This window comes from Podarcis melisellensis (assembly GCF_964234715.1).
Source record: "Podarcis melisellensis genome assembly, chromosome: 12".
In the NCBI taxonomy this organism is placed as follows: domain Eukaryota; kingdom Metazoa; phylum Chordata; class Lepidosauria; order Squamata; family Lacertidae; genus Podarcis; species Podarcis melisellensis.
This window is the reverse complement of record NC_138544.1, coordinates 52613054-52685142: the sequence shown is the minus strand read 5'-3', so window position 1 is coordinate 52685142 and position 72089 is coordinate 52613054.

Below are 72089 nucleotides of genomic sequence, written 5' to 3'. Positions count from 1 at the left end.
TCATGCGTAAGTTGCCGCCACTCCTGGCTAGGTGGCCTGGTTAAACCTTTCCTGGCTGGACAGCCCCTCACTTCGTGGCTGTTCAGTCGCTGGCAGAATCCGACAGTGGGCGTTTCTTAAACCTTTTCCAACATAAAAGTTGTTTGACGCCCAGTCTCCTCCCAGTCTTCTGCACAGGGAGGGCATGGGTAGCGGAGGACCTGTGCTCTCCCCGCTGGTGTCCAGTGAAGAGTCTCTGAGCCTGCTCTCTGCTTCCCCCTGGTGTTGCGCTGATTTTCTTCCCCAACAGGAGACCTGCCCCTCTCCCTACTTGGCCCCTCTCCAGCATCGTCATGGGAGCCTCGCCTCCTCCTCTCGTTCCGATGGCAGTTCCCTGACAATATGTATGTATGTATGTATGTATGTATGTATGTATGTATGTATGTATGTATTTAAAGTGTCCCCAGATCCATTGAAAATAATCTGGTAACCCTAATCTAGTCTAACCCCCTGCAGTGCAGGAATCTCAACTAAAGCTTCCATGACAGGTGGTCATCCAACCTCTGCTTAAAAACCTCCATGGAAGGAGAGTTCACTGAATCCCCAAACAGTCAGCTCCACTGCTGAAAAGCTCTTACCGTCAGAAAGTTCTTCCTGACATTTAGTCAAAACCTCCTTTCTTGTAACTTGAAATCATTGGTTTGAATCCTACCCTCCAGGGCAGGAGAAAAATGTCAATGGAGAGCAAAACAGTCACTAAGAGCAAGCCAGGACTGGAACAGAATATTGTGTCTTTTTCTGAGTAGGGGGCCCAGTACGTGTCATAGGTGTATTTTAATTGCTTCTCGTGGCGGTGAGGAATCTCTGACCCATGGGCCTAATTAGGACTCCCCGTTTGATCCACGAGGCTGTTTCCACCAAGCCATTCCCACCTGCCCTATGAAGCCAGGTGTGGGGTAGAGAAAGTCACAGCTTGGTCGCAAAGGGTTTGGCAAACCAACCGATTGCTTGCACCTGAATGTGTACCCTGTGCATGACTCTTTGCAAGTAAGGACATTCGGATGGTTATGGCAGAGAGCCCCATGCTGTGCTTTGAAGCACCGAGAATCAGCTGAGAACTGGGGCTTCAAAGCGCCGCGCAAGGCACTCTGCAAGTAGCAGCAATAAGCGCTGCTATCCTGTTGGCAGAATCAGTGAATTAGGTAGAGATGCAAAGCTACAGAGGAACAATTCCACAGGAATGAAGAAAGCTGCCTCAAACAAAGCCAGACCATTGGTCTATTTAGCTTTGTACTGCCTGCACAGACTGGCAGCCTTTCCCAGCCTTACCTGGTATTGCTAGATATTGAACCTGCAACATTCTGCATGCAAAACCAGTGATCTACCACCGAGCTGCAGCCCTTTTCACTGATCTATCAAAAGTGGGAAGGGAGGAGTGAGAACTCTCTTCTTTCCGTGGCACCTCAGTCCTCTCCCTCTTCCTCCATTCCAGCGTCAAAACCGACTCACTCTGTGCTGTGTTGTGACTTGCTGCTCGCAGAGAACAATTACGCCGAGCTACTTGGGCAGATTTAAAACGGTTGCCACACCAACAGCGAGCGATTCCCTTCTGTTCTTGTCAAAACATCTCGACAACCATTCCTGCCCTCTCCAGCTGAGAGAAACCCAACCTCTCCAGCAAATTAAGCAAGCCCAGTTTGCCTAGTTTGCCACAAACCTAGACAGCATCTTAAAAAGCAGAGACATCACCTTGCCAACAAAGGTCCGTATAGTTAAAGCTATGGTTTTCCCAGTAGTGATGTATGGAAGTGAGAGCTGGACCATAAAGAAGGCTGATTGCCGAAGAATGGATGCTTTTGAATTATGGTGCTGGAGGAGACTCTTGAGAGTCCCATGGACTGCAAGAAGATCAAACCTATCCATTCTGAAGGAAATCAGCCCTGAGTGCTCACTGGAAGGACAGATCCTGAAGCTGAGGCTCCAATACTTTGGCCACCTCATGAGAAGAGAAGACTCCCTGGAAAAGACCCTGATGTTGGGAAAGATGGAGGGCACAAGGAGAAGGGAACGGCAGAGGGCGAGATGGTTGGATAGTGTTCTCGAAGCTACCAGCATGAGTTTGACCAAACTGCGGGAGGCAGTGGAAGACAGGAGTGCCTGGCGTGCTCTGGTCCATGGGGTCACGAAGAGTCGGACACGACTAAATGACTAAACAACAACAAAAGTTTGCCACGACCAACATGAGTTGATGGGCTGCAGGCCTTGGAGCAGAGTCATTGGCTCTGTGATGCAAATCAACACCCTTCAAATTAAGGAACAGGTTGCCTCCAAATGCATTAGGACCGGCTTACAGTCCTTTCACATCAGAATCCACTCCTGGTTTTCCTCTCAAACTTCCTTTGCATCAGCAGCCCAATTCTGAAGATCGGTCATTGTTGCTAGTGCTAAACATCTGGGAATCGCTGACCACCTGCAAACTACCTGGAGATACACTGGCCTAGAAGATCCAGTGGATTCCCCTCCGGGCTGGGGATCCTTATTTACTGCCAGTTTCGGCTCCTAATTAAAATGTGGGGTCTTCATCTCACCACCTGGGCTCGTTTTCTCTCTCCTTCCTTTCCCACCACCTTGCCCTCTGGAGTCAACATCCGGCAATTAGTAGCTCTGCCGAGGCTCTTGGCGGTTCCTGCATCCTGGATGAATCAGTCCTCTTTTTCTCAGTGCCCTTTAAAATCCAAGTGTGTTGTGAACAAACAGCAGATGGCCAAGTGAACTGTGGGATGGAGCCATGCTGGAGCTGTGGCGGGATTGTGGTGGAAAGTGCACTTGGGTGCTGTGGCTTCCAGCACGATACAGGGCCCCTGCGGCAGACCCCAGCTGCTGAATGCAGAGATTTTAAAGCGGAGATTAGATTAGGGTTACCAGATGTCCCTGTTTCCCGGGGACAGTCCCCCGGATTTGCGAATAAGCCCCCAGACAAATTCCATCCCCGGAATGTCCCCGGATTTCATCTAATGACCCCGGGAAATGCAGCAGCGGCAGTCTCAGTAGCCCGTAGCCTCATGAGAACAGAAGACTCCTTGGAAAAGACCCTGATGTTGGGAAAGATGGAGGGCACAAGGAGAAGGGGACAACAGAGGATGAGATGGTCGGACAGTGTTCTCGAAGCTACCAGCATGAGTTTGACCAAACTGCAGGAGGCAGTGGAGGACAGGAGTGCCTGGCGTGCTCTGGTCCATGGGGTCATGAAGAGCCGGACACGACTAAACAACAACACGGTAGCATTGCTGCTGCTGCTGCTGCTGTTATTACATAGGTGTGTTTTAATTGCAGCTCATCCCACCGTGTGCCATGTGATTCTGAAGAACCCCTTCTGGACGGCACCAAAGTGTTGGGGTGAGGGGTTCAGTGCTCCTTCCCCGCAAGTGGAGAATGTTATATTTGAGGCGCTCCTTCCCTATCAATAGTAACCCGGAAGTCTGGTGAATCTTTAATCCTTTGGGCATGCTTTTTTAATAGCTGGGATTAGGCAAGCATGGCACAGTTTGAAAGCTATCCATTGTAAGAGGGTGAGCTGGCAGTGCTGGAGCACAAAGTTCAGGCATGATAAGAGTTCAAGGATTTTTCTCTTCCCATTCAATTCCGAAACCTATCTCTCCAGACAGCCAGTTCATGGTTTAGCTGGAAAATCAGGTTGTGGTTTTTTACACAGAAAATGTTACAGAGATTTCCATGTTTCGCTGTTCAACACTGTGTGTTTGTTTTTTATGTACCTCATTACTCCAGTCATAAAACTGCAAACGAGTCTGTTAATTTCTTTCTTTCTTTTTGAAAGGAAAACATATTGCGCTCGGCTAAAGAACAAAGCGAAGCTGTTAAACCAGCTTTCCGTTTTACTTCTCCTATCATTCGTGCTGGACTTTTAAAAAACATTTTAATTAAGGAGCTATCTCGTCCCCGCTATAAAAGTTTTATGGCCCATTCGTAAAGAGAATCGAAATAGACATTTTGAGCAAGAGGCATAGTGTGCAAAAGAGGGAGAAAGACCCTTTGGAGAGAGAAAAATATTTTGCAGAGAATAGGTTCTCCCACAACCAGGTGCCTTCTAGGTGGTTTCGGACTACAACTCCCATTAACCCTGTCCACTGTGTTGGCTGTGGCCACTGGGAATTGTAGTCCAAAACATGAAGAAGCCACCAGTTTGAGAGAGGCTGGTCTAGAAGATTACATGTTTTTCTTTGGCATAACTGGTTACAGAATCCGATGGCTGGGAGCCATGATGTTGGTCTAAAAATGATACAGTCTGTTTATCAGTGTGCTTAGTATTTTATTAAAGAGACTTCGAGATGAAAGGAAACACCATATCATCCAGTGATAAATTAATGGATGATAACAAGATGAATTATGGTGCTGGAGGAGACTCTTGAGAGTCCCATGGACTGCAAGAAGATCAAACCTATCCATTCTGAAGGAAATCAGCCCTGAGTGCTCACTGGAAGGACAGGTCTTGAAGCTGAGGCTCCAAGACTTTGGCCACCTCATGAGAAGAGAAGACTCCCTGGAAAAGACCCTGATGTTGGGAAAGATGGAGAGCACAAGGAGAAGGGGACGACAGAGGACAAGATGGTTGGACAGTGTTCTCGAAGCTACGAACATGCGTTTGACCAAACTGCAGGAGGCAGTGGAGGACAGGAGTGTCTGGCGTGCTCTGGTCCATGGGGTCATGAAGAGTCGGACATGACTAAATGACTAAACAACAACAACAACAAGCTGGCGCTGTGGTGGACAAAGAAGGGTGGAAGGAGCTGTAGCCTGCTCGTGGCCAGGTGGATGTTTTGAGCATGCTTTGGACAGGTGTGGCCAACAGGTGCAGTGGTGACTGGTCTCATTGGTGGGGCAAAAAGCAGGTAAACCAGCAGGGGGTGGTGCACAAGTCAATGAGAGGCAGGGGCAGGCCCTGGTTGGTTGCAAATAAGAAGGCAGGCAGGTGGAGGCTGGCTAAGACTGCAGGTTGGCAGCTCAGGGCCCCATTCTCTACTGATCCACTGCAACTAAGTCAGCCTGCTAGGATGTCATGGACTGCCTGGATAAAGAGGAATGGTGGAAGGCACCAGCTGGGGAACCTCCAAGGGAAGAAGGCTCAGAGCCCAGGGTGTGGTGGTGGGACAATGAGGAGGGGCCAGAGGGAGAAGTCTGGGAGGAGAAGGTGTCGGAAGTTGAAGAAGTAACAGGGCTTCGTGAGCGGGGAGAATGTGTGGCAGAGAGAAGTCCAGAACCTAAGGAAGAAGCTGAAGCAGGAGAGGAGACCAAGAGGCAGAGATGAGTCCAGCTGGTGAAGAAGTAAGTGTGTCTCCCCCTCCTGCTGCAATAAGCTCCCCTCCCCACTGGTCTCCCAGGACCAGGAGAGGCATGAAGAGGGCAGTAGAGAAGTTGACATCATGCAGGCATAGTTTCAGATTGCGTGGGAAGAATCTGAGAGAGGAGACCTCTCAGTCTGCACAACTGCCTCCTAGGTGCAAGACCTATAGAAGAAACGTAATAAAACAGTCAACATTAAAAAAACTTCCCTATACAGGGCTGCCTTCAGATGTCTTCTAAAGGTTCCATAGTTACTTATCTCCTTGGCTCAGGGGTCGCATAACTCCATACCCTCCAAAATTTCTCCGATGAAAATAGGGACATCCTAAGGAAAAGTGGGGAAGCGGGTGGTGCTGTGGGTTAAACCACAGAGCCTAGGACTTGCTGATCAGAAGGTCGGCGGTTCGAATCCCCACGACGGGGTGAGCTCCCATTGCTCAGTCCCAGCTCCTGCCAACCTAGCAGTTCGAAAGCACATCAAAGTGCAAGTAGATAAATAGGTACCACTCCGGCAGGAAGGTAAACGGCGTTTCCGTGCGCTGCTCTGGTTCGCCAGAAGCGGCTTAGTCATGCTGGCCACATGACCTGGAAGCTGTACGCCGGCTCCCTCGGCCAATAAAGCGAGATGAGCGCTGCAACCCCAGAGTCGGTCACGACTGGACCTAATGGTCAGGGGTCCCCTTTACCCTTTAAGGAAAAGTGGGGCATTCCAGGATCTGATCAGAAACTGGGATAAATCAGGAATATTGAGACATTTGGAGGGTCTGATGTTAGAGGCCACTACGTTGCCTCTGCTTCCAAAGCTCAGAGACAGAGAAACCTTTGGGGACTTTTTGGGTCTGGTCAATCCAGGACTTTCAAGAGAGTATTGCAATTGCTGTCCTGACTGCAGCATTGCAAGGAACTCTGCCAGATCCCGAAACCGCTGCCAGGAACAAGCCAAGATAGACTGTTTAAGTGGGAGTTAGGAAAACAGCCAGCCTGAGGGAAGGAGAAAACTCATCTCCGTGATAATAATGATTGTTAACATAAAGAGAGAGAGGGGTCCCGCAGGGTCACTATGCTTTATGAAATGTTTTATTCTTGTTTCCCGCATTTGTGCCTTTCCTCATTACTTGCTGGGATGAGAAGGTGGCAAGTCTTAAAAAGCAACCCCACACTTAACCTGGCCAGCTTCAAACCCAGGCAAACCCACACAATACATTTAAAGCACCTTTATTCTCCCTCCCCAGAATCCTGGGAACTGTAGTTTATTCACAGAGCCACAATTCCCAGCGCCCTTTATAAACTACACCCAGTATGGGGGTAGATGGGATTATCCCGTCATCTCAGCAACTTTGGGTTCATCTTGTCTCTGATCTGTTTCCATTCCACATGCTCCTAATAAGAACTTTGTAACTTGAAGACGCGCCGCCTGAGTTCCCCTCTTCCCTCCCCATCCTATCTTCCTTCTGTGTCGTGTCTTTGAGACTGCAAACCGGTGAACAAGGACTGCCCTGCCCTTCGCCTTTGCGAGATGCTCCCAGAGCCGTACTTTGTTGTTGTTGTTTAGTCATTTAGTTGTGTCCGACTCTCCGTGACCCCATGGACCAGAGCACGCCAGGCACTCCTGTCTTCCACTCCCTCCCACAGTTTGCTCAAACTCATGCTGGTAGCTTCGAGAACACTGTCCAACCATCTCGTCCTCTGTCGTCCCCTTCTCCTTGTGCCCTCCATCTTTCCCAACATCAGGGTCTTTTCCAGGGAGTCTTCTCTTCTCATGAAGTGGCCAAAGTATTGGAGCCTCAGCTTCAGGATCTGCCCTTCCAGTGAGCACTCAGGGCTGATTTCCTTCAGAATGGATAGGTTTGATCTTCTTGCAGTCCATGGGACTCTCAAGAGTCTCCTCCAGCACCAGAATTCAAAAGCATCAATTCTTCGGCAATCAGCCTTCTTTATGGTCCAGCTCTCACTTCCATACATCACTACTGGGAAAACCAGAGCTTTTACTATATGGACCTTTGTTGGCAAGGTGATGTCTCTGCTTTTTAAGATGTTGTCTAGGTTTGTCATTGCTTTTCTCCCAAGAAGCAGGCGTCTTTTAATTTTGTGACTTTTAATTTCATGCTAGGATGGTATAGAAATGCTCTTCGTGAAGGATTGGGATCAGTGCAGCAGCAAGGAGGCTGGAGTTACCCGTATGAAGGATGCCCTCATGTCCCAACCCCTGAAGCTCCTTCACAGGTGAGAGGAGAGCTCAGGCGCCACATGCATGCAAAACTCTCTTCTAAAGTGCACTCAAAGGTGACCCTTCAAGACGTTTCCATGCCACGAATTAATAAAGAGCGACGCAATTCCTCAGAGTACATATTTACCTGTTACGATAGGAGGCCCATTTAGCCGCCTTGCGGTTTATCAAAAGATGAAAGGGTATTTTCGCCGGCTTTCTTGGAACACGATTCCTGCTCACCCCTTTGTGCTGGTGGCAAGTATGGATGGAAAGGAGAGCAGAAGAACCACAGGTGCTTCCCTGAGCTCCTTGGAGAACAGGCTGGTCCCAGTCCCTAAGAACCTGCAACCCTCGAGGTGTTGCTGGACACCCAGCAACCCATCATCTCCCAGCTCCCATCAGCTCTAGCCAGCATGTCCAATAGTTAGGCACGATGGAAACTATAGTCCAAATACAGTCATACCTCGGGTTACAGATGCTTCAGGTTGCATTGTTTTGGGTTACGGACCGCTGAAACCCGGAAGTACTGGAACGGGTTACTTCCAGATTTCGGTGGTCGTGCATGCGCAGAAGCACCGAATCGTAACCCGCACATGTGCAGACGTGCCGCTTTGCGTTGCGAACGTGCATCCCGCACGGATCATGTTCACAACCCAAACATCCACTGTACAGCGGTACCTTGGTTTTAGAACAGCTTAGTTTATGAACAACTTGGAAATAGAACGCTGCAAACCCAGAAGTAGGTGTTACGGTTTGTGAACTTTGCCTTGGAAGCTGAGCATGTTCTGCTTCCTGTTGAGTTTGTTCCATTTGTAAATTGAGTTCCCCGCTGCTTATCAGAGGCTTCCTGTTGAGTCTGTCGGCCGTTGAGTCCCGAGCACCCATGCAACACAGGGGTGATAGTTGGAGCTTTGGTTTTTGCTATTTTTTGCGTTTTTGTTTGTGCGGCTTTTTCATTTTTGTGACTGTGGCTTGTGACTTCCTGGAACCCAGTTCAGCTACTGATTGGTTGGTTGGTTGGTTGGTTGGTTGGTTGGTTGATTGATTGATTGATTGATTGATTGCAGAAATGGATAAAAGCCGCCCCCCATCCAAACAATGGCTATCATCTGTGCACTTAAGGGGGGGGGAATTAATCCTAATTTTTATCATCTCCAATATTGCCTCATTTATTTTCTAGTACAGTACACTGATTATTGCTTTCATTTTATGGATCAATGGTCTCGTTAGATAGTAAAATTCATGCTAAGTTGCTGTTTTAGGTGTTGTTTTTAAAAGCCTGGAACGGATTAATCCATTTTGCATTCCTTTCTATGGGAAAGCGCACCTTGGTTTTGGAATGCTTTGGTTATGGAACGGACTTCAGGAACGGATTAAGTTTGGGAACCAAGGTACCACTGTATCTGGAAGGCACCCAGTTCTACACCCCTGTCCTAACACAAGCATTTTGCTGAAAATCAGGACACTTAAGTGACAGACCTGCTAGTTTCCTCCCAAGAGGCGTCAGCTAGAGAGAGAGATTGGAGGAGGGGAAAATGTTATGTATGTGATGTCAGGATGTGGGGAGGAGTCAGGGAGGAGCTGAACCCAGTGGCCGTGTGGCTCAGTGGCCAGCAGCTCCTTCTCACTCTACATGGGGCTGCCCTTGAGACTGACCCAGAAACTCCAGCGGGTGCAGAATGCCATGGCGAGACTCCTTACGGGGTCCTTGCTGCGGGATCACATTCACCCGGTGCTATACCAGCTGCACTGGCTCCCAGTTGAGTACAGGATCAGGTTTAAGGTGCTGGTTTTAACCTTTAAAGCCCTAGGACCCTCGTACCTATGGGACCGCCTCTCCTGGTATGTCCCACGGAGGACCTTATGGTCTTCAAACAAAAACAACTTGGAGGTCCCGGGCCACAGGGAGTTTAGGCTGGCCTCAACCAGAGCCAGGGCTTTTTCGGCTGTGGCCCTGATCTGGTGGAACGCTCTGTCACAAGAGACTAGGGCCCTGCGGGACTTGACATCTTTCGGCAGGGCCTGCAAGACAGAGCTGTTCCACCAGGCCTTTGGCCAAGGCACAGTCTGACCCCCTGTCTCCTTCTGTAATCCTCATAGAACTCTAGCCCAATGGTTGCCATTAATTTGATTCTGAACTGATTTTAGAATTAATTGATTTTAGAATGCTGTGTTACTTTTACTGTTGTTAGTCGCTCTGAGCCCAGCTTCGGCTGGGGAGGGTGGGATATAAATAAATTATTATTATTATTATCATTATTATTATTATTATTATTATTATTATTATTATTATTATTATTATTATTATTGTTATTCTCCACCTCATCTTGGTTCCGCCCCTGGGGGGAAGCTGTTTGGACCATCTTTCCCCTCCATCATTTCCTCAGCTCCACACTTCGGATCTGTGCTTCCAGGACATTGAAAGGACCCACTCTCTATACCCCCAAATATGGGGGGGGGAGCTAGTAGCCGGTACCCCGTTCCTCCCTCTTTCTTCATAGGAATACGTCTTCTCCAGCTTATTGATCTAAAAATTAACAAGCGCTAAGTTCAAAGCTAGCCAGTAGGCTGCTTCTTTTTTAAAAGAGTTTTCATGAATTTTATGAAACCAGAAGTTGGGGATCAAAAGGGTTTTCAAGCTATCCTGCTAATTGGCCGACAATGACAGAGCAAATTAAGCCCCGTGGTGTTTCCTTGGACGCAAGAAGTTATCTATCAAGCTGGCCTTTAACCAGCAGATTCTTGTTGACCCCCCCCCCTTAATAATCCCTTGCAAGGAGGAAGGGAGCCAGGGGAGAACTCTAACAGAATGAAAACCATGTCTGTTTTGCTAAGCGGATCCGAATCTCTCCAGAGAACATTGCGGAAACGAGAAAAACGAAAGGCTTTCTCTGCACGGCCTGTCACCAATTCATGGAATTTACCGCCACAAATGTATGGAATTCATTGCCACAAACTATTTATGGAATTTACTGCGACTCGACAGAGCTAGCAACGGCTGTCAGCCATAATGTGGGTGCTGCAACAAAGTGTTGCACCGCTGAAGGGCTCTTTGGGGTTAAAGTCACTCCGCTTTCATTCCCAACAGTCATTAGGCACCCTCTTAGCCACCGAGCGTGCTCAGGCCTCATAAAGTTGTTTTTGAAGTCCTTCCTGCTTTCATTTTTATATACGGTATAAAGGTAAAGGTAAAGGAACCCCTGACTGTTAGGTCCAGTCGCGGATGACTCTGGGGTTGTGGCGCTCATCTCGCTTTATTGGCCGAGGGAGCCGGCGTACAGCTTCTGGGTCATGTGGCCAGCATGACTAAGCCGCTTCTGGTGAACCAGAGCAGCGCACGGAAACGCTGTTTACCTTCCTGCCAGAGTGGTACCTATTTATCTACTTGCACTTTGATGTGCTTTTGAACTGCTAGGTTGGCAGGAGCAGGGACCGAGCAATGGGAGCTCACCCCATCATGGGGATTCGAACTGCTGAGCTTCTGATCGGCAAGTCCTAGGCTCTGTGATTTAACCCACAGCACCACCCGCGTCCCAGGTATATACATTATACCTCCTGATAATAGCTGTGTGTGCTGCAATTTTGCCTACGTAAAAGCAATTGACACTCAATGCCTGAACATCTGAAACGGAGGGAATGAGAGGGGCCTGCAACAAAGTGTTGCAGTAGGGAGTCCTCCTTCTTCCTGGATCTTGTTCCATTCCCTTTCCCATCCGATTTGCCATTTACCTCAACTACAGCATTTCCTGCCCACTGAACCTGTGCAGTCCTTTTTTCCCCTGACACTTTATTTCCTTTATTGCAAAGCAATTTACACAAAACATAAATAAACACAAACAAACCATAGACCCTAACAAACAGCATATCATTTGACATCACACATACTTTGACTTCAATTCACCTCATTGTACTTTTTACACATTGTTGGTCTATACATACTTCCTTCCTTGTTTGTTTTCCCTGTTACATATTGTAATGGTTCTAAGGGGTTGCTCATGCGTAACTTGCCGCCACTCCTGGCTAGGTTACCTGGTTGAACCCTTTCTGTCTGGACAGCCCTTCACTTCATGGCTGTTTCAGTCGCTGGCAGAATCCGTCAGTGGGCATTTCTTGAACTTCTTCCAGCAAAGAAGTTCTTTGACGCCAAGTCTCCGCCTACTCTCCCTGCGCGGAAGTCTTCTGCGCAGGGAGGGTGTGGGCAGTGGAGGACCCGTGCTCTCCCTGCTGGTCTCTGGTGAAGAGTCCTGGAGCCTCCTCTCCGATTCCCCCATCTGCCCGCCTTCTCCACTGGTGTTATGCTGATTTCCTTCCCCAGCAGATGGGCTGCCTCTCTCCCTACTGGGACCTTCTCCGGCATCGCTCTGGAGCCTTCCCTCTGCCTCTGGCTCTGATGGCAGTTCCCTGACACATATCAAGAGAAATTTTTGCTTTTATAATTTCCTTGTTATTCAAGAGTCAATCTAAATCTGTCAGGAGATTTGCATTGTCACAGTACTTTTTAAGATATTCTTTAAATATTGTCCAGTCTTTACTCACTTTCTGGTTTGAGTTTCCTCTTATTCTCCCAATCATTTTCACACGTTCTAAATATTCTACCATCTTCACTTGCCATTCATTTTTTTGGGGGGAGTGAGTCACCTTTCCAGTTTTTTGCTATTAAAATTCTAGTCGCTGTGGGTGCGTACATAAAAAAAGGTTCTAAAGTTGTTGTTTTTTGTATTTCAGTGGACATAATGCCTAACAGAAAGGCTTCGGGGGGGGGGGGTTCGAAAGGAAAATTTAAAGATCTTTTTGAATTTGTTATATATTGTGTCCCAGAATTCTCGTATCTTTCTTGACTTTAAGAAAGCCGACTTCATAAAACTTAGGGAAGTGCTGGGTGAGATCCCATGGACAGTAATACTAAAAGGAAAGGGAGTTCATGATGGCTGGGAGTTTGTTAAGAGGGAGATAGAAAAACACAACTTCAGGCAATACCAATGAGACGGAACCATGGAAGGTGCCTAAAGAAGCCAGGGTGGCTATCTAAAGAACTTTTAACTGAGTTAAGATTAAAAAAGGATGTGTACAAAAAATGGAAAAGGGGGGAAACCACCAAAGAGGAATTCAAACAAATAGCCAGCACGTGTAGACACAAAGTCAGAAAAGCTGAAGCACAGAATGAACTCAGGCTTGCTAGAGAGGTTAAAAGCAACAAAAAAGGCTTTTATGGGTATGTTCGTAGCAAAAGGAAGAACAAAGAAACAGTGGGGTCACTCAGAGGAGAAGATGGTGAAATGCAAACAGGGGACACAGAAAGGGCTGAACTCCTCAATGCCTTCTTTGCCTCAGTCTTCTCCGATAAAGAAAACAATGCCCGACCTGAAGAATTTGGAGCAAATGATTCAGCAAAGGAAACACAGCCCAGAATAACTAAGGAGATAGTACAAGAATACTTGGCTAGTCTAGATGTATTCAAGTCCCCAGGGCCAGATGAACTGCGTCCAAGAGTATTAAAAGAACTGGCAGATGTGATCTCAGAACCACTGGCAGTCATCTTTGAGAATTCCTGGAGAACAGGCGAAGTCCCGGCAGACTGGAGGAGGGCAAATGTTGTCCCTATTTTCAAAAAGGGGGAAAGGGAGGACCCAAATAATTACCGCCCAGTCAGTCTGACATCAATACCAGGGAAGATTCTGGAGCAGATCATTAAGCAAACAGTCTGTGAGCACCTAGAAAGGAATGCTGTGATCACCAATAGTCAGCATGGATTTCTGAAAAATAAGTCATGTCAGACTAACCTGATATCGTTTTTTGACAGAATTACAAGCCTGGTAGATGAAGGGAACGCAGTGGATGTAGCCTACCTTGATTTCAGCAAGGCATTTGACCAGGTGCCCCATGATATTCTTGTAAAGAAGCTGGTAAAATGCGGTTTTGACTATGCTATCACTCAGTGGATTTGTAACTGGCTGACTGACCGAACCCAACGGGTGCTCATCAATGGTTCCTCTTCATCCTGGAGAAGAGTGACTAGTGGGGTGCCACAGGGTTCTGTCTTGGGCCCGGTCTTATTCAACATCTTTATCAACGACTTGGATGATGGACTCAAGGGCATCCTGATCAAATTTGCAGATGACACCAAACTGGGAGGGGTGGCTAACACCCCAGAGGACAGGATCACACTTCAAAACGACCTTGACAGATTAGAGAACTGGGCCAAAACAAACAAGATGAATTTTAACAGGGAGAAATGTAAAGTATTGCACTTGGGCAAAAAAAATGAGAGGCACAAATACAAGATGGGTGACACCTGGCTTGAGAGCAGTACATGTGAAAAGGATCTAGAAGTCTTGGTTGACCGCAAACTTGACATGAGCCAACAGTGTGACGCGGCAGCTAAAAAAGCCAATGCAATTCTGGGCTGCATCAATAGGAGTATAGCATCTAGATCAAGGGAAGTAATAGTGCCACTGTATTCTGCTCTGGTCAGACCTCACCTGGAGTACTGTGTCCAGTTCTGGGCACCACAGTTCAAGAAGGACACTGACAAACTGGAATGTGTCCAGAGGAGGGCAACCAAAATGGTCAAAGGCCTGGAAACGATGCCTTATGAGGAACGGCTAAGGGAGCTGGGCATGTTTAGCCTGGAGAAGAGGAGGTTAAGGGGTGATATGATAGCCATGTTCAAATATATAAAAGGATGTCACATAGAGGAGGGAGAAAGGTTGTTTTCTGCTGCTCCAGAGAAGCGGACACGGAGCAATGGATCCAAACTACAAGAAAGAAGATTCCACCTAAACATTAGGAAGAACTTCCTGACAGTAAGAGCTGTTCGACAGTGGAATTTGCTGCCAAGGAGTGTGGTGGAGTCTCCTTCTTTGGAGGTCTTTAAGCAGAGGCTTGACAACCATATGTCAGGAGTGCTCTGATAGTGTTTCCTGCTTGGCAGGGGGTTGGACTCGATGGCCCTTGTGGTCTCTTCCAACTCTATGATTCTATGATTCTATGACAGTCCCACCACATGTGCATGAAGGTACCTACCCCCTTTTTGCATTGAACTTGTGCAGTCCTCACTGGCCAGTTTTAGGAGCCGCCCCCACCTTAAAGGTACAAACCTCAGGGTTCACCGTAGTCTACAAAAATCTCCCGCTTCTGCATGGGTGGTGCCATTTTGGCTACATATGGATTGTAGCTCAACGAGCTGAGATTCCTATGTGATGACTCCTCAATGATGCCTCCATGGACAACAGCAGTATGCCAAGCATATGTTAGAATTCCTGCTCCGTGATTGAAGTCACGGGATTGTTGTCTATCACATGACGGTGTATGTTTTGACTCCACAGAGTGGGAAGTGACGGATTCAGGATGTTTGTGTTACTGTGTTCTGTGAAGTGGGACTATTGTCCTGTGTTCTTTTTCTCTTTGCTGTCTGATGCTAGAGAGAGAGGGAGCCATGTTGCAGTGCTCTGTGTGTGTTTATATGTAAATGAAGTAGATTAGGCAAAATGCTGAGTTGCTGAGGTCTGTTACGCAAGCTGCGAAGACTCTGCAGATCCCTAAGTTTGCCGATGTCTGTTGGCATGTTCGGGCAGAAGAAAGCTTTTGAAGCTCCCAAACAATCGACCAGGAGGGAGAGAACATGCCAGTCGGGCATGTGTCTCTGCCAGGGTCCTACTCGAGTGTAGGACGAGCTCCTGACAGCATATACCTCATGGGGGGGGGAAAGGATGGAGGACAACAAAGGTGGCCTATTCCTTCTGGGCTTCCCAGAGACACCTAGTTGGCATCCAAATCTGAAGGGCAGAGTATTGATTTTAGAGAGAAGATACATGATTGGCCCTCCTGTTTGAGATGGACCTCTATAATCCTTCAAGTCTACGGTGAGGACTCAAATGCAACACAACCAGCCGGTTCCCAGGACTCCTTTTTTCTGGCACTGCCTTACACCTCTGTGAATCTTCTTCTCCAAGTCCTTGACCAACGAAGGTGGCTGCTGGACTTCTTTGGCTAAACCATCCCTGGCCTTTGAGTGGCACCCTAGGCAACAATAGCGGGTGGTAGGGTGGGATGTGAAGCTTGGGGCTTATTGAGTAGTGCTTGGTGGATCAAGGCAGAGCTTTCTAGGGTAGGAGGAGAGCTTTTCAGCACTGCTTCTATGGTGCTTGACTCGTCTTTCCTGGTAAAGGTTGCTGGGCAGGCAAGAGGGCTATAGCAGTAGGTTTGACTCAATGTGCCACTCTAACTCTTCTCCATCTCTATGGTGGCCCCCTACTTCCTGTGCCACTCTAGTTCTTTTGCATCTCTATGCCAGTCGCCTACTTCCTGTGCCACCATGCTTCCCTGCCTTTGACTCCATTCACTTTCTAGGCTGAGCAAGTGGTTCCATGACCTTCCACGCTACACATTATCTGATAGGGTGCCACCCTGTCGTCCATTCTCCAACCCCTGAGCCCCCCCAGGAGTGGCAACACCAGGAGACTCACTAGCTCCTGTTAGCACTCCTTAGCACCAACTAGTGCATCATGTTTTCTGCCCTGGAAATGGGAAACCGGTCTTCTTCTTCTTCTTTTAAGTCATGCTTCATTTGCTGTTGTAAAGCACAGGAGGGTGAAAAAGAAACGGAGGCTTTCTTCCCCTTCGTTCTCGGCGTGTGAGGAGGAGCATGTTTCCTTAAACTCTCCGTGACACGCATTGCTCCCGACAGCTGAAATAAAACGAAATTTACGAGGTTTTGTCCACGGGCACCGAGCGCGCAATCGATTCCAGAGAAGCACTCTTGCACGCCCGGCATAATTCACGGCCCTTCTTCCCTGTTCTCAAGGCAAGCTCTAATTTAATATCATTATGTTTTCATGCCCCCACACATTCCAGCCGTCTCATCCACTGACGCTTTATTGGACTCCGGATAATTTACGGTTGGATGGGTCGCCTTCAGCCTGTCCTATTTTTAGTGAGTCTCGCATCTATACATATTCTTCCCTTCCTTCTCTACAGAACAATGTGTGTCTGTACACACACGTAAATATATATATATAGAGAGAGATATAACTGCCGTGTCAGGCAAACCATGGATAGCACCAGGTACATTAGGGTCCCTGAACAAATATGTGGTGTTGAGTCAGGGCTGCAATTTGCGATAATGCCGTTTCCATTGCTGCTGCTGCTGCTACTACTACTGCTGCATCTGTCAAAGTCCTAAATGAGAAGGATGCAAAGTGGGAAGGGAGATAGACCAGAGTGGGGAACCTGCAGCCCATGGGCCTAACCAGGCTTGCTGTGCTGGTCCTGGGGGCTAACCGAGAGGTGAGGTCCGAGTCCAGTCCGAGGTCGATGGTGCGGTATGGAGGCTGTCCGTCAAAGCTGTAGCTGCGTCCAAAGCAGGGAGTCGGGTGGGTTCAGGAACTCTGGCAGAAGAGCAGGTCAGGGTGCAGCTAGGAACAGGCTAGCAACAACATTGCTCCCACAACCTGGGACTGGGGCTGACTGGCTTTTATCTGCCCTGAGGCATAGGGCGGCCCTGGTCCACAGGTGACTCACCTCTCCTGGCCTGGAGGCGAGCACTCCTCCTGCAGGAACGTAGTTCCATCTGCTTCTCTGCCCTGAGCCTCTGCAGCTCAGGAGAGGCTGGAGAGTTACCGGACCCAGAGGCAACCTCAGCTTCCCCTGACAGGGCTGAGAGTGGAGCACTTGCAGGCAATGGGTCCTCCATCACCTCAGGAGCCAGAGCAGACTCAGCTGGTGTCTGCACCTGAGGAACCAGCACAGGTGAGGACCCTTCAGGCTCAAGCCGCAGCCCCGGCTCAGCTGGTTCTGGAGGTGGGGACTCCTGAGCAGGCTGGGATTCCTCAGGTTCAGCCTCTGAGTCCGAATCCCAGGCCATCACACTTGCTATTGATCCCCATTTGGCCTGCCAGGCTATGGTGGCCAGGCCACGCCCACCTGCTCTACCCCTAGAGGCAGTGGGGAGGGGAGTCGATTCTGTTTGCATTTAAAGGCAAGTTGATCTAGGACTTCCGGAAACAATGGGAAACGCTGCCTCCGACCGAAATCTGTTCTCACCTGAATTTTGCAGCGTACATCTCCAGTGTGGTCATGCGTACAGAGATGTGTGCTCTAGGGGAAAACCTGTGTGTAAATGCATTTGTCAGCCAAAAAAATAACAGTTAAAAATTCAGTGCATAAGGGGAAATTGCTTGTATTTTAAGGCAGAATCGAAATACAAAAATGTGAATATTCATAGAAATTGGTACTAAAATGTTTGTGAATTTTCACAAGACACACACACACACACATGCTGAAATGAAGGAAATTTAATTTAAGATTGGGAATAAAATGAGAAAATGACGTAAACTGAAGTGGAGAGATTCACCCACACCCATTACTACGCCTGACATCATACATTAGGTGTGCGGCTGAGAGGCAGCAACTGACCCATCGAGGTCACCCAGTGAGCTTCATGGCTTGGTGAGGATTTGAACTCTGGTCCCCAGACCACTGTTTGAGAACCGTTGTGACAGAAAACATAACTTTCCAAAGGAGTAAGGACTGAGTGCTGTGCTGAAATCAGTCCTCCAGGTTCTCATAAGTTTCCTTCCTTTGCAAAAGAGGCGTCCGTGTTTTTCCAGGGAACTTGGAATTGTCCTTAGAATGTTGGCAGCTGTGGGATTTCAAGCTTATTATCTGTCTCTATAATAAAAATGTAAGACTGTCATTGCGGAGCCTCCATTGGTGGACTTGTAGTGCCGCGTCACAGTCCTACATTTGCATGAAGTCAGAGCACGGCTTCCATTGGCGGATTTGTGGTGCCGTGTGTCACAATACCGGACCAAGAGTTAAGGCAGGTTGCACAACATCAGTGGTCATGACACAAGAGTGAGAAAGGAGGAACACCGAGAGGGGGAAAGTAGGGGCTTTAAAGCAGAATTTCTGGTAATTTCTGATATATGTATTTTAATACAATCTGTTTTCTCCTTAAGTGATTATTGGTTGGTGGGATACAGGAGAAAATTTTTGGCACAACCTGATAAGAAATGGCTATGCCTCCAAGCATTCTACAGTGATGCAGCAAAATTGTTTGGCTCAGCCTGTGCTATTTACCGTGTTTACCCTTCCTTCCTGGCTTTATAACAAATGATGGCATTGTGGCTCTGAAGGGTCCTTAGGCAGAATCTTTGAAAGCCTATGTACCAAGCAAATGAAAGGAAAGGAAAAGTTTGATAAGGAAAACGCTCAAAAGAAATGAAACTCAGAAGAAAACAAGCCCAGAACCACCAAATTCAACCCACAGCTTGGTGCCTTGTTTATTTATTTTATTTAAAAACCATAGGTGCATAGGGAATGAGATGCAGATTTTTGAATTCATAGAAAGAAAGAAAGAAAGAAAGAAAGAAAGAAAGAAAGAAAGAAAGAAAGAAAGAAAGAAAGAAAGAAAGAAAGAAAGAAAGGTAAAGGGGAGAGAAAGAGAGAGAGAGAGAGAGAGAGAGAGAGAGAGAGAGACTCTAGACAGACATTTCCCATCAAAGCCTGCACTTGATTATTCCTCTCCAAAAATAAGCATCTGAAAACAGGCAGCAGAAAGTTGTTTACTGTCTCAAGCGCACACAATAAGAAGCTGATGAGCATCTTCCTGGTTGTCAGCCCAGCCTATTAAGGGCTGGTATAGCTTCTGCCACCTCAGCTCTCGGGGCCTGCTTTTTAAGGATGAACAGCTGTGTTTTGCTGATGAAATCAGAAGCTTAGACACTTTATAATTCCGCCCACTCTCCACCCCGATATGTTAGTTCAGGCATAAGAACATTGTGGCCGCAGGTCCCTCCCCTCCTATGTTATTATTCACTGATTCGCGGAGAGAGAAAGATGGACACATGGACAGATATTTATTTTAGTTGGTTAGTTATTTCATAAAATTTATACAGCGCTTTTAAGGAGGTTCTTTTTTAAAAAAAATAGAGTCAAACAATAAAATTTTCAGTAAAAACTCTTTAAGCATTCCAAAGAGAAAACCGACAATAAACTCAAAACAAATTCAAACACACACCAACATTCTGCATGTCTGGGTTGTTGTTGTTGTTGTTGTTGTTTAGTAATTTAGTCGTGTCTGACTCTTCGTGACCCCCTGGACCAGAGCACGCCAGGCACTCCTGTCTTCCACTGCCTCCCGCAGTTTGGTCAAACTCATGCTGGTAGCTTTGAGAATACCATCCAACCATCTCGTCCTCTATCGTCCCCTTCTCCTTGTACCCTCCATCTTCCCCAACATCAGGGTCTTTTCCAGGGAGTCTTCTCTTCTCATGAGGTGGCCAAAGTATTGGAGCCTCAGCTTCAGGATCTGTCCTTCCAGTGAGCACTCAGGGCTGATTTCCTTAAGAATGGAGAGGTTTGATCTTCTTGCAGTCCATGGGACTCTCAAGAGTCTCCTCCAGCACCATAATTCAAAAGCATCAATTCTTCGGCGATCAGCCTTCTTTATGGTCCAGCTCTCACTTCCATACATCACTACTGGGAAAACCAGAGCTTTTACTATACGGACCTTTGTTGGCAAGGTGATGTCTCTAATTTTTAAGATGCTGTCTATGTTATGTTAGTTCAGGCATAAGAACACTGTGGCTGCAGGTTCCTCCCCTCCTATGTTATTATTCACTGATTTGTGGAGAGAGAAAGAAAGAAGAGAGAGAGAGAGAGAGAGAGAGAGAGAGAGAGAGAGAGAGAGAGAGAGAGAGAGAGAGAGAGAGAGATGGACACATGGACAGTTTGTTAGTTATTTCATAAAATTTATACAGCACTTTTAAGGAGGTTCTTTTTTAAAAAATAGAGTCAAACAATAATTTTTTCAGTAAAAACTAATGATTCCAAAGAGAAAACCAGCAATAAATTCAAAACAAATTCAAACACATGCCAACATTCTGCATGTCTGGGTAGGCTTGCTTAAACAAAAAATGTTTTTTCTGCAATGCAGGACTAGCTTGTAAAATGCTCGTTATATATTTACTGGATGCAGCTAAATTGACTATCACCCAAGAATGGAGAAATATGCTGGACTTCTCTTCATGTTCAATTTCAGAAAAGTTGAGTCATTCAGCGCATGTTTCACAAGGCACAACCAAGCCAATGGACTATGCCATCACAGGGTAGATTTATTTGCTTGTTTGTTTAATGATATTTATGCACCACCTGAGGGACGCGGGTGGCGCTGTGGGTTAAACCACAGAGCCTAGGGCTTGCCGATCAGAAGGTCGGCAGTTCAAATCCCTGCGACAGGGTGAGCTCCCGTTGCTCGGTCCCTGCTCCTGCCAACCTAGCAGTTCAAAAGCACGTCAAAGTGCAAGTAGATAAATAGGTACTGCTCCGGAGGGAAGGTAAACGGAGTTTCCGTGCGCTGCTCTGGTTCGCCAGAAGCAGCTTAGTCATGCTGGCCACATGACCCAGAAGCTGTACGCCGGCTCCCTCAGCCAGTAAAGTGAGATGAGCGCCGCAACCCCAGAGTCAGTCACGACTGGACCTAATGGTCAGGGGTCCCTTTACCTTTATACACCACCTGTTTGTAAAAAAATGGAGAGAGAGAAATTCTCAGTGCAGCTTAAAGAGAATAGGCATTATGTCCACTGAAATCCAAAAAAACTTTAGAACCATCTTTATGTATGCAACCACGGCGGCGAATTTTGGTAGCAAAAAATTGGAAAGGTGACTTAATTCCTACAAAGCTTGACTGGCAGGTGAAGATCATAGAATAGCTGGAACCTGCGGAAAGGACTGGGAGAATAAGAGGAAACTCAAATCAGAAAGTGAGCAAAGAATGCACAATACTTAAAGAATATTTAAAACAATATTGTGAATATGCAAATCTCCTGACAGGTGTAGATTGGATCTTGAATATTAAAGAATAGTATAAATGTAAAAAAAAAATCTGGATATGTAATAGATATAACAGGAAGTGCATGTAGGTTAAGAATATTCAGAAAGCACAATGAGGTGATTCGGAAGTCAAAAATATGTGTCATGTTAGATGATGTGTATTCAATTAATGTTTAGTTGTCATTGTGGTATTGTTTTTGTCTGTTTGTGTTGTATGTTTTGCAATAAAGATAATAATAAAAAATAAGGAGAATAAAACAATAAAATCAGCAGTTTAAATAGTTCAAAGAAACTATTTAAAAGGTTCAGCAAAAAAATCAAAATCAGCAATAAATAAAAGCAGATTAAAGCACACATTGACATTCTACATTTCCATTTAGACTTGCCTAAACAAAAATGTTTTCGGTACATGACAAAGGGAGTCCAGTGAAGGCAGCCATCTGATGTCAAAAGAAAGGCTCTTCCAAAGTGAGGGTGCTGCGACACACTAGTGTTGTGTTTTTCTACACAATACTTGGCTGGAGGACTGCATGGCAAAATTCAGCGAAGTGTGAACCCAGTCAGATAAGTAGGGTACAATATTTTTTTTTAAGTATCATTATTATTGAAGGATGGCTGGGTTTCGGTTCATGTATTGTTTTGAAAAAGTTCAAATCTGCCTTTTATTATATGTGGCGGACCTGTAAGGCGATAAAAACATATTGGGAGATGAGATATAATGAGCTTTAAAAAAATGTTCAAAACAACTTTTGTAAAGAAACCAGAAGCCTTTTTATTAGGAATCACAGGTGCTGAGATACCAAGGGAGCACAAAAGACTATCATGTACACGGTGGAGGCGGCCAAGATATTCTTAGACCAAAGATGGAAGGACGATACAATACCTACAAGAAAAGAGTGGACAGTAAAACGGATGGACTATGCTGACATGGCCAAAATGACTGGAAGAATCAGGAATCAGGACAATAAAAACTTCAGCAAAGACTGAGGGGGGGGGGATTGTTGTATATTTGACGGAACACTGTAAATGGTTGAAAACATTAGCAGAATTGAAATAATGCTATAAAAAGAATTATAGGAGAAAACAGATTTATGGATAAATGGAGGATAATATGATATGCAGTGAAAATGATTATCATCGGACCCCACGAAAGGGAGGATGGAAGTCTGAGAATCCAGAGAATTCTATATTTTTGGATTGTATTTTTCTTTTTCTTTTTGTGAATATAAAACTAAACTGCAAAACCAATAAAAATTATTAAAAGAAAAGAAAAGAAAAGTGCAAATCTGGCAGATTTCCCTTTCAATGTGACCGGAATAAAATTTCTTCCCATCCCACTCTCTGCCTGCTGTTGCCTTCACAAAGTAGAACACTCTGAACGGGAAGCTGTATTTCTGTCCAATCAGAATTAATATCGCGTTCCTTCGCTGTACTTGATTTTCTCATTGGTCCGCTGCAGCCAATGGCAGAGCTCGCTGCACATTATAGCAGGTTTTAAACCTGTAGAGCTCTGGGGTTTTGGAGCCGAAGTACTAAGGCGCCACTCTTGGAAGGTGTGTCGCTTGGGATCAGGGTGGACTCAGACAGTGCGACTCCTACGATGACAGCTCCTGGCAACTCTTGATTTAGATATTAAGAGCTAATCTAAGCATTTGGCTTCCTCGCTACCCCTCTCTCCCCCGCCTGGAGGCTGATCCCAGCTTGTCCGTTCTCCAAGGTGGAAATAATGATTCACCCAGACTTTAAGTTGACCTATTGAGAAACGATGGAGGGATTGACACGCCTGCCAAGAAAGATATTTGAGGCCCTCGCTGCAGGGTTGACGTTATTCCAAGTCGGAGCATAGCGTGGTAAACCGAACCAATCTTTCCAGTTATCTTGGCATTGAATCTATCGGGCTTCAACTGCTGTGTTTACTATTATGTTGGGCACAGCTACCCATGTTGCCAGGCGGCGTTCAGCGCACCCGCGATAGAAAAAAGATTTGTAAAAAAAAGAGAGGGGCAAGGTCCTCAGTGAAGTGCAAACACTGGTTTTAACTCTGTTCCCTTTTTCACCCGTCCTCTCTCAGAAGATCCAAGCCAGGTCAAGTTTTTCCTCGTCCTCTGCTTCCTCCTTCCTGAATTTACTCTGCCCAAATGTTCAAATGGCCCCACCAGTGACAAACACGCCAGCAATTAAAAGAGCTTCTATCGGAAACCAAAGGCACTGAGTGCATCTGAGATTATACGTTCCGAGATGAAGCATACCATTCCTTATTTGCTTTGAGCTGAAAGTTATCTCTCTTCATTATTTCTTGAGAATGTTCTCATTAGAAGAGTTTCATAATATCATGGCTGGCATTTAAATCAGCATCCCTTCCGACTCTGTTCACATTTTGCATGTTTGAGTATTTAATAATGAGGTTGCTGCTTTCATAGCTAAGTTCGTGCGTGGATATAGATCAGCATTTGCCAACGTGGTGCCCCCCAGATGTTCTGGGTGACCATTCCTACCTGCTCCAGACAGTGCTTCTTATGTAAAAGAAACGCTTAAAAAAGCATTGCCCAATAACTTTGTCTGCAGCCTCTACATAAAATAAGTAACGTATTTTTTGCTCTATAAGATGCATCTGACCATAAGACGCACCTAGTTTTTAGAGGAGGAAAACAAGAAGAGCCAGCAAGAGCCGCAGACACGCTTACTCAGCGTGGCTCTTTAAAGCTAGAGCGGCTCTTGCTGGCTTTTCCAGGAAATGGGAGAAGGGACTGGCGGGCTGCTCTCCGTCCCTTCTCCCACCTCCCTGAAAAGCCAAAGCAAGCTGCGCTCCTCTGCTAAACCCAGCAGAGCAAGAGTGAGAGCTGTGCAGCGCCTCTTGCTCTGCTGGCTTCCCGGCAAAGCAGGATGAGGGACAGAAGGGGCTCCATAAGGGCCCCTTTTCTCGTCTCCCTTTGCCAAGTGGTTCGGAAGGGGTTCCATGCAGGTCTACCTATCTGTACTTCCTGAAACAATCCTGCTGCCCTGGGCGGCTTTGGGAGAAAGGACAGAGTAGAAAGTTAACAAATTAATTAAATAAAATTAAATATTTGACGTGAAACACAGCCATCCTTTTTTTGGGGGGGGTGAACCTTCAAAATTTGCATTTCTCAGGATTTTGCAGCGCAGTTCAGCAGCCGAGTAATCTGTGCAAAAAATCGTGCACTGGAGCGAAGTGTATGTAAACATACATATATGAGCAAAAATATCATACAGCAATGCACTTTATTGGAGGAAATTGCTTTACAAAAACGTACATACATGATATTTTTTTGAAAAAATATATGCATGCATTTCTTACTATATAATGCAATTGTAAGCCAGCATCAGTCTGTCTTCCAAACACCTTTGCCTTCAGTTCCTCTTGTTTCTGCCATGAGAGACAACCGTCAGTCAGTGTTCTGTGCCTATTGGGCAAACTGAGTCTGGGAAAACTAATGGATTGTAGTTCATGTTTAGCACTCATCGTTGAGCTGTCGGGAGGGAACTCCCCTCCCTTAAAATACTTTTAGCTACAGGTTTTATTGAATTTCTGCAAAACTTGGGGTTCTCCTGAATCTGCTGATACTCCCTCTTGTGCATGGGATTGCTGCTTGGGCTAAAAAGGGAAAGATGCTGACATCCTGGAGACTGGAAATAGGAGAAATGATATAATCATTGGCCAATGTTAGAAGAGCAACATTGCACCAGGCATCTTGCAAAACTCTGCTCAGGTCACCCCGCAACTGATACTTGCCTACAGAGTCTGGATTTGCACCCAAATATCCCAAGATGTGCCCTTTGCCCATTGGGGGGATTTGGGCTTGGGGATCCAGGTCACCTTATTTCCGCTCCACGTTCAGCAGCTGGAGATGACGGCTGCCGAGTCATTGCCCTTCGCCGTTCCAAATGTTAGCTACAAAGGTTGACGTCGCTCCCTTGGCAACCGGGCCACAACAGAGATTCGCTTTCAGTTGCCCCCACTTTCTCCAGACCTCCTCCTTCAGGGCGGAAGGTACACGCAGAGGGGGGAGGGTGCTATTCTATTTAAGGTGTGTTGTCGTCAGGCCCTGTGAATGCATCTGGAGAATGAGTGATGACCGGGCACATTTGAGATGGCTAAAAATAAGGCTGTTCCCATCTCAATTCTGGTCTCTTTGAAGGAGGGGTCCGGATCAAGTCTGCAGGATCACTGTGTGTGTGTGTGTGTGTGTGTGCGTGCGTGTGTGTAAAAGGGCCTTCTGCGTTCCTTGTGTCAGAGGTGGGATTTTTTCTCCTTCTCTGAGAGAGACCTAGACAAAGCATTTCCCCACTGCTGTGCTAGGCAGAGTCTGAAGAAGAAGAGTTTGGATTTGATATACCGCTTTATCACTACCCTAAGGAGTCTCAAAGCGACTAACATTCTCCTTTCCCTTCCTCCCCCACAAGAAACACTCTGTGAAGTGAGTGGGGCTGAGAGACTTCAGAGAAGTGTGACTGGCCCAAGGTCACCCAGCAGCTGCATGTGGAGGAGCGGGGAAGCAAACCCGGTTCACCAGATTACGAGTCCACCGCTCTTAACCACTACACCACACTGGCTCTCTCCAGTGTGTGTTTGAGTGTGTTGTGTTGACTTTGATGAAAACCATTCGCTGCTGCCTAGATGATCTGCTCCAGTCAGCCCAGGTGGTTTTCCTCCTTTTTTTAAAAAAAATATTTTTTATTGGTTTTATATAAGTTTTGACACAATAAATGCAACCGTTCCAAGACATAGAAATAAAAAGGTTCGTTCGAACCTACAAACCTTCTCCCCCTCCCTCCATATGTTCCATTTCCAAAGATTTTTAAATCTTTTTTCTGCATTTTTTACCATTATCTATCTGTTATATAATAATCGTAACCAAAATTCGTTTCACATTACAAGTGTCATTGTGATTTTAACTACAAGTAGGTAGCCGTGTTGGTCTGCTGTAGGCGAAACAAAATAAAAAAATTCCTTTCAGTAGCACCTTAGAGACCAACTAAGTTTGTTACTGGTATGAGCTTTCGTGTGCATGCACACTTGTATCTGAAGAAGTGTGCATGCACACATAAGCTCATACCAATAACAAACTTAGTTGGTCTCTAAGGTGCTACTGGAAGGAATGATTTTAACTGTCTGCAGTAGTCTTTTAAGCATGTTAAAAAGTTACTCCAATCTTTTAGGAATCCTTGATCTTCCTGGTTTCTGATCTTTCCCGTCAGTCTCACTATTTCTGCATATTCCACCAGCTCGGTCTGCCATTCTTCTTTTGCTGGTACTTCTCCTTCCTTCCATCTCAGGGCTAGAAGCATTCTCGCTGCCATCGTTGCATACATAAACAGGCTTTTGTTTTCTTTTGGTAGTTCCTCACCTAACAAAAAAGGCCTCTGGTTTTTTAACAAAAGTTTTTGTCAGGGAAATGCCATCGGAGCCAGAGGCGGAGGGAAGGCTCCAGAGGGATGCCAGAGAGGGTCCCAGTAGGGAGAGAGGCAGCCCATCTGCTGGGGAAGGAAATCAGCGTAGCACCAGTGGAGAAGGTGGGCAGAAGGGGGAATCGGAGAGGAGGCTCCAGGACTCTTCCCCGGAGACCAGAGGAGAGAGCACGGGTCCTCCGCTGCCCACACCCACCCTGCGCAGAAGATTCCGCGCAGGGAGAGTAGGAGGAGACTTGGCGTCAAAGAACTTCTTTGCTGGAAGAAGTTCAAGAAACGCCCACTGACGGATTCTGCCAGCGACTGAAACAGCCACGAAGTGAAGTTCAAGAAACTCCCACTGACGGATTCTGCCCTGCTCCTGAGCTGAACTGCATCTCTCAGCAGGAGGAAGTCCTGTTTTTTTTAAAATCATTTTTATTGATTTTCCAATAAAAAACATCCAAAACCAAATTATAGTCCAAATTATAACTGTTAATTTTTTGGAGCTCCCCACGGTCTGGATCTCTGAAGCACATCTCCACATCTCAGTACTGCCTCTCCTTGTTGTTTCCATATTTTCCCCATCTTGATTTTGACGCTTTATAATTCTCTGTCCCTGGGTCCACGATTCTCAATCATGTCAAACATCATATACTTTCATCTGTTGAGTACAGCTTTATTAGTATATATTTTCCCAACTGCCTTTTTTATCAGCACAGCTTCCTCTGACTCCATTCCAATCTGGGATGTTGTCCAAGTCTGTTATCTGAAGTTTAATAGTGCAGCAACTCCCAATCATTAATTGTCCAAACCTTCCTTTTGAGCTTTATTGAACCAGTACCTTCCAAGTTGGGACACGGGTGACTCTGTGGGTTAAACCACAGAGCCTAGGACTTGCCGATCAGAAGGTCGGCGGTTCGAATCCCCGTGACGGGGTGAGCTCCCGTTGCTCGGTCCCAGCTCCTGCCAACCTAGCAGTTCGAAAGCACGTCAAAGTGCAAGTAGATAAATAGGTACTGCTCCAGCGGGAAGGTAAACGGCGTTTCCGTGCGCTGCTCTGGTTTGCCAGAAGCGGCTTAGTCATGCTGGCCACATGACCCGGAAGCTGTATGCCGGCTCCCTCGGCCAGTAAAGCGAGATGATCGCCGCAACCCCAGAGTCGTCCGCGACTGGACCTAGTGGTCAGGGGTCCCTTTACCTTTACTTACCTTCCAAGTAAAATTGTTAGGCAAAGCTGTTTGCAATATTACCGTGTATTCCACAAATATCAGACCTTTGGTGATCAACTAGCCTTTGGAGACCGCACTCTCCCCCCTCTGGACCCCAGAGGGGGAGCTGCTAGACACCATTTAGCCTTCTCTCTTACTCATAGTGAAAATGAATGACTTCTGCAAACAGCTGCACTGTGTATTGTTCCAAGTTGTTATTCAAATCATTGCAAAAATCAGCCAGCATGTAACTCCTGCTTCAGGATGGAGTCCTGGTTTAGCCATCTATACTGTAGCTAGAAAGGGACGCGGGTGGCGCTGTGGTTTAGACCACTAGGACTTGCCGATCAGAAGGTCAGCGGTTTGAATCCCCGTGACGGGGTGAACTCCCGTTGCTCGGTCCGTGCTCTTGCCAACCTAGCAGTTCGAAAGCACATCAAGTACAAGTAGATAAATAGGTACCACTCCAGCGGGAAGGTAAACGGCATTTCCATGCGCTGCACTGGTTCGCCAGAAGCGGCTTAGCCATGCTGGCCACATGACCCGGAAGCTGTACGCCAGCTTCCTCGGCCAATAAAGCGAGATGAGCGCCGCAACCCCAGAGTCGGACACGACTGGACCTAATGGTCAGGGGTCCCTTTACCTTTCCTGTAGCTGGAGACTTTCCACCCCTACTGTGGCCAGAGGCTATCCATGCCTACAGCAGCTCTTCATCAGCCTGCCTCTCATCTCATCCTTGTGTTCATGGAGGGAATCATGCAATATCCGCTGGCGGGTGGTACATCTGCCAGTTAGGACAGAGGAAGGGATTTGCCTGTGGCCCTTTTGGAAATGAACTCAACTCTATCCCCAGTGTCACTGTCTGCAGCTGTAGCTGACATTTCCTGATACGGCTCTTCCGATAATTAAGATCGGTCTTGACCTTGCGCTTTATACAAAGCCTCAGCCGGATCTCTCTCTCTCTTCTCCTCTCCTTTAGAAGGAGCACTCAGCTCTAATGAAGGCTACAAACACCCTCCAGCTTCCTGCCTGATTTGTGACCTTAGCAGGTGTCCACTGAGGACTGGCCACTTGTTAATTTTAATTGATTGTTGTGATTTACATTTGAGCGGGGCCTCGCTCTCGCGCACCTCTGTGGTTAAGAAGCATTATTCCGAGAACCAGGAGACTTTGCATTTCAAACGCAGCCTAGCTGGCAAATGAATGGCAATAAATAATAATCCCATCTGGGAGAGGAAAGGCGGACGGTTGAGAAATGAATTCATTCATTAGCCATGATTGCGTCGCTGGAGGAAGGAGGGGTGGAGGAAAGTCTGGGAGACGGGACTGAGGAAATGTAAGCTTAAACCTTTGCTCTTTTTCTCAAGAAGCAGCCATATAGGAATACAGGGTGCCGGCTTACACTGAGTCAAGATGTTGGACCATTTAATTCAGTGATGTCTGCACTGGCTGGCAGCAGCTCTCCAGGGTTTCAAGCAGGGGCACATTCCCAACTCTACCTGCAGAGGCTGGGGAACAGAGACCTTCTGCAAGCAAAGCAGTTATACTGTGATGGCCTGGGACTCGGGTTTGGACTCAAAACCAGAGGAATCTCAGTCCGCACTGGATCCTTCGCCTCAGGTGGCATCTGAACCTAGTCTGGGGCCTGATTCTGAAGAGCCCCAGTCTGCACAGGTTCCCCTGCAACAAGCACCAGCTGGGTCGAGTCAGGGGCCTGAGCCTGCCCTGGTTCCAGATGCGGGGATGACCTCATTGCCTTCAGCCAGGCCATCACTTACAGCTGTGTCACTACCGGTTGGGTCAGGGGAGGCTGAGACAGCCTCTGGGTCTAGTAACCCACCGACGTCTCCTGAGCTGCAGAGACTAAGTTCTGAGAGAAGGAGAGACCTGAGTACTTGCAGGAGGAGTGCTCGCCTTCAGGCGAGACAGGGAGGTGAGTCGCCGGGGGATCAGGACCAGCCGTTACCCTGACAACGATAAAAGGCTGTCGGACCCCGCCCCAGGTTGCGGGAGCAACATTGCTGTTTGCTAGTAGCTGCCTGAGACCCTGTGCCTGACCTAGCCTGGTTTCCTGCCTTGGCCCTGTCAGACTGACTCCTTGTGGAATCCTTGGATTCAGGACCAGACCTGGACCATGTTGCTCGGGTTAACCCCCGGGCCCAGCACATACAAGCTGTTGAAATAAATAGAAGCAGCAGGAATATAAGTCCGGAAACAGGTTAGCAGGAATCTGCAAACTTAACAGAGAAGATACTTCTAGCTGACATTTTTGGGCTGGCTTCCACAAGGGCCACAGTCTCCACGTTGAGAGGTTACCTATCAGCTCTTTGAAGGGTCAGAGATTTGGGTAACTTGGTTGTGGAATGGGAGGGTGTTGTCTGTCTGAGGCGGCCAGAAATGGGCACAAAGTCCAAACCAGGCAGCAGCTGAGTCCCAGGACTGCAAACAAGGATGGAAGAGGTCAGAATCAGGCTATTCAAAGCAGGGCAGAAGATCAAGAGGAGAGAGAAAATCAGTCTTTGCACATTCCAGTGCAGACTTGCATCTCCCAGACTATCACGTGGATCCGAACACAGATATCTGCTTCTGTTTGCAGTTTGAAAATGTGCCGACGCGAGTTCTCAGCTCAAAAAAAACAGTTCGACGTGGAACTCTCTCTACACTAAGGGAGGAGGCCAGAGCCAATGAGAGGAGGCAGGCGCTGGTATTGTTATTATATGAGCAATATTATATATTTATTTATACCCCAGGGCCCAGAAGTCTGGAAGAAGAGCCCTGGGGGGGGGGCTGACTATCTTGCCTATGTTTTGCGCAATTCTTAACAAAATATATATTTCGTGTTCAATGCACGCACGATTCTGAATGGCTGCATTTGAATTTATGCCGCGAACAGAGCATTTCCGACTCTATACGAACATTCGCTTTTGCACTTTGACACCATGACAGCACAGCCCTCGTCTTTTTACGTGCATCTGAACTTTCCCCATGAGTGAAACACCGCGTGGATGCAACAAAGCTGTTGCGCGGTGCATGTTGCGTTGTGCTACACACACGAGTTGAACATGTCTGGTTAGTTTGGCAAGAGTCGTGAGGGTGTTTATATTATTGATATTTCTCAGTAGAATCTTAATATTATGAAGGCAGGCTGAGGTCGAGGGGCAACCCCTGTGGGGCAGCCTCTACTGCCCCCACCCCCAGCAGAAATCTGTAAATGTAAATTGAAAACGTGTTTCATCTTTTGGATCAAATTGAGCGCTGGTTACCTTGTAATAACCAGGCACAATTTAAAGTGCTGGCATTGAGCTACACAGCCCTACACAGCTTAGGTCCAAGGTATTTGAAAGACTGTATCCCCTCATACGCACCTGCCTGAGTTTTAAGATCTTAAGGGGAGGCCCTTCTTCCAGTCCCTCCACCCTCACCCGTACGCTTGGTGGGGACACTTGAGAGGGCCTTCTTGGTGGTGGCTTCTCCCAGACTTCAGAATTCCCTCCCTAGAGAAGCTAGACTGGCTCCCTCTTTGTGGTCCTACCACTGGCAGTTGAAGGCTTTCTTGCTTCAACAGGCTGCTTTTAATGAAAAGGCTGGTGCTGTGCTATTTTTTATTATCTCATTTTAATTCTATTAATGTTTAATTTATTTTTAATGATTTTAGTGATGGGGGGCATGATTTTAGCTCCTGTCGCTGCCAGAAAAAATGTCAGGGAATAGTAATAATAATAATAATGCTCTGCTCGTGCTTCTGTTGGTGTGAGACAACGTGGGAGGATTCGAAATGTTTTCAACGATGGATATTTGTGCTGCTACTTTATTTTATTTCTATTTTTACTTTATATAACTGTGTTTTGGCTCCCTGTGCTCCTATTGGAGGTGCAAGGGTAAGGCTCCTTTCAGAGCTGGCATAGAAGGAGGGAGGGAAGGGGCAGAACAGAGAGGGAAACAGCAAATTGATTTATTTATTACATTTATATCCCACCTTTCCTCTTAGGAGCTCAAGATGGTGCACATGATTCTCTCCCCCCCCCCCCAATTCAACCCCCACAACAGTCCTGAAATGTAGGTTTGGCTGTGAGGCAGTGACTGGCCACCTAGCGAGCTTTATGGCTGAGTGGGGCTGTCAGTCCTGTGTGGGATCACCAGCCTCATATAAGCAACATGCTTAAGTCCACTTAATGCATGAAGGGGTTAAGATCATAGAGTAAGCTGTCCTGCCAGGCTTCGCTCACTTTGGGAGGGACTAAGGCATCCATTAGGGATGTGGGTGGCGCTGTGGGTTAAACCACAGAGCCTAAGGCTTGCTGATCAGAAGGTCAGTGGTTCGAATCCCCATGGCGGGGTGACCTCCCATTGCTCAGTCCCAGTTCCTGCCCACCTAGCAGTTCAAAAGCACGTCAAGTGCAAGTAGATAAATAGGTACCACTCCGGCGGGAAGGTAAACGGTGTTTCCGTGCGCTGCTCTGGTTCGCCAGAAGCCGCTTAGTCATGCTGGCCACATGACCCAGAAGCTGTACGCCGGCTCCCTTGGCCAATAATGCGAGATGAGCGCCGCAACCCCAGAGTCGGTCACGGCAGGACCTAATGGTCAGGAGTCCCTTTACCTTTATCTTTAAGTCACCCATTTGTTCCCCTCAGTCTGCCTGAGAAGCTCCACGTGTGGAGAGAGAGAGAGAGAGAAAGGGGGAAAGAGAAAGAGAGAGAGAATCAGGTACACAAATACAATACTGGGCTTGTGCAGCTAGCCTCTCAATGCAGGGATTTGTGGAATAAATGGGCAACCACTAATCCCTTTGTCTAAAAGCACTAGGCAACCAATGTTCTCCGTAAAGGATGCTTCCTCCTTCATTCAGATAATCTATCAAAGCAGAAACACCTCCATAAAACCCAGGCACACGTCTTGCTTTTCACAGCCTCCCCGAGCAGACGTCCTCCCTTGCAAATATTCTGCCGCTGCAATTAAAGGAACATCTGGCCTTTGAAGGAAAACTCTGCACTCGCAAAGACCTCTCCTCCCTTCTGTTATCTGCATACCATTCATAGCGCCCAAGTCCTTGGACCGTCGTACAGAAGCCAACAGGCATACGCAACAACACTGCATCCTGCGCTCTGCAGAGGAGGAGAACCGCTGCTTCAAAACCACAACGCAAAATGAAGCTGGGTCAAACTGAGCTGTGGACCTTCCTTCCCCAATGCTTTAAGTCAATGGTTTTAAGGGCCCTGCTGGATTAGACCAAAGGTCTACCTAGCACCCTGAGCCCAGTTGTAAGGAATTCCCATCGTAGAGAAGAGACGGACCTCCGTGATAGTAACATCTGCTATGAATGCAGAAGGGCCAAGTTGCAATTTCTGCCATCTCTAGGCAGGGCTGGGAACCCTGGAGTCAATGTAGATCAGGCTTCCTCAACCTTGGCCCTCCAGATGTTTTTGGCCTACAACTCCCATGATCCCTAGCTAGCAGGACCAGTGGTCAGGGATGATGGGAATTGTAGTCTCAAAACATCTGGAGGGCCAAGGTTGAGGAAGCCTGGTGTAGAGAATACTGAGCTACATGGATCAATTGTTTGAGTCAGTGTAAGGCAGCCATCAGGGACGCGGGTGGCGCTGTGGGTTAAACCACAGAGCCTAGGACTTCCTGATCAGGTCGGTGGTTCAAATCCCTGCGATGGGGTGAGCTCCCGTTGCTCTGTCCCTGCTGCTGCCAACCTAGAAGTTCGAAAGCACGTCAAAGTGCAAGTAGATAAATAGGTACCGCTCTGGCGGGAAGGTAAACGGCGTTTCTGTGTACTGCTCTGATTCGCCACACAACTCCCGGAAGCTGTCTGCGGACAAAAGCCAGCTCCCTCGGCCAGTAAAGCGAGATGAGCGCCACAACCCCAGAGTCGTCCGCGACTGGACCTAATGGTCAGGGGTCCCTTTACCTTTAAGGCAGCCGTCAAGGACTGGCAAGTGTGAATGGGGGGGAAAGAGCTTTGAGTCTGACTTGGGAGAGGGGGGCAGTGATTTGTTGGGAACTGTCCCAGCCAGGAGGCAGGAGTCGGAGCCAGGGGAAGCTTCAGAGCTGGAGGGTGGAGCACAGGATGGGGTGGAAGAAGAGATCAGGCAAGGCCAGACTGAAGAGTGGTGCTGTGGTCTAAACCACTGAGCCTCTTGGGCTTGCCAATCGGAAGGTTGGCGGTTCAAATCTCCATGATGGGGTGAGCTCCTGTGGCTCTGTCCCAGCTGCTGCCAACCTGGCAGTTCCAAAACACCTCAGTGCAAGTAGATAAATAGGCACCGCTGTGCTGGGAAGGTAAATGGCGTTTCCATGTGCTCTGGTTTCCATCACGGTGTTACGTTGGGGTAGAAGCAGTATAGTCCTGCTGGCCACATGACCTGAAAAGCTGTCTGTGGACAAATGCTGGCTCCCTCAGCCTGAAAATGAGATGAGCGCCGCAACACCATAGTCGCCTTTGACTGGACGTAACCATCCAGGGCTCCTTTACCTTTTTACCTTTACCTACTCCCCCAAACAGGGATGCGGGTGGCGCTGTGGGTTAAACCACAGAGCCTAGGACTTGCCAATCAGAAGGTTGGCGGTTCGAATCCCCACGACGGGGTGAGCTCCCATTGCTCGGTCCCTGCTCCTGCCAACCTAGCAGTTCGAGAGCACGTCAAAGTGCAAATAGATAAATAGGTACCACTCCGGCAGGAAGGTAAACGCTGTTTCTGTGCGCTGGTCTGGTTTCGCCAAAAGTAGCTTAGTCATGCTGGCCACATGACCCGGAGGCTGTACGCCGGCTCCCTCGGCCAATAAAGTGAGATGAGCGCCGCAACTCCAGAGTCGGCCACGACTGGACCAAATGGTCAGGGGTCCCTTTACCTTTACTCCCCAAACATAACCCTCAGGAAGGAATCAAGGGAATGAAAGAAAGGGTATTTAGATGGCATGATGTATGTTTTTAAATTGTTTTTGCTTTGTGTGTTTCTTTTGTTTAATGTGTTAATGTTGTGTACTGTATATATATTGTATTGTATTGTTTTTTCTTTCTTTTGCTCGTTCTTTTTTTCTTCTTTTTTCTCCTTTTTTAAGGTTTAAAAGTATTAAATATTAATTAAAAAAAACAAAGCAGAAGGATGCCATGGTTGACGGTATCGAAAGCCGCGAGAGGCCGAGGAGAATGAATAGGGACACATTTGCCCTGTCTCTCTCTCAACAGAGGTCATCACACAGGGCGACCAAAGCAGTTTCTGTACCCAAACAGGGCCTAAACCCCAATTTGAAGAGGATCTAGAGCAGGGATCAGCAAACTTTTTCAGCAGGGGGCCAGTCCACTGTCCCTCAGACCTTGTGGGGGGCCGGACTATATTTTGGAAGGGGAAAAAATGATCGAATTCCTATGCCCCACAAATAGCCCAGAGATGCATTTTAAATACAGTGGTACCTCGGGTTAAGTACTTAATTCGTTCCGGAGGTCCATTCTTAACCTGATACTGTTCTTAACCTGAAACATCACTTTAGCTAATGGGGCCTCCTGCTGCCGCTGCACCGCTGGAGCATGATTTCTGTTCTCATCCTGAAGCAAAGTTCTTAACCCAAGGTACTATTTCTGGGTTAGCAGAGTCTGGAACCTGAAGCGTATGTAACCCGAGGTACCACTGTAAAAGCACACATTCTACTCATGTAAAAACACCAGGCAGGCCCCACAAATAACCCAGAGATGCATTTTAAATAAAAGGACACATTCTACTCATGTAAAAACACGCTGATTCCTGAACCATCCATGGGCCAGATTGAGAAGGCGATTTGGTCGGATCCAGTCCCCGGGCCTTAGTTTGCCTACCCATGATCTAGACAACCAATTTCCTCCCAGAGTGCCTGGATCTGGTCCGTGACCACCTGCTCAAGAACCTTGCCCAAGAAGGGGAGATCGGCTGTTACTTAGATTTCCCAAGCTCAGAGAAGAAGAGAAGAAGAGGAGGAGTTTGGATTTGATATCCCGCTCTATCACTACCCGAAGGAGTCTCAAAGCGGCTAACATTCTCCTTTCCCTTCCTCCCCCACAACACCCACAACAAACACTCTGTGAGGTGAGTGGGACTAAGAGACTGCAAAGAAGTGTGACTGGCCCAAGGTCACCCAGCAGCTGCATGTGGAGGAGCAGGGAAGTGAACCCGGTTCACCAGATTACGAGTCCACCACTCTTAACCACTACACCACACAGAGAGCATTTATTAAAGAGTAGTTTTACCACCGCCTCCTTCAAGCAGGCAAGGGCCAGCCCCTCTCACAAGGAGGCATTAATCACCTCCTTGGCCCAGTCAGCTGTCCTCACCCGGCTAGTTTTTATCAGCCAAGAGGAGCAAGGGTCCACAGAGCAAGTAGTTGCCCTGGCTCACCCAAGTACCTTGCCCACAACTTTGATCGTTACCAACTGAATACCAGCCTCTGGTATTGCAGAATTTGGATCAGGGAGGGGTTGAGACCCTGGCTCAGGCCCCTTGAGAAATGACAGTGTCACACAACTCCAAACCATTCCCTCTGCCTCTCTCCATCCATCCAAATGTTCGATTTTCTGTCCTCTTCCCAAATCGTCCCCATATGTCAGCTGGCTTGTCATCAGGCTGACATCTAAGGGCAGACATATGCAGGCTTTCTCCATTCTTGGAAAAGGCTGTTGGTTTTTTTAGGTTCTTGGAAATGAAGATGTTTTAAAAAGAAGTCGTTTGCAACAGATGTTCTGCATAAATGTGGGAATCGGGGGGTATTCGTATCGACGCTTGCCATCTCCCTAAATGAATCACCGCCCTGTGATCCCCGGATGAAGGCCGGAATAGGGATTTAATAAATGACAGAAATAGCAATGCTTAGAAAAGCAAAAAAGAGAGATGTAGCTGTCTTGAAACCCAAATGGCGTCTCTTGGTGCTCAAAAGTAAGGAGTAAAAACCCCCCCCAAAAAATCAGCATTTATGTTTGTCTCTTTTGTGGAGATGGGAAGAACTTCGAAGAAATTCCATGGTCTCATGGTGAGGAAATAAGCACCACTGCAAGGATGAACAGGACTTTTCTAAATGCTTATGAGTTTGTAGCTCTTAGCAATAAGTCTCTGAGATATATCACATGGTCACTTGGGCGTTCCAAGCCAAAATGTCCCTCCAGAACAGCTGGGTCATTCCATATACAATTGGATCCAGGATTGGCAGAAACATACAAATTGATAATTGGGTGTCTCTGAGCGTGTACAGAGTGCTACCTCCACATCACTGTGGAAACAGAAGCCACGTTCAGGATTATGGGGAATCATGCCAGATTCTGGGCAAGCTTAACTTCTGGCATCCCAATTTACAGAAAGTGAGTCCTTTCTCCATTTACAGGATTTCACCATTTCATCTTACAGGAATACAGAACATTCAAACCTAAGATTATCTAATAGCCAGTTTGGCGACTGAATTCCAGTGGCTCCGTAGCCAGATCAGGGTCACTGAGGAACTAGAGAGATATCAGCAGGCTGAGAGGAACTCTTGAGGTTTGCAAATATAGATATAGATATGGAAAATCTAAGGTGCTCAACAGGAATAAAACAGCCATTAAGGTTTGAGCATGTTAAGCGGCAATGGAGAGAGAGAGAAAGGAAAAGTACAGCGGGCAGTGAGGGAGATGGAATGGAGTATCATGAAAAAGGGCATGCCTGCGAGGCTGGAACCCTGAACAGGAACATTTTACACTACAACATTTTGTTGCAGCTTCCGCTCATGTAGCTATTTTTCCAGACTCAGACAGGACTCCCATAAGCGTCCCAGCATGAGGGAGCAGATCTGTTCATCTTTTGCCAAGGGCACAGGAGAGGTTCTCCTGAGGTTCTCAGCACTTCCTTCTGGAATGTTCTCCGGGGAGTTTCTTTTAGCTCTTTTCCTGAGAAGGGGCCCAGCTAGTCTGTCTCCTCTTCCATCCTTCTTGCTGGGAAATGAGGGGGAAGTTCATATTAACACTTGGCTAAGAAATACAAATTTTGCCCATTCAGTGCCAGGGATCCATTTACAGCTGCCTCCAGCTCCTGATCTATTGCTTGGGAGCCGGATGGGCAAAATATTGTTGCCAAAAATGCCATAATTAGTGACCACGCCAACAGGCACACTGGCAACCTTTCTCTCAGTCCAGTATGAGTCACAGTCCCTTCCTTTTCTCAGACGAACATGCCAAAACTTGGGCGCTGTGGGCAGCAGTGGCGACAGCAGCACTGTGAGGCACCTAAATAGCTCCTTTTTCGTACGAACAGCAGGTGATGGGATCTTGTTTTCCCTCAGTTACTCATTTGCTGTATCCCCCGCCTTCCTTTCGCCCCAGCACCGATCCTGCCTTTTTAAAAAAAACAAAACAAAACAGCACTTTATACTTGAGGCAACGTAGTGGAGCCTTGAAACAGAAGCCTTATTATTTTGAGAGAGAGAGAGAGAGACTCACTAGCTCCCCGAAATCCTGGGCATAGGGCAACATCCATTTCCAAGTCTCTTGAGAGTTTTCAAAAATGTGAATTCTGTGGGATGAAAATGAAAAGGTTGGGAATCAAAGACCCGCAACACTGTGCCCATGGGCCCAAAATTGCTTTATAGGGTTTGCTTTCTTAAAAAAAAGGGGGGGAGTCTCTTCCTCACACCTCACAGCCAGGCAAAATACTTACAAATCCAATGGGAGTCTCAAATGGAGCTTGTGGCTTTCTGAACGTTTCCGAGCACAATTCAAAGTGTTGGTGCTGACCTTTAAAGCCTTAAACCATGGGTAGTCAAACTAAGGCCCATTATTTATATCATAGGAGCCTACACAACACAAAACACAGTTGCTGTACAGTGGTTCCTCGGGTTAAGTACTTAATTCGTTCCGGAGGTCCGTACTTAACCTGAAACTGTTCTTAACCTGAAGCACCACTTTAGCTAATGGGGCCTTGCCACCGCTCCACCGGAGCACGATTTCTGTTCTCATCCTGAAGCAAAGTTCGTAACCCGAGGTACTATTTCTGGGTTAACGGAGTCTGTAACCTGAAGCGTATGTAACCCGAGGTACCACTGTATGTAGGTTTTATTTTATTTGTTTTTTATCTTATATTTTGGAAATGTACATCCAGGTTTTTCCCCCTTTATATATTTTGGGGCCCCCCCAAGAGAGTGGGGCCCTAAGCTATAGCTTGTTTAGCTTATACGTAAATCTGGCACTGGGTCCACGGCTGTTTCCTTGGCTGCTCCTGATGAGGATGATGAAAATCTATTGCCATTCCCCCCGCCCAATCACAGTTTCTCCCTCCTTCCTTTCTGGATTAGACCCCAGAGCTGATCACAGCCACTCAGGGATGCCAACGTGCTGCTTTTGTGGGGTACGTGGTATTAATCTCTGCAAGCACCCCGTGTGCAAAATCCTATCAGTGGGCAATGCTTATAAACTCTGCAAACTTGCTTTTTGCAGATTTCAATGAGTTGGCATTTGTCTTTTGTATTAAAGACAGCAACCCAGCTGCCTGTGTTTGTGGACTCTTCGTGGGGGATAGCTAAGGACTCTCCTTCAAGGCTCTGTATCCTGCCCTGATTTGCTTCTGCAATTCAGAATATACCCCAACGCTGGCAGCAAGACCTCCTTCATGCCTACAAGCGTGAATTGGCCCTGCACTTCCACCAATACGCTCCCCGCCAAAGGAAAATATTTTCTGCAGAAAGAGAGAGGCAAAAGCTCATCTCCTTTCCACATTCGCTTTGGGCTGCATGCCGTATGATATAGGTTGTGTACCACACAATCCTTAAGACCCACCCACTCATAGATTTATAGGAACTGTAGTTTGGAATGGGTAATAATAATTATAATAATAACAATAATAATATAACTTATTATTTATACCCCACCCATCTGGCTGGGTTTCCCTAGCCACTCTGGGCGGCTTCCAGCAAAATATTAAAAAACAACAATTCATCAAATATTAAAAGCTTCCCTAAACGGGTCTGCCTTCAGATGTCATTAAAAAGTCAGTTGTTTATTTCCTTGACATCTGATGGGAGGGCATTCCACAGGGCGGGTGCCACTACCGAGAAGGCCCTCTGCCTGGTTCCCTGTAACTTGGCTTCTCGCAGTGAGGGAACCACCAGAAGGCCCTCGGCGCTGGACCTCAGTGTCCAGGTTGAACGATGGGGGTGGAGATGCTCCTTCAGGTATACTGGGCCGAGGCCGTTTAGGGCTTTAAAGGTCAGCACCAACACTTTGACTTGTGCTCGGAAACGTACTGGGAGCCAATGTAGGTCTTTCAGGACTGGTGTTATGTGGTCTCGGTGGCCACTCCCAGTCACCAGTCTATCTGCTGCATTCTGGATTAGTTGTAGTTTCCGGGTCACCTTCAAAGGTAGCCCCACGTAGAGCGCATTGCAGTAGTCCAAGCAGGAAATAACTAGAGCATGCACCACTCTGGCAAGGCTGACAGTGTGCAGGCAGGTAGGGCCTCAGCAGGCGTACCAGATGGAGCTGGTAGACATAAATACCTGGTTTGCCCCCAACCTCAGATCCTGACCCCTTTCAACACCCCAAAGATTGCTCCCCTCCCTGACGAAGCCAATGGGGAAACACCGTGTGGGGGATTAGTAGTTTATTTTATTTTTTGACACGTGGCTTAGAGTGCCTTTGCGGCAGTCCCCTCTTGGCCTTTTGAACCTCGGATGCTATTTCCGGGCAGGCAGCCTGTCTCCCTAGCAGATGGTGATGATGGTTGAAGAGCCAGAGGAGGAGAGCGGCTCTTGCATTGGACTGCCGGAGCGTGGAAGGAGGTCTCAGATGGCTGTCCAAGAATGTCTAAGTGGCACATGATGCTGAAAGGGTTATGTCAGCTCTGGCAGGGATGACTGTGACACTAAGAATAGCCCATGCCCAGTTTGGAAAGGTGTGGGACTTAGGGAACAAAGCTTAATGGTTTGAATCAGGGGGCAGAAGACCTCCTGGACGGTTGCAGAGACTCTGTTGGAAGCTGCACATGGCTTAGGCTTATTAAACTGCTTATTTAATCTGTTGCCTTTGTGTCCCATCTTTCATCCAAGAGCTCAAGGTGGCCTACGTAGTTCTCTCCTATCGGTTTGCATTTCTTAGTACAGAAAGTATTGATCTGATGTGTAGTGATATTTCCTATTCCCATTCATTCAAGAGGGTTCTGGAAGCTACTAGAAGCTTCTCTATGTGAGTGAAGCAGGCAGAAGGGTTAATGATTGTTTGGGTTGTACCTTCTGGGAAGCTGGTTTGAGCTGGTTCTCTTCTCTCTTCCAATTAAGGTCATGCTGACTATAAATCGAGGCCAGAAGGAGTCTGGGTTTTACCTTTCTCTTTCTATCTCTCTTCCTTCTGGTGTGGTGTTCTGTACATGTTGTGCTTAGTGCTAAGGTTTAGTCTTATTATGAGTTAAGTTTATAATTTTTTGTAAGTGCGGCAACTGGATTTTTATGGACTGTGCCTGTTAAGTTGTGGGTGAACATATCAGACGACACAGCGATTCTTCAGACAGCTCTTGTTTATTCACAGGCCCAGAACAGAACTGAACTGAAGGGTTCAGCCAGCCTGCTTATATAGAGCTCCACTACAACGCAACTGTAACCACTTTCTGTAACTATCCAATCACTGAACGTCACTTTCAATCCCTTATTTGCATATGTGGACCTGAGTGAAAACTATCTACAGTATTCCCCTGCTAGCCCAGGGTGAGAACTTCAGTACATAACAGTGCCAATCCTGAATGTACTGGATCGGTGACCATTATGCTCATTTGCCTTCAGCACAAGTAAAAGCTCTGCTGAATGAAATATTTCTGAATCTCTGCTGTCGTCTTTTAAGTTTTTCCTCCACACATATGACCTCTCCTCTTCCTTGTTTTATCTTCACAACAGCCCTGTGACGTAGCTTGGGCTGAGAGAGGCAGTGACTGGCCCAAGGCCACCCAGTGAGCTTCATGGCTAAATTGGGAATTCGAACCCTGGTCTCCTGGGTCCTAGCCCGACGCTCTCACCACTGCAGCACACTAGCTCCCTTCTGGACTGCAGTTCCCATCAGCCAACATGGCCAAGCTGATTTAACTCTTGCGTTGCCAAAATGAGCCTGCCAGTGACAAACTTGAATGTCATTAAATGTTTCCCCATCATATTAAAAGATCTTCAGTGGCAAGGAGCTGGTTTTGGATTCATGCATTTAAGGACGATGCATGACACTCTTGAACAGAAAAATATTTTTTGCAGAGTGGTTTTTTATTATTATTAGAAAGAGCTAGCCATATTTTTGTTAACGTGTACATAGGTACTCACCTTCGAAACATCAGGAGGGCTGTCACATGGAAGATGGAGCAAGCTTGCTTTTTCTTGCCCCAGAGGGTAGGACCCAAACCAATGGATTCAAGCTGCAACGAAGGAGAGTCTGACTGTTCGACAGTGGAATGGACTCCCTCGGAAGGTGGTGGACTCTGATTTAAGCAGAGGTTGGATGGCCATCAGTCAGGGGTTCTTTAGCTGTGATTTCTGCATTGAAGGTGGTTGGACCACATAACCCTCAGAGTCCCTCCCAACTTGACACTTCTATGATTCCATCAACATCTTTCTTTCTTTCTTTCTTTCTTTCTTTCTTTCTTTCTTTCTTTCTTTCTTTCATCTTTATTGGTTTAAAATACAATCTTACAATAAAGGTAAGTACAGCAAAGTTAAGCACAGAAAAGAAGAAAAAAGAAAAAAAGAATTCTGCACATCAAAAAGTACAAAAAGTTTAAAAGTAACAAGAAGGGGGGGAAATAACAATTAAAAGTACCATATATTTATACAACATCATGTCTTATCCAATAAAGTCTTCTGTGAAAAGCTTCCAATCCTTCTCATTATGATTTTTCTATTGTCTTGATTTTATCACACTGTTTTATTTCTTTTTCCATATATACCTCTAAGATGTTTATTCTATTTATTTATTATACACATATATTTATCATTCGATTCTGCTAGGATGGTATCATTTCTACAATATAGTCTTATATATCCCTTAAATATTTTCCATTCTCTGTATACTTTTTTTTAAAAAATAATAATATTTTTTATTGCTTTTTTCCAAGGTCAAATACATCGTCAATGGTCCAACAAAAGCGGTTTTACAGAAGGAAAGAAAGAAAGATTATTAGACAAGAAAAAAATCATACTTTACAAACGATTTTTCATAATCCACTGGACTTCCCCACATCCTCCATCCCCTGCATCTTTTTCAATAAAGAAAGTTAACAGCAAATTAATACCTTGTTTCCTGTGTTTTTATACTTTCAACAATTGTGTTTTAGATCTAGGGTAAATATTATTGGTTCACATTTCCAACAGTCCTAAGGATAGAAACCTTACCCTAGACTTTAGTCGTTTCGCAATCATAACTTAAATTCCAGCAAAATCAAAGTTTGGCATCTGAAGCTTGTTATCTAAAGACTTAACAAATTCTCAACATTCATATAACTTATAATGTCTTTGTAAATAGTCCTTAAATTTTTTCCAGTCCTCTTCCACTGCCTCTTCTCCCAGGTCTCGGATCATTCTCTGTATACTTTTTGATGTAAAGTTCCCCTGACTTTTCCACTCAGCTTTGCTAATTGGAAACACTCTATCATGAGTGTTTGCCATTCTGCTATTGTTGGTGGTGTTTCACATTCCATCAACATTTTTCAGAGGGAGTTTGGAGCTGTCCGTGGTCCTGCATGGAGCTGTCCGTGGTCCTGCAACTCTTGCCTTGCCTTGCCTGGGATTTACCCCTGCCCCAACTTATACTAGAAACCTCATACACCTCCCAGGCCCTGCTTGTCACATTCAACGAGTGACGAACTTCGGTTCCCTAATGTCTGTGGGTCGGTTCTGAGCAGAACTTAGTTGGCTTGCAACCCTTTATAGCTGTGAGCCGGGCGAGTCCCAGCCCGCCCCCTTCACTAGAGCTGAAGTCCGTACATCTGAAAAGTGCCTCGTGAAATCTATGACGGTACGGTCTGCTGGCTTCGGAGCTGTGCCGTGACTGGGAGCATAAATCTGATGCTTCTGGAAATGAATAATAGAAGGGGGAGAGCCATAAAAGAAGATGGCGAGGGGCAGAATTCACCTCACAAACCCTGCGGACGGCCGCCAGAGGTTCCCTGCAGAGTAACGGGTGTTCCACGAGAATGGATCAGGGGCGCCGGACGTTACAAGAGTGATGAGGCGCAGGGGCTCGCGCTTTCTGCCCAAGCGCAAGGGAGCAATAGCGAGTGACGGGGCATAAATCTCCTGCAAGGTCAAAGGCGCGAATGACGCTAAGGTGAAGCAGAAAAGCCATTCGCCTTAATAGGCCGGCAGCAGGATGCAGAAGCTTCATGATGCATTGCAAAGGTAATTGCTGGAAGGGAGGGAAGTTAATGGCAGGGCTGAAGTCTTCTCTCAACGCTCATGCGGATACATGTGCGCACACAGTCTCCACTCTGGTCCTTTTCTTTGCAATAACGCAGCGAAATATTTTCAGTCTTCCAGTGCAGTTGTGCTGGTCCTGGGGGTTAATCAAGAGGCAAGGTCCAAGTCCAGTCCGTGGTCGATGAAGCAATATGAAGGCAGTCTGTAAAAGTCTAAGCTGGGTGCAGGGCACCGTTCAGGCAGGAACTGACAACCACCAACGTTGCTCCTGCAACTTGGGACTGGGGCTGGCTGGCTTTTATCTGCCCTGAGGCATAGGGCGGCCCCGATCCTCTGGTGACTCGTCTCTCCTGGCCTGGAGGCGAGCACTCCTCCTGCGGAAACTTAGTTCCCTCTGCCTCTCTGCCCTGAACCTCTGCAGCTCAGGAGAGGCTGGAGGGTTACCAGACCCAGAGGCTACCTCACCTTCCCCTGAGGGGGCTGAGAGAGGAGCACCCGCAGGCAATGGGTCCTCCATCGCCTCAGGAGCCAGAGCAGACTCAGCTGATGCCTGCACCTGAGGATCCAGCACAGGTGAGGACCCTTCAGGCTCATGTCCCAGCCCTGGCTCAGCTGGTTCTGGAGGTGGGGAATCCTGTGCAGGCTGGGATCCCTCAGGTTCACTATCTGAATCCAAATCCCAGGCCATCACAGCAGTTTTGAAGAGGAAGGCAGGAGAATGGGAAGGAAGGGACACGGCTGCTTCTTCCATTTCCCTGACATTTACTTAAATGTTTATTGACAGCCAGTGCGGCCTAGCGGTGCGGTGTCACTCTAGGACCTGGGAGACCTGGGTTCGAATCCCCGCTTGGCCACGAAGCTCAACAGGTGACCATAGGCCTACCCTACCTCGCTGGGTTGTTGTTAAGCGAGGAAGCGGGGGAGAACTGGCTTGAGGTCCTTGGAGAAAAAGGAAGGATATCAATGAAGCAAACCACTTGGCGCTTCAAACTGAAACACTTTGAATTTTCCTTTCAGGCTGATTGTGGCTCTAGGGCAGAAATAGTAATTTTCACACACACACACACACACACACACACACACACACACCATGGCTCCAGACCATTAAACTACTACTGCAAATAGGAACATAGCAAGCTTCCTTTTCCTGAATCAGACCATTGGTCTATCTCATGGGTAGGCAAACTAAGGCCAGGGGGCCTGATCCGGCCCAATCGCCTTCTAAATCCCGCCCGCAAACAGTCTGGGAATCAGCATGTTTTTACATGAGTAGAATGTGTCCTTTTATTTAAAATGCATCTCTGTGTTAGTTGTGGGGCATAGGAATTCTTTTTCATTATTATCTTTTCCAAAATATAATCCGGCCCCCCCACAAGGTCTGAGGGACAGTGGACCGGCCCCCTGCTGAAAAGGTTTGCTGACCCCCGGATCTACTTCAGCATTGTCTACACTAAGAGTATCTTTCCATGATTTTAGGCTGGGGTCTTTCCCAGCCTTATTTGGAGATACAAACATATCCTCTACCATTGAGTCTTCTACAGTCTTCTTGCCAGAGGAATCCCACTTCTGCCACCTGAGTATCCAATTTCAGCTATGCATCAAGAAGTAACCCAAGGCGCTAGCCCTCAGGAACTAGGAGAAGCTGACACCACCAGGGACTGGGAAACTTGACTCTCTGTAGCCAGAACATCAACACTCATTGCATACCCTACAACATTTCTCTGATGACAATAGGGACGTCCTCTTCTACATCAGGAAGCTTCTCCTGGGTTCGATCTCCCACACAAAGACGTCATACACACATTGACATTGGTCACTTTGAGCCAATTGCAGCCTCTCCACCAAACTTACCTCACAGGGTTGTTGTAAAGAAGAAAAATGTGAGAGGGAAGGAATCATGTATAATGCCCTCCACAGGTAAATGGATTGAAATAAAATTGTAGCTATCAGTTGCCTTGAGTCCTTGTCAGGGAAAAAGGCAGGAAATTAACAACAACAACAACAACAACACAATAATGACGACAACAACGATGATGATGATGATGATGATGATGGAAACTGTGAGAATGATCAGGAACATACCAGAGAGTAAATCCTATTGAACTCAGTGGGATTTAGTTCTGAGGAAAAACGCTTAGGATTGCAGTGTAAGGCTGCCCAGTCTTGACCCAGTTACCTGGAAGTAAACTGCATTGAATGGGACTTGCTTGTGAGTTGACAGTGTGAGGCTCAGTTTACAATAAAGAAATAAACATTCTACGTGTTTCCTAAGAAATGGCTGGCTGTGGAAGCATTGCAATGAATGAATTTGAAGCAGACTGGTGATCTTTTCCTTCAAAATTATAGGAAGGGCTTCGTATGCCAACTTTACCATTTCCGTCATATTTTATTTTCAGTATTAACCTTGGCCTGATCCAGCAGGATCTTATTGTGTTCTTATGTGGCACAACTTTCTTTGGAAAAAGCTGCTTCAGATCCCCCAGCAGGACTGCCAATCGTTCCACGCTTACAAGGGAGCAAGAACCATGTAACCCAGGCAGACATGAATCCGAGTCGATACAGGCATAAGATTTGGTGGCATGAAACATTTCAACAGGAAGCTGCAGGAGCTCGTGTCATATGAGTCCAATCCATCTTTTCCATCCTTCTCAGAAAACATGGCCTTCGAGTGACACCGTGACGTCTCATGTTTCCACTTTCCCCTCCCCTTCTCAAAAAAACCCCCCATGTTTTGTTTGTTCTCTGTTTTATCTTCCTCAAATCACATTGTGCGCAGAAACGGGAAGAAGCTAACAGTCCAGTGAATGCAATCTAAACTGCAGATACGCTTGTGTCCCAGATCTGGCTATGCCCGCATTGCTGCCTTATCCAGCCTCTTATCTTGTTCCCTCTCCCGAGAGGATCCTGGGAATTGATGTACAACTCTGAAGTGTAGGGAGTCTCAAGAGAGAAAGCAAATCTGTTCTTCCAGGGAGGGGAACAAACACCGTGCATTTTCCCATTGCTCCTTTTCGGCTCGATTGCCTTCAGCACTGACTGATGGGTTGCATTTGTATCCCAGTGTTTTCTCTAAGAAGCTCAAAGGGGTATGCATGGTTCTCCCCTCCCTGAATTAATCCCTGTGCTGGGCCTGGGGGTAAACCTAAGCAAAGCGGTCCAGGTCCAGTCCTGAATCCAAGGGTTCTGCAAAGAGTCAGTCCGACAGAGTCAAGGCAGGAAACCAGGCAAGGACAGGCACAGGGTCTCAGGCAGGTTCCAGCAAACAGCAATGTTGCTCCCACAATCTGGGGCGGGGTCCAGCAGTCTTTTATCTTTGTCGGGGTAGCGGCCGGTCCTGATCCCCCGGTGACTCACCTCCCTGTCTTGCCCGAAGGCGAGCACTCCTCCTGCGAGTACTCAGGTCTCTCCTTCTCTCAGACCTGAGTCTCTGCAGCTCGGGAGACGTCGGTGGGTTACTAGACCCAGGGGCTGCCTCAGCCTCCCCTCACCCAACCGGTAGTGGAGCAGCTGTAAGTGATGGCCCAGCTGAAGGCAACGAGGTCATCCCCGTATCTGGAGCCAGGGCAGGCTCAGGCCCCTGACTTGGCCCAGCTGGTGCTTGTTGCAGGGGAACCTGTGCAGACTGGGGCTCTTCAGAATCAGGCCCCAGACTTGGTTCCAATGCCGCCTGAGGCAGAGGATCTGGTGCGGACTGAGACTCCTCTGGTTCCGAGTCCGAGCCTGAGTCCCAGGCCATCACAAACCCCACAACAGCCCTGTGAGGTTGGACTGAGGGGTAGCGACTGGCCCAATGTCACTTGGATGGAGGCTGAGGAAACAGCTCCTGCAAAGGCAGCAGAATTCACTTCCCCACCAACATGGCACCCTAATGGAACCACAACTCCCATCAACCCCTAGGAGAGGCGTACCCTCCAACATTTCTCTGACGAAAATAGGGATTTCCTATTCAATTCTATCAATATTTATTTATTTACATTTTTTACTTTTCAAGTTTATACATTTCACGAATTTTTCACTCATTTTGACATTTCAAAATTTGACTTCCCCCTCTTTCTGTGGTTCCTTAAATTTATTTTTAACATCTTCTGCATATCCAAATGAACCAAATGTTCGAAAACCGGAACACCTACTTCCGGTTTTGCAGCCTTTGGGTTCCAAGTTGTTCGTGAACTAAGCTGTTTGAAAACTGAGGTACCACTGTATTTGGCCTCTCAGCAGTGGTGGGGGTGCAGGCCATCTTCAAGGCCCCTTCACCCACAAATGCCTGACTCTGAGGAAGGGTTTTTACATTCCCTACAGAGGCAGCGAGAGACGCTAGCAGGCAGCAAAGGAAGAGACCGCCGCCATGCAGAAACAGGTGGCTTTGCGAGGCTGTGCTTGAGCGCGAACCGGAGACGATAGAAGATTCGTGGTTGAAACAAATCGCTAATTATCAAGTTGTCCCGGCAGATGATAACCCCGATAACGGCTTATTACCAAGGCATCTGCCAGGGATGTGCCTCTGCTGAAAGGGGGTAGTGATCTTTGCTGAGCTGCCATGAGAAAACAATTAAAAACTGCATAACGAGATATTTTATTAATGGCGCCCTCTCGATATGCTGCTTTTGCGAACGTTTCTGCAGGCCTCTCGCAGCCCGTCTCCTGGGGGGATTGCGCCTCTTTGCCACTGTTTTAATCACAACACGAGAAACAGCTGTGTAAACTCGAGATATGGCTTGGAAAAGGGAGAAAGAGAAATCCCAGCGCAGGATCGCACACAGCTGATACGATCTTTTATTTACCAAAGGCTTCCAGCCAAGAGTCACTTTCCATGGGAGGATGAGGCGTGGAACAAAACCACAGAAACACAAACAGGATTCTTAGGAAGTGTCGGGGGACCTGCAACAGCTTCCAGCACAGGACCCGCAAGTTTTGATCGGACTCGGCGCCAGGAACCTGGTACGGCCCTAATGGGAGCATCACAGTGCTAGCAATTGCTGCAGGCGGCTGCTTAGCCTGGTCTGGCCTGGCCCTACCATTGGACAGAGTGAAGCCATTGCCTCAGGTGAGAGAGAAAGGCAACTTTCCCTATAGAACCCCCAGCCATTCCCCTTTGTTGTTGTTTGACTTCTCTTGGGTCCCTTGATCTGTCGCGTTGCACTAGTGCAGGCATAGGCAAACTCGGCCCTCCAGGTGTTTGAGACTACAATTCACTGGTCTTGTTAGCTAGGGAATGAGTTGTAGTCCCAAAACATCTGGAGGGCTGAGTTTGCCTATGCCTGCACTAGAGCCTATATATTATTATTATTATTATTATTATTATTATTATTATTATTATTATTAATTTGCTTGTTTAGTCGTTTGGTCGTGTCCGACTCTTCATGACCCCATGGACTAGAGCATGCCAGGCACTCCTGTCTTCAATAAATAATAATAATAATAATAATAATAAAATTTTGTTTATACCCCGCCCTCCCCAGCCAGGGCCGGGCTCAGGACGACTAACACCAAATATGAATTACAGTAAACGTAATAGAGGAAAACAAACAACAAACAAACAATTAAAATACAGCTTAAAATACAGCTTAAAATGCAGCCTCGTTTTAGTAGTAGCCCATAAATCAAGACCATAAAGGGACATCAGATATTCACCTGAGCCAGCTATCCATGCTGGTTCTACATGCGCCAGCAAAAAAGCCAAGGGAAAATTTATATACAAAATCCCATATAAGGGGTCAGAGTGAGGCTAAGCCAAAGGCCAGGCGGAACAGCTCCGTCCTGCAGGCCCTGTGGAAAGATGTCAAATCCCGCAGGGCCCTAGTCTCTTGTGACAGAGCGTTCCACCATGTCGGGGCCAGTGCTGAAAAGGCCCTGGTCCTAGTTGAAACCAATCTAACCTCCTTGAGGCTTGGGACCTCCAAAGTGTTGTTATTTATGGAGCTTAAGGTCCTCCGCGGGGCATACCAGGAGAGGCGGTCCCGTAGGTTTGTCTTCTTCAAAGTGTTCTGAAGCACATCAGATAGTTATTGAGCTGCCTTCTTCAGTGTTGGACCTTTATTGGTATTGTCTATTCAGTCCACATGCAGTAGTAGTAGTAATAATAATAATAATAATAATGGCAGAATAATACAATTACAAGTAAAATAAAGATGCATTTAAAGCACACAGCAACAATTAAAGCATCTAAAAGCTTGCAGAACATCTAAAAACACGGGAAAGAATCACATACCCCGACAGCTAATAATGTCAAGGTTGCTAGGAACAATATCTTTCAGCCATATGCTGCCTAGGTAAGCATTATATATATAAGGAATGCTTCCTGTTAAAAGCTCATGATGAGGGAGAGAGATGCACCTCACCAGGGAGGGCATTTCACAAGCAGGGAGACACCACGGAAGAGGCCCTGTCACAGTTTGCCGCCAACCGGGCAGCTCCCAGAAGCCACACCCAATTTAATAAGGTCTCTGATTAAAGGGACTTAGCTGGAACTTCCACCAAAACAGAGAACTCATATGCTTTGCTCCCACTGCTGCCCCTCCCCGTGACAGAATAGATGAAATATATACATTAAAAATGATAAAGGCATTACAGTGATAAGGAGCTATAAGTTCCTCCTGTGTAAGCAAATGATGGCATTTCATTCCAGACACAATTAACATGCTGCACAATTAACCTAACCCCTTCTTGCTGAACTGCTGATAAAGATTAGGGTCATCTGGAAGCTGTCCTGCTATTTAGCTGTATAGAAATGCAACTGATTGATGGGAACAGTAGTGATTATTTATTGTATTGTGGGAGGAGAGAGAGAAAGCCAGAATCGAAAGCAAACAAGATTTAAAGGTAAAGGGACCCCTGACCGTTAGGTCCAGTCGAGGCCGACTCTGGGGTTGTGGCGCTCATCTCGCTTTACTGGCCGAGGGAGCCGGCATATAGCTTCCGGGTCATGTGGCCAGCATGACTAAGCCGCTTCTGGCAAACCAGAGCAGTGCATGGAAATGCTGTTTACCTTCTTGCTGAAGCGATACCTATTTATCTACTTGCACTTTGACCTGCTTTCGAACTGCTAGGTTGGCAGGAGCAGGGACCAATTGATGAGAGCTCACCCTGTCACGGGGATTCAAAACGCCGACCTTCTGATCGGCAAGTCCTAGGGCCTGTGGTTTAACCCACAGCGCCACCAGCGTCCCAAACAAGATTTACCATGGCTATAAATCACCCAATGCCTGTCACTGAGGTTGACAAACCGGACAGGGTGGGTGGGACCAAGTGTTCACGGGGCAGGGAGGATAGGGGATGACATTCTTGGTTGTACCAGTGTTGCCTGGAGCTTCAAAAGCACCTTTTAACTCAGCATGCCCCAACCTGCGGTCCTTCATGTATCTTGGACTAGAATTCCCATCCTCAGTTACCATTGACCATCTAGGACAAGGCTGATGAGAACTGTAGTCTGGACTAAGGGGAGGAGCCGTGAAGGGATGTGAGCCAACCCCACAGCAGATGTGATGGCCTGGGGCTTGGACTCGGAACCAGAGGAGTCTCAGTCCGCACCAGATCCTTTGCCTCAGGCAGCATCTGAACCAAGTCTGGGGCCTGATCCTGAAGAGCCCCAGTCTGCACAGGTTCCCCTGCAACAAGCACCAGCTAGGCCGAGTCAGGGGCCTGAGCCTGCAGTGGCTCCAGATACGGGGATTACCTTTTTGCCTTCAGCTGGGCCATCACTTACGGCTGCTCCACTACCAGTTGGGTCAGGGGAGGCTGAGGCGGCCCCTGGGTCTAGTAACCCACCAACGTCTCCCGAGCTGCAGAGACTAAGGTCTGAGAGAAGGAGACACCTGAGTACTCACAGGAAGAGTGCTCGCCTTCGGGCGAGACAGGGAGGTGAGTCACCGGGGGATCAAGACCGGCCGCTACCCCAACAAAGATAAAAGGGTGTCAGACTCTGCCCCAGGTTGCGGGAGCAACATTGCTGCTTGCTAGAACCTGCCTGTTACCCTGTGCCTGACCTAGCCTGGTTTCTTGCCTTGGCCCTGTTGGACTGACTCCTTGTGGAATCCTTGGATTTGGGACCGGACCTGGACCGCGTTGCTTGGGTTAACCCCTGGGCCCAGCACAGCAGAACCAAGAAAACAGAGAGAAGGAAAGCTGAGGTGGTCATCCCAGCTGACTGGAAAAGCCATGATGCTCTCTGTGGAGAGCACTGACTCACGGCCCTAGTGACTCTGATGGTGCAGGGGGAAGTACATTATGCAAAGCAAGAGTGTTAACAGGGAGGGGGGCAATGTAATTCCACCAGGAAACAGTTCCTGCGTAGAAACCGGTGAATAGATACCTTGATTAGAACTGAAACAGCAACGTATATAATGGGTATTTCCAAAAAATATGGTGTTGTACATCCTGGAACACAAGTTGTTGAGCTTTTGGGGGGCAACATTGTTTAGCTGAGTTTTTTTTACTAAATCTAAAAAAAGAAGAAGAAGACATTTTCCCCAGACATTTTAACCGTTTTCCATAAATTCCACCCGGACACTATTTCCGATGGATGAATCCTGGGAAATTCCAGACTTGGGTGCTTCATTGCCCTTTGGCCACTCCCCTACGGTGACTGTTTGCAGATGCTAACTTATATCATTTTGAGGACTGGCTTTCTGTAGTCACTTCTATTGCAAATTTTTGCATGGAGCTGTAGTTTAGATCAGGGGTCTCCTAACACCTCAACGAACTACAGTCTCCAGAATCCTTTGGACAGAGCAGTCACGATACTTAAAAGCGGTAAGATACTTAAAAGCGGTCCACTTGTGGCCGACTCTGGGGTTGTGGTGCTCATCTCGCTTTATTGGCCGAAGGAGCTGGTGTACAGCTTCCGGGTCATGTGGCCAGCATGACTAAGCCACTTCTGGCGAACCAGAGCAGCACACAGAAACACCGTTTACCTTCCCGCCGGAGCGGTACCTATTTATCTACTTGCACTTTGACGTGCTTTCAAACAGCTAGATTGGCAGGAGCAGGGACCGAGCAACGGGAGCTCACCCCGTCGTGGGGATTCAAACTACCAACTTTCTGATTAGCAAGTCCTAGGCTCTGTGGTTTAACCCACAGCACCACCCACGTGACGGGTATAAGAAGTGCTCAAATCCCAAACAAATCCAGGTAAGATATGTGTGGGTCAGCAGCAGTGGGAAACAAGACAGCCCTTCATTTGGCATTGAAGAACCGGTGGCAACTTTGAAGGATCTGTGCAGTTCAGTGTTGGCTGAAGGAAGCCGAAAGAAAGGAGGTCACCTTTGGGAATTAGCCTTGGGATTGCACAAGCAGAAACTTTTAAATGACGCGTGCGGCCGTAAATTTCCTCCTTAGCAAATTAAAGAAAGGTTTATGGGCTCCTGGCATGATTGCATCCATAGCAATCCGGAGTTGGGTTTCAAATAATCTTTGCTCCCATTAATTATCGTCCTGTAATCACAAGGGGGGGGGAGGAGTCCCAGCAAGGAGGGGGGGGAGTTCCAAAGGAGAGCTATGAAGAATGGAGGGAGGGAACCACATCTCCAGTTGCCATGATAATTGATTGATTGATTGATTGATTGATTGATTGATTGATTGATTGATTGAATTAAACCAATCCAATCCACTTAGACTGATGATGCACCTCATTTTGAGAGTTTTAGATAGACAGGAGTGGCTTTATGGCTTTAGAGGCCGATGGCCTCAAATGCCTCCTTATCACGCCCTGAGAAGAACGGTGATAATTTTGCTGAACATCCTTTCTTAATGTCCTTTCAGTGAAGCTTGTCTAGGTAAAAGGTAAAGGACCCTTGGATAGTTAAGTCCAGTCAAAGGCGGCTATGGGGTTGCGGCACTCATCTTGCTTTCAGGCTGAGGGAGCCGGCGTTTGTCCACAGACAGCTTTCTGAGTAATGTGGCCAACAGGACTAAACCGCTTCTGGCACAACGGGACACCGTGACGGAAACCAGAGGACATGGAAACGCTGTTTACCTTTCTGCTGCAGCAGTACCCAGTGGTGGAGCTTCATGGTCCGGCACCGGGGGGTGGAGAGCAGGCGGGGGTGGGGCTGACGTGCGTCCTGGTGGCAGGGCGCGCTGCCCACAGGGGCATGGTGCAAATTCTGAGGGTGAGCACGCCGCCTACAGGCATGGCGAGCGTTCTGGGAGCAGAGCACGCCGCCTGAAGGGCAGGGCACCCAGTGCAGGCAGGGGGGCAGCCGCGATGGCACCCTACCAGGATCGCACTGCCAGGGGCGGTGCATTCCCCACGCATTCCTCTTCCTCCGCCAGTGGTGGTACCTATTTATCTACTTGCACTGGTATGGTTTCGAACTGCTGGGTTGGCAGGAGCTGAGACAGGGCAATGGGAGCTCAGTCCGTTGCGGGGATTCGAACCGCCAACCTTCCAACTGGCAAACCCAGGAGGCTCAGTGCTTTAGACCACAGCACCACCCACGTCCCGTGAAGCTTGTCTTGGGATAGCCAAAACAGGCCTTTTTCTTTCACATCCACCTGTTGCTCCTGAGAATAGAGTTTGCCCTAAGAGGTCTTCGGAACGTGAGCTGATTGGCAGCAAGGAATGCAGAAAACCCAGAAATTGTACGTGTGACAAGCCAAGCCCAAGTCCAGCTAAATCTAGTTTTAAGAGTAGAAGGGAGGTGTCCACATACTGGCATACCATCCAACTTTCCCCAATGTAAAACCAGAACCAACTTCATCAGCTTGTGTCAACTGGTTGCCTTGAGCTGTTGGCTGCTTCGTATTTGGTCCAGAATGCTACTACTTTAATTTCCTCCCTGTTCCATTCTTCCTTCCCCCTTTCTCAATCATCCACATCCTTCTCTCTCCTCCTCCTCCTCCTGCAGAGCCAATTACCCCCGTCTGACTTCTGCATCCATAAACAAAGCCAATATCCATTTCCTAATAGCAAGGATTCATAATTAAAGCAATGCCCCTCCGAAAAACGTTTCATAACAGCCAATTAAGTTTTAATGAAGGAAGGAGTCTCACAATATGAGGATGGCTGTTGGGTGGGGGGTGGGGTGTCTGTATGTCTAAGTGCCAGAAAACTTTGTTGTTGTTGTTTAGTCGACTAGTCGTGTCCGACTCTTCGTGACCCCATGGACCAGAGCACGCCAGGCACTCCTGTCTTCCACTGCCTCCCGCAGTTTGGTCAAACTCATGCTGGTAGCTTCGAGAACACTGTCCAACCATCTCGTCCTCTGCCGTCCCCTTCTCCTTGTGCTCTCCATCTTTCCCAACATCAGGGACTTTTCCAGGGAGTCTTTTCTTCTCATGAGGTGGGCCAAAGTATTGGAGCCTCAGCTTCAGGATCTGTCCTTCCAGTGAGCACTCAGGGCTGATTTCCTTCAGAATGGATAGGTTTAATCTTCTTGCAGTCCATGGGACTCTCAAGAGTCTCCTCCAACACCATAATTCAAAAGCATCCACCATAGCTTTAACTATACAGACCTTTGTTGGCAAGGTGATGTCTCTGCTTTTTAAGATGCTGTGTAGGTTTGTTGGAAAACTATCCAAATCAAATATGGTGTCTGTGGATTCTGCTGAGGGTGAAGCAGTTGAGATCACTCAGAACAACTCCGCGTTGACCGGAAGACTGAGGGTGGGGTTCCATTGCCATAAAAAAGGGGGATACATCATTTTAAGATGGAATCTCATTTAAGATGCAGTATCTGCACAGCACTAGGTCATCTAGTGTTATCTCTAGATATTCTTGTCCTTTGCTTCCCCCCCTTCACTTAGCATGCCAAAGATAACCCACTGGCGGCACCCAAAGCATTTGGAATATTTCGTGTCACTGGAAACACGAAGGTCACATTCCGGCACTTGATGGCTCAGCATCCATCATATCTCTGCGTTAAGTAAATTGAGGGCCTTGCAGTTTTTTCTGTGGGGTGGCAGAGGGGAGGGGAGAGAATGGAGACTTCTGAACAAACATTTTAAGGCTGGGTAAAGACCTCTCTCCACCCCCAAAGAGCTGGAGGTAAACTGGAAGAAGAACTGGCGTTCTCTTTGACCTATACACCAGTCCCACTAGCCTGACCTGTGCTTCAGGGTTTGAAAACCAAGGAAAATCCAAACTCAGTATGCCAGCTCTTGCGAAAGGTTTATATCAGATCTGATTAATTCTGCTTCCACTCTCATATATGCTGGACGGGTGTATTGGCAAGGCAGCTAACCTCTCCAAAAGGGTGTGTGAGAGAATGTACAGTGGCACCTCGGGTTACAGACGCTTCAGGTTACAGACTCCACTAACCCAGAAATAGTACCTCGGCTTAAGAACTTTGCTTCAGGATGAGAACAGAAATCATGCGGTGGCGGCGCAGTGGCAGCGGGAGGCCCAATTAGCTAAAGTGGTACCTCAGGTTAAGAACAGTTTCAGGTTAAGAACGGACCTCCAGAACAAATTAAGTTCATAACCAGAGGTACCACTGTAATGTTTATGACCAGGGTGAATGTCTACCACACTGCTTTATGGAAGTGAGCTGTGGGCATTCTTACAACCGCCTGGAGTGACATCTCAATGCCTTCCACAAGCACTGTGCCAGGAAGATTTTGGACATCACGTGGCAGGACAGAGTTACAAACAAAGATGCACTCCCCTAGGTCCCCAGCATATTTGTACTTTTGTCTCAACGACATCTATGTTGGCTGGGTCATGTTCACAGAATGGAAGACGGCAGAATCCCCCAAGGACGTGGTCTATGGGGAGCTCGGTTCAGGCCCCAGGCCCCACTGGCAGACGAACTCTGTGTTACATAAAGGTAAAGAGACCCCTGACCATTAGGTTCAGTCATGACTGACTCTGGGGTTGCGGCGCTCATCTCGCTTCATTGGCCAAGGGAGCTGGCGTACAGCTTCCGGGTCATGTGGCCAGCATGACTAAGCTGCTTCTGGTGAACCAGAGCAGTGCATGGAAACGCCGTTTACCTTCCCGCCAGAGTGGTACCTATTTATCTACTTGCACTTTGACGTGCTTTCGAACTGCTAGGTTGGCAGGAGCATGGACTGAGCAACAGGAGCTCACCCCGTCACAGGGATTTGAACCGCCGACCTTCTGATCAGCAAGTCCTAGGCTCTGTGGTTTAACCCACAGAGATGTCTGCAAACGAACAATAAAGGCCGGCAACATCAACCCTGCTGTCTGAGAATCCCTTGCAGATGACCACAGCACCTGGAAACAATCAGTCAGGTCATGTATCCACAGCAATGACCAGAGGAGGAATGACCGCTGGGAGGAGCACAGAGAAAGAAACGCCATGGTGCATCTGCAGCAGCACAACTGGACGCCTTCATCTGCCGAAGCTGCAACAAAACATGTCTCTCCTATATTGGTCTCTACAGCCACAACAGGTGCTGTTCCCTTCTAACACAGAGCAGGCACGCTGTTCTGTGGTCTCCTGAGAAATATTGATGCCAGTCCATTCCCTGAGGCTAGCTTCAGGTTTTGCCCAGCTCTGCCCTCTCCATCTGGTCCTGGTTCCATCCCCTGATCATGGCCCAGGAGGCCACCGCTTTGAAATCAACCACTGACAATCTTGCAGCCTGCCCCGCGGTTCCTGATTTGAGTGGGCTATTCATGTGACCCCACTTAATAATAAATAATAATAATAAATTTTTATTTATACCCCGCGCTTCCCAGTTCAGAAAACTGGGCTCAGGGTGGCTAACAACAAATTAAAAACACTTAATTGATGCAACAAAAAACAGCATAAAAAACAGTATAAAACGTGAATAAGAATAAATTCAGAATTCAAAAATCAATTTAGGGGGAAAATCCATCCAATAAACATTAGATGATCACCAGGGCTAGCTGGCTAAATTAGTCCTATTTGGGCCAGCGAGGAGACCAGGGAAGAATTAGCTGTGGGATCCCAGAGCGGGGAATCTTCATAAAAAGGAGAGTGAGTGAGGGAAGGAAGGGGAATAAAAGATCAGGCTAAGTTCAGATTGAAAGCCAGGTGGAATAGCTCTGTCTTACAGGCCCTGCGGAAGGAAGTTAAATCCTGCAGGGCCCCGGTCTCATGGGACAGAGCATTCCACCAGGACGGAGCCATCACTGAGAAGGCCCTGGTCCTAGTGGAGGATAATCTGACTTCCTTAGGGCCCGGGACCTCTAAACTATGATTATTCATGGACCTTAAGGTCCTCTGCGGGGCAGACCAGGAGAGGCGGTCCCGTAAATACGAGGGCCCTAAGCCACAAAGGGCTTTAAAGGAGGAGAAGGGTGCCTTATCCCATCTCTCCTTGCCTTGCCTCTGTGGAGGATGAGATGCTACCCACCCGGATTCTGCAATGAGAATAGCCTGCTGGCCACACTATTTCCGTGGCTGGGCTTTGGGTGGTTTCTGGCGAATTACATTTGCCTCCCCTCCGGTGCACAAACAGCAGCCAGAGGGATAAATGGAAAGCCATTGGCTGATGTGGTGAAGCTCTTAACATGTTGCCATGGTGTGATGAACGCAGTGGATATATCCCTGCCAACAGGCAGACGCTGCACAGCAATTTGCCGAGTACATGCTGTAATACCTACAGCCAGGTGGTCATTATTTTTCCCGGCGGGGAGCGGCAGCGCCTGCCTTGAATGACACGACGTCCTGGAGGACGCAAGGTAGAATCGCAAATCGCGGCTCCCAAGATGCTAAAATGAGAGCATTAGTGAAATCAAGCAGCAGTTGAAGAGTGGAAGAGAGAAAGCCGCCTTCGCCACTCTGTGCTGGTCTTGGCTGCCGGAGTGATAACTCAAACTCCCAGCTTTGCTTCTGCTTTAATGCAGAAATCAGATCAGTCCATTGGCAAGACACGAGGTGGAGCAGGTACCGTATTTTTCGCTCTATAAGACGCACCAGACCACAAGACGCACCTAGTTTTTGGAGGAGGATAACAAGAAAAAAAATATTCTGAATCTCAGAAGCCAGAACAACAAGAGGGATCGCTGCGCAGCAAAAGCAGCGATCCCTCTTGCTGTTCTGGCTTCTGGGATAGCTGCGCAGCCTGCATTCACTCCATAAGACGCACACACATTTCCCCTTACTTTTTAGGAGGAAAAAAGTGAGTCTTATAGAGCAAAAAATACGGTACATAAGAAGCAGTATGGATACCTAGCTAAGTGCAAGGAAACAGGCTGATTCAAAAGGTAACACACATAAGAAGAGCTTGCTGGATCAGGCCCCATCTAGTCCAGCATCCTGTTCTCACGGTGCCCAACCAGATGCCTGTGGAAAACCCGAAACCAGGATTTGAGCATAAGAGCAACTCCCTCTTCTGTTTTTTTCCAGCAGCTGGGATTCAGAGACAATTACTGCCTCTGACTGCGGAGGCAAGGCAGAACCATTGTGGCTACTAGCCAACATGGGATGCGGGTGACGCTGTGGTCTAAACCACAGAGCCTCTTGGGCTCGCCAATCAGAAGGTCGGCGGTTCGAATCCCCATGACGGAGTGAGCTCCCGTTGCTCTGTCCCTGCTCCTGCCAACCTAGCAGTTCGAAAGCATGCCAGTGCAAGTTGATAAATAGGTACTGCTGCAGCAGAAGGGTAAACGGCGTTTCCGTGCACTCTGGTTTCCGTCACGGTGTCCCATTGTGCCAGAAGCAGTTTGGTCATGCTGACCACATGACCAGGAAAGGTGTCTGCAGACAAACGCTGGCTCCCTCAGCCTGAAAGCGAGATGAGCGCCACAACCCCATAGTCGCCCTCAACTGGACTTAACCGTCCAGGGGTCCTTTACCTTTACCAGCCATCAATAGCCCTCTCCTCCATGAATCTGGCTAATCTACCTTTTAAGCCCTAAATGGCCTCAGCCTAGTATACCTGAAGGAGCATCTCCACCCCCATCGTTCAGCCCAGACACTGAGGTCCAGCTCCAAGGGCCCTCTGGCGGTTCCCTCACTGTGAGATGTGGCGTTACAGGAAACCAGGCAGAGGGCCTTCTCGGTGGTGGCACCCTCCCACCAGATGTCAAGGAAATAAACAACTATCTGACTTAGAAGACATCTGAAGGCAGCCCTGCTCTGGGAAGTTTTGAATGGTTGATGTATTGTGTTTCTACTAGTTTTTGTTGGGAGCTGCCCAGAGTGGCTGGGGCAACCCAGTGAGATGGGTATCATCATCATCATCATCATCATCATCATCCTAGTAGGTGGCCCTCACTTCCGCCTATCATTTAGATGTCTAGAGGCTGGTGTGGTCACTGTCACGGTCCAGTTCATGGGCAATCGAAGTCCCGGCTGGGGACGTTGGGACCGGGGGCAAGATGGCGGGGTGGGAGCAGGTACAGGAGTCTAGAAGCCAGGAGTCAGGAAGCCAAGAGTTTGAGGGTCAGAGAGCTGGGAGTCAAGAAGCCAAGGGTCCAAAAGTCAGAAAGCAAAGAGTCACGAAGTCAAGGGTCCAAGGATCAAGAGGAAAGGAGCCAAACGCAGCAAGGCAGGGAACGTGTTGCTGTGGCAAAGAGCCAAAGGGAAATGCTGACCTTATATCCCTTCCCGGCTCTTGCCACCAGGTGCTGTGAGTTACCAATTGGCCTCACCTGTGCAGCCACACCTTGCCTCTTCAGAACCAACTTAGGAAGGCCCCAGTCCTGCAAAGTCCTACTGGTCACAGGCTCTGGCTCCTGACAGTCACCTCCTCCCACCAGTTTTGAACTACAGCTCCCATCAGCCCCAGCCGACACACAGTCCAAAACATCTTGTGGGCACCAAGTTGGGGAAGGCTGTGTCCGAACACCCACCAAGCCCTGCCCCTTGTCCCTGATTGAAGAAATTGCTGCTGAAAACTCCAGTCAGGATTCCACCTTCCTTGCCCTGTGCTTCCCTCTCTCTGTTAGGATGTGGTTTGCAAAAATAAACACGAATGGATTTTCTCACTTGCTGTGGAACAATGGTTCAGTGTGATTTGCCAATGGGTGGCTTGTTAAGCTCCCCGCCTTGTTATTTGACTGCACCACAAAAACATGTCTGTAGCATGATATATGCCACAACTCCTTTGTGCCGTTTGTAATCCTGGAGGGGGTCCAGTTGCTTTTCGTCTCCAGGACTCATTCATCATTTCTGCTCCTGATCGGTGAGCGGAGGGAGGTGTGCGGGTGGAGGAACCGGCTCAGAAAGAGAAGAAACCACACGTATCTCGTTCACCCTTCGGAGAATACTGCGAGCATTGATAAAGCTGTTACATAAGAGCCGTTCCCTGTGCTTGTTTTCAAATGGGGCACATCCCTCCAGGGGCTGCGCCGTTTCGAAATACGGACGGAGGAACTCCGATGCAGAAACGCTCTCCGGTTTAGAAAACCCGAACGCAGGAAGTGAGCAATTAGAGAGGATGAGTGTGGCTTGCAACAAAATGTTGCAGTGTTTGCTATTCAGGATTCCGTTCCAACCGGCTTCCCATCTGGCCCCAGGTTTCTGATAAATAAAGGTAAAGGGACCCCTGACCATTAGGTCCAGTCGTGACCGACTCTGGGGTTGCGGTGCTCATCTCGCTTTATTGGCCGAGGGAGCCGGCGTACAGCTTCCAGGTCATGTGGCCAGCATGACTAAGCCGCTACTGGCGAACCAGAGCAGCGCACGGAAACTCCATTTACCTTCCCGCTGGAGTGGTACCTATTTATCTACTTGCACTTTGATGTGCTTTCAAACTGCTAGTGCTTTCAAACAGGAGCAGGGACCGAGCAACGGGAGCTCACCCCGTTGTGGGGATTCGAACCGCCTACCTTCTGATCGGCAAGTTCTGGGCTCTGTGGCTTAACCCACAGCGCCACCCACATCCCTTTCTGATACATAGAATTATAGAGTTGGAAGGGACCCTGGGTCATCTAGTCCAACCCCCTGCAACGCAGGAATCTCAGCTCTACCTCTCTTTCAAATCAGAACCAGTGAAGGTCCTGTGTGAGTGCCTGGAGGTGGTTGGAGGATGGATGGTGGCTAACTGATTGAGGTTAAATCCTGACAAGAGAGAAGTACTGTTTTGGGGGGACAGGGGGTGGGCAGGTGAGGGGGACGCACTGGTCCTGAATGGGGTAACTGTGCCCCTTAAGGACCAGGTGCACAGCCTGGGACTCATTTTGGACTCACAGCTGTCCATGGAGGTGCAGGTCAATTCTGTGTCCAGGGCGGCTGTCTCCCAGCTCCATCTGGTATGCAGGCTGAGACCCTACCTGCCCGCCGACTGTCTCGCCAGAGTGGTGCATGCTCTGGTTATCTCCCGCTTGGACTACTGCAATGCACTCTATGTGGGGCTATCTTTGAAGGTGACCCAGAAACTATAACTAATCCAGAATACATCAGCTACACTGGTGCCTGGGATTGGCCGTCGAGACCATATAACACCGGTCTTGAAAGACCTGCATTGGCTCCCTGTATGTTTCCGAGCACAATTCAAAGTGTTGGTGTTGACCTTTAAAGCCCTAAATGGCCTGGGTCCAGTATACCTGAAGGAGTGTCTTCACCCCCATCGTTCTGCCTGGACCCTGAGATCCAGAGCTGAGGGCCTTCTGGCGGTTCCCTCTCTGCAAGAAGCCAGGTTACAGGGAACCAGGCAGAGGGCCTTCTCGGTGGTGGCACCTGCCCTGTGGAATGCCCTCCCACCAGATGTCAAAGAGAAAAACAACTACCAGATTTTAGAAGACATCTGAAGGCAGCCCTGTTTAGGGAAGCTTTTAATGTTTAATAGACTATTGTATTTTAATATTCTGTTGGAAGTATATATTCTGGGTGGGGTATAAATAATAAATTAGTAGTAGTAGTAGTAATAGTAGTATTAGTATTAGTATTATTATAGCATTCATGACTGATGGCCAACCAACCTCTGCTTAAAAACCCCCAAAGATGAAGAGTCTGCCACCTCCCGAGGGAGACCATTCCACTGTCAAACTGTTCTTACTGTCAGAAAGTTCTTCCTGATGTTTAGTCGGAATCTCCTTTCTTGTATCTTGAAGCCATGGGTTCGAGTCCTACCCTCCAGAGCAGAAGAAAACAAGCTCGCTCCATCTTCCATCTCCCTAAGTCCCAATGTTCCAACTCAGCTCTGTATAATTATAAGGCAACATCATGGTGGGAGAGCATTCCAGATAAGAGGGGGGACTGGTGCGTGCTGCAACATTTTGTTACAGATCCTGGCCATCTCATCACCAGGTTGTCCTCTTCCCTGACAGCCCTGGGTAGAGAGTGCTTTGGGACCCTGGCCGGTGCTTCCCTACATGTTATTCTTTCACCCTCCCTCCAAAACTATCAGTCCCTTCCAGCTAAGCCCAGGGCACTTGTAGTAGTAGTAGTAATAATAATAATAGTAATAATAATAATAATATTTTATTTATATCCTGCCCTCCCCAGCCAAAGCCAGGCTCAGAGCAGCTAACAACAGTAAAAATAGCACAATTTACATAAAATCACAGTCAATTAATTATAATACATTCTAAAATCAATTCAGAATCAAATTAATGGCAACCATTGGGCTAGAGTTCTATGAGGATTACAGAAAGAGAGAGGGGAGTCAGACTCTGCCTTGGCCAAAGGCCTGGTGGAACAGCTCTGTTTTGCAGGCCCCGCGGAAAGATGTCCAGTCTTGCAGGGCCCTAGTCTCTTGTGACAGAGCGTTCCACCAGATTGGGGCACGGCTGAAAAAACCCTGGCTCTGGTTGAGGCCAGCCTAACCTCCCTGTGGCCCGGGATCTCCAAGATGTTTTTATTTGAAGACCGTTAGGTCCTCCGTGGGACATACCAGGAGAGGCGGTCCGTAGGTCCTGTAGAACTTCTTCTCTTTTTTATCTTCTGGTGGGGCAAGGAAAACAGCCAGATTTAGGGCTCTCTTGATGCTTTCGAAGCACCTGGCCTGCCTGCCTGCCTGCCTGCTTCTGGAACATGGGAGTTGTAGTCCGAAATACCTGCAGACCCTCCCAGTGTCCCTATTTTCCAAGGACAGCCCCAAATTTACAGAAGTCGTCACGATTTGTCATGCTTTTCCTTAGGACATCCCTTTCTTCATCGGAGGAATGTGGGAGGGTATGGAGTTATCTGAAGGCAGCCCCGTATAGAGACGTTGTTAAGATTTAATGTTTTATTACGTTTTTATATATGTCGGAAGCCACCCAGGGTGGCTGGGGCAACCCAGTCAGAAGGACAGAGTATAAAGAACCAAATGATGATGGTGATGGAAATAGGATATAGTTATAATAGGAGATCCGTATAGGAGGTCCGTATAGTCCGTATAGTTAAAGCTATGATTTTTCCAGTAGTGATGTATGGAAGTGAGAGCTGGACCATAAAGAAGGCTGAATCGCCGAAGAATTGATGCTTTTGAATTCTGGTGCTGGAGGAGACTCTTGAGAGTCCCATGGACTGCAAGAAGATCAAACCTCTCCATTCTGAAGGAAATCAGCCCTGAGTGCTCACTGGAAGGACAGATCCTGAAGCTGAGGCTCCAATACTTTGGCCACCTCATGAGAAGAGAAGACTCCCTGGAAAAGACCCTGATGTTGGGAAAGATGGAGGGCACAAGGAGAAGAGGACGACAGATGACAAGATGGTTGGATAGTGTTCTCGAAGCTACCAGCATGAGTTTGACCAAGCTGCGGGAGGCAGTGGAAGACAGGAGTGCCTGATATGCTCTGGTCCGTGGGGTCACGAAGAGTCGGACACGAGTAAATGACTAAACAACAACAACAACAAAAATATGTTGGAAGCCACCCAGGGTGGCTGGGCCAACCCAGTCACAAGGACAGAGTATAAAGCACAAAATGATGATTATGGAAATAGGATGTCATTTTCATTGGAGAAATGTTGGAGGGTATGCACTTGCAGAGCGCCCCGTTGGGAAAAACCAACACAGAGTAATAAAGCGGCCAAGCTTGAGCGAAGTAATTTTATCCATCAGCCTTCATTTCGAGAAAATTAAAGATACCAACAGCCTGCGCCACCAGGGATAAAGGATTGCTGGACTGGTGTCAATCAGCACAGTTAAAGGCAATCAACCCCACAGCCTGGGTCGCAATTCTTCTCATTCTTCCTTCCATATAACATTTCGGTTGCAAATGCTTTGTCCTCTGATTCACTTGGGTGATGCCACCTGATAGCCAGTGTGGTGTAGTGGTTAAGAACGGTAGACTCGTAATCTGGTGAACCAGGTTCGCTTCCCTGCTCCTCCACATGCAGCTGCTGGGTGACCTTGGGCTAGTTACACTTCTTTGAAGTCTCTCAGCCCCACTCACCTCACAGAGTGTTTGTTGTGGGGGAGGAAGGGAAAGGAGAATGTTAGCCGCTTTGAGACTCCTTAGGGTAGTGATAAAGTGGGATATCAAATCCAAACTCCTCCTCCTCCTCCTCCTCCTCCTCTTCTTCTTCTTCACCTCACAGAGTGTTTAGAATCATAGATCATAGAATCATAGGGTTGGAAGAGACCACAAGGGCCATCGAGTCCAACCCCCTGCCAAGCAGGAAACACCACCAGAGCACTCCTGACATATGGTTGTCAAGCCTCTGCTTAAAGACCTCCAAAGAAGGAGACTCCACCACACTCCTTGGCAGCAAATTCCACTGTCGAACAGCTCTTACTGTCAGGAAGTTCTTCCTAATGTTTAGGTGGAATCTTCTTTCTTGTAGTTTGGATCCATTGCTCCGTGTCCGCTTCTCTGGAGCAGCAGAAAACAACCTTTCTCCCTCCTCTATGTGACATCCTTTTATATATTTGAACATGGCTATCATATCACCCCTTAACCTCCTCTTCTCCAGGCTAAACATGCCCAGCTCCCTTAGCCGTTCCTCATAAGGTATTGTTTCCAGGTCTTTGACCATTTTGGTTGCCCTCCTCTGGACACGTTTGTTGTGGGGGAGGAAGGGAAAGCAGAATGTTAGCCGCTTTGAGACTCCTTAGGGTAATGATAAAGTGGGATATCAAATCCAAACTCTTCTCCCAGTTCATTTTCATCCCATCACCTCTAAAAAGGGATGTTCTCTACTCCACCAGCTCCTTCCCCCCCCCAATTATGTACCAAAACGGCAATTGCATCTCAGAAGCTGACGTTCTTAACAGCGCTTCATAAGGAAGATGTCCTCTCCATTACTTTGTTTTGAGCAATATCTGGTTACCGAAATCCACCCCCGTCGTGGCGTTTGTTGGGGAAACAATAAATGGACTGCAAGGGGGAAATGAAGAGGTAATCCTCACCACTTGAACGTATACAAAGCAATATACATCCAGCAGACACTGTATGATTTAATAGCTGCAGCGATGCTGAGATGCTTAATCTATCAAACCATTTACTGGAAAGAGTCTAGCAGCAGGCACCCATAATAAACGCTTGCGATCTTTCAGTTTCTGCCCACCCTGTTCCAGGGACAATGCTTTTCCTTCCCCCTGTCACAGCAAACTCAAGTGGCTGTGTGCCAGTTGGTTTGGAAGCAAAAAACAAAAACAAAGGGCCACCCAAAAACTAAAGCAGCGGCTCCTATATGATGTGGTGCTGTAGGTTGAAATAAAAATAATCTTGCCTTAAGTTGGCACGGATCCATTCGCCAGGCTTATCGGTTTATTCTTCAGCACTGCTGCGATCTGCGGCACTTTGCGGTATATATGGAAAATTCTGTTTAATTAATTTACTCATCTGTTGCATTTATATCAGGGGTCAGCAAACATTTTCAGCAGGGGGCTGGTCCACTGTCCCTCAGACCTTGTGGGGGGCCGGACTATATTTTTTTTTGGGGGGGGATGAATAGATTCCTATGCCCCACAAATAACCCAGAGATGCATTTCAAATAAAAGCACACATTCTACTCATGTAAAAACATGCTGGGATTTAGAAGGCGATTGAGCCGGATCCGGCCCCCAGGCCTTAGTTTGCCTACCCATGATTTACAGTGGTACCTCAGGTTAAGAACTTACTTTGTTCTTGAGGTCTGTTCTTAACCTGAAACTGTTCTTAATCTGAGGTACCACTTTAGCTAATGGGGCCTCCTGCTGCCTCGCATGATTTCTGTTCTCATCCTGAAGCAGAGTTCTTAATCTGAGGTAATATTTTTGGGTTAGCGGAGTCTGTAACCTGAAGCATCTGTAACCTGAAGGATACGTAACCTGAGGTACCACTGTATATCATGCCTTTCTTATCCAAGGAGCACAAGGTTCTCACCCTCTTTGTTCCATCCCCACGACAACCCTGTGAGGTAGGTTAGGCTGAGAGGCCGCAAATGGCCCAAGGTCACCCACTGAGCTTTGCGGCCGATTGGGGATTCGAACCCTGGTATCCCAGGCCCTAGTTCAACACTCCAACCACTACATCACACTGTGGCCCCCTGCCCACAAGGTGCTTACAATTAAAAGTATGGAAGTACAGAGAGAAGATAGGGACGCGTGTGGCACTGTGGGTTAAACCACAGAGCCTAGGACTTGCCAATCAGAAGGTCAGCGGTTCGAATCCCTGCAACGGGTTGAGCTCCCATTGTTCGGTCCCAGCTCCTGCCAACCTAGCAGTTCGAAAGCACGTCAAAGTGCAAGTAGATAAATAGGTACCACTCCGGTGGGAAGGTAAACGCCGTTTCCGTGCGCTGCTCTGGTTCGCCAGAAGTGGCTTAGTCATGCTGGCCACATGACCCGGAAGCTGTATGCCGGCTCCCTCGGCCAATAAAGTGAGATGAGCGCCGCAAGCCCAGAGTCGACCACGACTGGACCTAATGGTCAGGGGTCCCTTTCCCCTTTACAGAGAGAAGAGAAAGCAAGGTGGGGTTTGACTTCCATGGGAAGATGGGCAGAAAGGAACCAGCAGTTTTGTGGGGTTACCGTTGTCGACAACGGAGCCTTGCGTCCAGTGGCGTAGCGTGGGTTGTCAGCACCCAGGGCAAGGCAAGTAATTTGTGCCCCCATACCCGTGGATTTGCGCCCCCTAACCCTAACCCCCAGATGTTGCGGCCGGTGCGGCCGGCCCCCCCCTGCACCCCCCACGCTACACCACTGCTTGCGTCTTTTATGCTGACCTGCGTCTGATTCCAGCCCTAAGCGCAATAACTACCACCAGTGCAATGGACCTTCCTCCCCTCTCCTCCCCCCCACATTCCCCCCCCTGGGGGCGGATTTAGCTTTGATGAGGCCCTAAGCTACTGAAGGTAATGCGGCCCTTTCTATGTCCAGCTGTCCTTTGTCAACAACAAATTATCGCTGTTTTTTTTGTGTTGAATATATGCTATATGGTAATTTATGGACCTAATAGGTATCTCAAGCCATTTGCACATAACAAAATATGTATTTTATCAAAGTAATTGTTGAACTGAAATACAATTAAGAAGAAGTATATTCACAGTGAAATACAATTAAGAAGAAGTATATTAATAGTGAAATAATTATTAAGCTCTAACTTAAAATGATTTTTTTATTCATAGGAAAATTAATAATGCAAGCACATTGGCATTTGGCAATAAGAAGAGTTCTTTTTCTTTATTTTTTTATGGGGCCTCCAAGAGAGTGGGGCCCTAAGCTATAGCTTGTTTAGCTTATACGTAAATCCGGCACTGCCCCCCCCACTTTCCCCAAACTGGCACAGGGGGCGGCTGGAGAACCCCCAGAACATAGCTGTCAACGTTTCTCTTTTTTTAAGGGAAATTCCCTTATTCCGAATAGGATTCCTCGCAAGTAAAGGGAAAAGTTGACAGCTATGCCCCAGAATTACTATTACTATTATTAACAACAGTAGAAAAAGAAGGAACCAGCTCTCATTGTACCAACAGGCTAAGATCAAGCCTGCACGGAGTCATATGGATCATCATCACCTAATAGCTAATCTAAATGCTAAACAGTATTTCAAATTCCTGGCTGCTGGGTAATAGGCCTCCATTTCCCTTATTCCCTTGTGCGCTGAATTAAGATTAGGAGGAATGTGGACCCGGGTCAAGTAATGTCAAGCACTAACTTATTTACTTTATTTTACGCATTTGCTTCCATTTAGCTTTTGCCACATCAGGAAAGGCTCTCCCAGAGTGTGGCACGACAGGGAGAAGTCTCCCTCCCTGTAGCACATCCTCCAGACAAATGTAAATTACCCAACGGATAGTTTATGTGTTAAATTGCCAAAAGCTACCAGCTCTGAACCTGTTTGGATGGTTCTTGGGAAAGGTGCAGAGAGAGAGTCCTTTCCTCTTGCAGTACATCCTAGAGAACAAGTCTGGGGGTAATTGTTGGATTTGAACTGCAGTGCAAAGCAAACTGGGGATTCAAATACCGTATTTTTTGCTCTATAGAACGCACTTGCCCACCTCCAAAAATGAAGGGGAAATGTGTGTGTGTCCTATGGGGCGGATGCACGCTTTCGCTGAAGCCTGGAGAGTGAGAGGGGTTGGTGCGCACCGACCCCTCTCGCTCTCCAGGCTTCAGGCAGCTATCCGCAAGCCTTCTGAGCGCGGCAGGAAGTGTGGAACTCAAATCGGAAGTGTGACACTCAAAACGAAGCACGTTTGGCTTCCAAAAGAAGTTAGAAAACCAGAACACTTAATTTCGGGTTTGCAGTGTTTGGGTTCCAAGTTGTTTGAGTACCAAGGCGTTTGAGAACCAAGGTACCACTGTAGTCGCCTTTGACTGGACTTAACCGTCCAGGGGTCCTTTACCTTTTTACCTTCTATAGCTTGCCGCCTTTTCCTCGCTACAAATGCTCTTGCACCTCCCTCAATGTTTAAAAGCCTCCATTGCACAGCAAAGCATCAACATGCTCAGGTTTTTGCCACTGCTGGAAGGGCTGGTTGCAAAATTGGCTGGCAGCTGCGCAGTAGAGGAAGGCAACCCTTTCAGACAGCCTTACAATTTCCCCAGCGGGCGCGAGGGGCCACCTCCTTCATTCATTCATTTGTCTGCGACTGCCTCTCCCTTATGACTTGCTGTTTTCCCACTGAAAAGAGAAATCGGGGCTACGTCGCGGGTACAAACATGCCCCGTGGCACTGCTGTTAAAGCAGGCTAGGGAGGTGTCTGGAAACTCAAGCTGTAAAATTAAATTAAAAATCGAAAACAAATCTTGTTGCAACAGGTACCACACGAAGTTGCTCAGAAAGGGCAGCTCTTCTGAGAAGCGACAAATAACTCTTTTTTTGTCTCCAGACTTTCAATACTTTTTTGGGGAAAGGAAAACAGTGGCATTCCTGCACACTGCACCGACATGAAGGGGGAGGAATGCGCTCTAGCCTGCACGTACAAAAGTAGTGTGGAAATTGGCAGTGCGTGGATTTTTCTTGCAGCGCCAGGGTCTACCAAACTGGATGTCGCTGCAAATGGGATTCTGGCTGACTGTAGCAGCTGTTAGAACCAACAGCTACTACAAGCAGCCGGAGACTTCTGACCGAGAGGTAGCTCCTTCTAGGCCTCTTGTGTGAGCCAGACCTATCGTTCTTCGATATCTAGACCTAGCACATGCATGTGTTGGGAACCACATACACTGGAGCAACATCTAAAGTATACCTGTATTTTGTAGCCCCCCCTCCCAAAAAAGACTAATAATTCATACATAATACCAGGGGATACAACATTTTGGGGTACATAGTTCATGAAGCAAATTTTTTTTATGGTGTCTAGGAAGGAGTTCCAGGTATGAAGGGAAAGGAGGGAAAACAGGAGGCCATATTCTCTCTGGTCCTGATACTCACATTCCTCAGGTGTTTTTCCCTGGGTGGTATGTGTCCCAGATCTACAATAATGTTATGTACTGAAGTTCTCACCCTGGGCCAGCAGGGGGATACTGTAGATAGTTTTCACTCAGGTCCGCATATGCAAATAAGGAATTGAAAGTGACGTTCAGTGATTGGATAGTTACAGAAAGTTGTTACTGTTGCTTTGTAGTTGAGCTCTATATAAGCAGGTTGGCTGAACCCTTCATCCCAGTTCTGTTCTGTTCTGTGAATAAACAAGAGCTGTCTGAAGAATCGCTGTGTCGTCTGACTTAACAAATAATACCTCTTGCTTGTCTGGAGAAGGAGTGCATGTATGTGTAAAAAGGGATGGATATCCTCAGGCCTGGAGCTCGAATTCAACCCCCAGGGCTCTCTCTCTCCAGTCAACATCCTCCTCTTGAGTGATACCCACTTTCTGCAGGCCATGCCCCATCACCAGCCCTGTTTAGAATCGTAGAATGGTAGAGTTGGAAGAGACCCCGAGAGTCATCTAGACCAACCCCGTGCAAGGCAGGAATCTCAAGACTACATTTTCTGAACCATCTTCAGAGGCAGCCCTATGATGCATTGCAGTGACCCACCCTATAGGTTACCAGAGTGTAGGCCACAGAAGTTAAGCTATCCCTGTCCAGACAGGGGCATAGTTGGGCCACCAGCTGAAGCTGACAGAAGGCACCACTGAGGCCAGCTGGGACTAGGAGCGACAATTACAGAGCACCCCCAAGCTTAGGTGAAGCAAATCAAATAATAATAATAATAATAATAATAATAATAATAATAATAATAATAATTTATACCCCGCCCATCTGGCTGGGCTTCCCCAGCCACTCTGGGTGGCTTCCAAAAAAATATTAAAATACTGTAATACATCAAACATTAAAAGCTTCCCTAAACAGGGCTGCCTTCAGATGTCTTCAGATGACACCAGCCTTTCCACCAGTCTAGATCTGCAAAGCTTGTGCATGACGGGACACTAGTTCAGAGCTGTTAGAGAACACTCGACAAAAGAGGTTTAAAGGCTGTCTCAAGGCAAATCTAAATAAATGTAGTATAAACACTGACAACTGGGAAACACTGGCCTGCGAGCGCTCCAGTTGG